Source organism: Vitis riparia, chromosome 16 (assembly GCF_004353265.1).
Source record: "Vitis riparia cultivar Riparia Gloire de Montpellier isolate 1030 chromosome 16, EGFV_Vit.rip_1.0, whole genome shotgun sequence".
NCBI lineage: Eukaryota > Viridiplantae > Streptophyta > Magnoliopsida > Vitales > Vitaceae > Vitis > Vitis riparia.
Window position 1 is genome coordinate 21,226,043 of NC_048446.1, and position 72,089 is coordinate 21,298,131.

Consider the following 72,089-nt stretch of genomic DNA (forward strand, 5'->3'; position numbering starts at 1 on the left):
AGAACCCATTTTCTCTCTTTCTGCTTCTCTTCCACTTTTTTTCCTCACTAAAAAAACCCTTCCCACAAACCCTCCACTACCACACACACCCCCACCTTTTTTTTCCCATTTTCTTCTCTCATTCTTCTTCCATTTTCCTTCCCTCTCACTACCACTCACCGAAACACCTCACAGAGACACGACCTTCTCTCCCTCCCATTTCTTCTTTTGTTTGCCTACTCTTCCTTTTTTTTTTCCTAAAAATCTATCACTCCTCATCGTCGCCGACAAGACCACTGGCCAATTACCGCTAACAAGCCACTATTGGCCAACAACCCCTTCCTTTTTTCTCTCATTCTCTCATTATTATTATTATTATTATTATTATTATTATTATTATTATTATTATTATTAGTATTATTATTCATTTTTCTTAATTTGATTTTAATAGTAATTGTTGTTCGTGATACTTGAATTATTGAATTAATATGAAATTTGGGCTAATTTATTGTTGGTAAATTAATTTTGGGTAAATTAGTTGATAATTTACATGGTTGTGCTCATTTGAATTATTTAATTTGGATATGATATTAATATTGTGGTATATTTTGGATGTGAGTTTGCATATCAAATTGGATTTATTTTGGTTGTGGATTTAGGTTTGCATACTAAATTAGACTTGGATTATGGTATATTAAATTTAGGCCTAATAAGATTTATTTTAATTTATCACGTTTTGGGTTTGATTAATTGAGCTTATATTTTGGCTACTAATTTGGAAATTTTAGATTAGGGCTTATGACATATGAGATATTTTTGTTAGGTTATATTTGCTAATTTGGGCTCATTTTGATTGACAAAATTTGTCGAACTAATTTGAAGTTTGGATTTGGGCTCGAATATTTGTTTTGGATTTTGTACATTTTTGGATATTTACATCTGAACTATTTTTGTTTTTGCATGGACCTATTTTGCAATTTTGTTGGTTGATTACGGATTTATGACACGTGGAGCACGAAATTTTATGGAAGAAAGTGAGAATAAAAAAACTATAGGAAGACATTGAACTTCTTGTAAGCTTATTTGGGTACATGTTTTATTTCTCACTTCTATTTGATTTTATTTCTATTAGTTTCTATAAATATTTGTTTGTATATATTTACTTGTTGTGTAGAGAATTAGATATTGAACAAATCATAAATTTTGTTTAAATAAGATGAATAATTCAGTAAATATGTTTTAATAAAATAATAATTTTAAAATATTATTCTTAATAAAAAAAAGTTTTTTTATTAATAAAAATTCAGAAAAATGTTTTTGGAAAAATCCAAAAAAATTTTGTTTTTAATAGGATTTGAAAATTTGTTTTTAATTATAATTGTCCAAAAATTTCTTTGTTTAATAAAAATTGTCCAAAAATTGTTTTGTAAATAAAGTTGTCACAAAAATTAATTTTTAATTAAAAATTCTTTTACAAATAAAGTTATATATTTTTTTTAATAATTTGTATAAATCACTTTTATTAAATGAAAACAAATTGAAATACTTTTATAAATAAAATTGTAAAGATTCATTCTTTTCTAGTAAAATCAAGTAAAAATAATTTTTGTGCCAAAATTAAAATTTTGTAGTAAATTCTTTTGATACAATAAGTATAAATAACTTTTTTGAAAATTGAATACAAATGAAATTGGCTCTTTTTGTAAATAAATAAATTGAAATCATTAATTCAAAATCATTTTTAATAAAATCCTTTGAAGTTTATTGAAAACTATTTTTTTTTAATATCTTTTTTTATTTAGTTCAATAAATCATTTTGCTTAATTCTCTTGTTATTTATTTTGTGTATTATTGTAATTAGATTCCATCATTATTTTTGTGTATATTGATTTTCACCATGACTTGTACATACTCATTTGCGTGATTATTTTTCTTGGTATCCATAATTAATTAATTAATTATCATAATTCTCCTAATTCATTTAGTAAAAGCCGTATATATACGGGCTTAAAAGAGTGTTACGACTCACCACTGTACCTTCCCAATAGGTAACTTGACCCCCGAATCCAAATTCTATTTTGGTAGACATGTTTTTTCCAAATAAAGAGTCACACAATGTTTTCTTTCTTATTTTGTTTTCCCTTTAAAAAATAAAACAAAAATAAATGATAATTCCAAGTCTTTTTCTAAAAATCAAAATTTTCACAAATAATGAAAAGCGAATCTCACCATTCGAGTGGAAACGCACGTAAAAAATGCGAGTCCACAATTTTCCATTTACGATCATTTTAAAAAAAAACACATTTTCCTTAATAATTTGAATGAAAATTCCTTATATATTTTGAAGCATTCCTTTTTTCTTAAAACACAATTTCTATTTCACACAACATTCCCCTCGTACTTTTTCTATGCTTTTGAGGGAAAAAAAAATGCACTTCTCAAGGTTTTTTTTTTTTTTTTTTTTTCCTTTTTCTTTTTAATTTTCATTTCGCGTTATTGGTGACAGATCCCTTAGGTCGATTAGTAGAGTATCAAAAATTGACTTAAACATGGTGCATTAAACCACCTTTTAATCCCCTGGCTCCAAAATCCTTCTATGAACAAGCGTAAAGGTATTCTCCTCCAGATTTATATTACTTCCTATGAGATGACCATTTTCCAATAATGTTTTAGCATCCAGTCGTTTACAATCCAAGGGTTTCAACAACATACTCTCGCATCTGAATCATAAAATTTAGAAACCATTCAGCAGTTAAGATCTGTTGAACAACTGAAATGGCACCTTTACAAATTGCCTGCTCCCACACATCACCATTCTGTTTCCGGTTCTGCATCAACTAAAGGGCATAAGCAGACAATCTAATCAGTCATTGCGTTTTGTATAAGATCATTGTGATTTCCTAAATGCAGTGAACTGGGCTTGTCACTTATTCACTTACTTTCATGCATCATAACTACTATATTCATCACTTGTTCTACACAAATACACAATGATATACTAGTGTAATGGGGCCTTTTGCTCATGGTACCTGGTGAATGTGGTACACACAATGCGTTGGAATTTTAGAGAATGCCTAGAAAAGGAAAGGGATCTGAATAAATTGTAATAGAATAACCCAACACCCTTCCATTCGCCATACCAATCTCTGTTCCTTTTACATCCATGTGAAGGGGGGAGAGATAGAGAGAGAGAGAGGAAAGGAGAGTTATTTAGTACCTTGATTTTAGGACTATTGCCATGAAACTCCTTGTGTGCTTGTTCTAGCTCGAGCCTCAGCTAGCGAAACAGCCATGGCCAGCATCATCTGCTCCTCATAACTCTCAGGAACAATGGGACCCCCAACATTTTGAAAGCTGCCTTCAGCTTCATCTGTTGGTGGCAGCGCAGCAACCCCACCAGCCTCATCTGTTGCATCAGAGCTTGCATAGCTGGTCCCTGCTTCAGCCACCTCTGACCCACGGTCCACACCCCATTCTCCATCATCCTTTGTCACAGCCAACCCACCATCAGGTAATGCATCCATGGAACTCTCTATGGGAGGATAATTCTCTGGATATTGCTCCACCCTGTTGGAAAACCTACTACTGCCTGGAGGCATGTTGAATGCCGGCATATTTCCATTATAGTTAGTAGAGGATTCTCCACCCATTTGCTGACGCTCAGCAAGGGCAGCAATTGCACATGCAAGCCCACCAGAGGGGGATGATGATGATTCAACCTGTGGAGCCATAGCAGGCAAGACGTAGTGTTCTTCTGTGACATATTGTTCAGCAGTGGTAGTGTCACCATAAAGTGGGTTTCTGTGTCTGCCATTATCCTGCAATTATTATTTTTGTGCATTTACAAAAAAATTGTGTTTCAGCTGGACTAGTCTAGGAATATGATACGAGTGTCCAAACTCCCCCTTGTAAGGTTGGATTAGAGATCAAAGATCAGTTTGATAATTAAAATCAGAAACAGGCAGTATATCAACATTAAATGGCACACCATATTGCCTCTGCAGAACATATTGATTTTGTCAATGTTTTGGAAGACTGTTTGGACAGATTACAGCTTTGCATGGTTCTTAAATTCCAATATCAAACCCTAAGTAGATTCTCATTCACACAAATTTCAGGCTTGCACTCAACAGCATAAGAAATTGCAATAGGTCAGATCAATTCAGTGAGAAATACCTAATCTTTGGGAGGTCTAAAAAACTATTAAATCTACATGGATTTCTCTGCATTCCAGGGTATGCCATGTATGTATATGGTTACATATGATTAGCCTTTCCTGTCTGTTTCTTCTGATACAATATCATACAAGGTCCATTATAGGAACTTCTCTGAACATTAACCTGATGTCGATGTTTGGTAGGACCCAGCCAAAGACCACATTACCAAAGGAAAAAGATTATAAATAGAAAATAAGCAGGGTAAGAAAATTAAATATATTCAATTTGAATTAGGATTTGAAATATACACTAACCAAAATCTATCATATTTGATCAACTCAGATGAAAATATGCCTAGACCTTTTGAATTAATACCCTACTGGGTTCAGTCTATTAAAATGAGTTTCAGCAACATATATTGGTCTTGGTAATAGGGCATTGCATTCACAATATGTACATACCTATATATCTATACATGCACAATTGCTCTTGTCGCAGATGAAACAATTCAGCATATCTCAGTTTCATTTAATCAATTATTGCAGAAAACGCTCCTTTGAATGCACCCACTTCTTACCTTGCCACCTTAATGACAAGAAAACTTGAGCAAACATTGAAAAAAAAAAATGCTTTTAATACATAAAATGTATGAATTCTCCTCTCCTCCATTTTAACATGATTCACACGAAAACAACTTTAGTAAAAATAAAAAATAAAAATAAGAACTTGTAGGAGATAAGCCTATATCAGTTGATCTTTTTTTAAAATACATATTATATATATATATATATATATATATATATATATATATATATATATATATATATATATATATATATTGATAGGTAAAGGAAAATTTCATTAAAAGCCAAAGAGGCTAAAGAGTATACACGGAGTATACCAGGGAACAAAATAACAAAAACAACAATGCAACAAGCCTATCCCTTACTTGGTAGCTAACCAGTCTACAAAATCAATCAAAGAGAAAGTGTGTTCCTCTATATACACCCTAACCCAATTCACAAAAGTGTACAAAAAAATAGATTTAATTTCTTGGTCATTTCTCTCAACATCATCGGAGGCTCTCCTATTCCTTTCTTTCCAAATGGTCCACAACAGGCAGAGGGGGGCAGCTCTCCAAGCTTTCTCCCTTTTCTTGCCCACAAAAGAACCATGTCATCCCAAGAGGTTCCTCCTAACAGAGGAGTGCATCACCCATTGCACCCTAAAAAGGGAGAAGATCAGAAGCCATAACATTCTAGCCTTCTCACAAAACAAAAGAAGGTGATCTGTGGTTTCCTCTTCATTTTTGCACAGATAGCACCTATTGGGGATGTTCCAACCACTTCTCTTTAGGCAATCAATGGTGAGTAGCCTGCTCCAAGCCGCCTCCCAACCAACGAAGCTAGCCCTAATTGGAACCCAAGGCATCTAGATAACTCTAGCCGAGAAAGGAGGTCTAGTGCCCCTTGAGAACGAGTCATAAAAAGACTTGACTGAGAAAGTCCCATTCTTGTTCTCTCCACCAAAGCAAGTCATCCACTCCTCTTCTAATGGTCAAAGGATGAAGCTTACTTAACAAGCTTTCTACTTCCCCCACCTCTCAATCATTTAGGTGTCTATTAAAACGTAGCCCCCAGCTGGCCCCAACTCCATCCTCCTCCTAAGCCTCAGCAACCCATCCTTCTTTGTTGACTGCTAAATTAAACAAGTTTGGGAAAGCATCTTCCAGAGATTGATTTTCACACCACAAGTCCTTCCAAAATTTCACTCTAGTACCATCCCCTATGATGAAGCGGGAGTGAGTTCTAATGTTCTCCCAACCATTTCTGATGGTTATATATATATTCCTTTTTTTCAAAGCAACAATTAAGTTCAAGTGCTCAAAACACTGCAGCTAAATGCATGTGAAATATCAATTCAAGTTAACCAATTTAGAGTAATTACCTGAATGGAAAGCCAGATAGCTTCCATAACCATAATATCCTCAAGATCCAGATCAAATTCCTCATCCCTGCATTTACAATCAAATTAGTTATAATGCTACTTCTGTGGCATACCAAGCAAATCAATAAGCACATCTAATTGACTTGTTAAAAACTAGAGCCAAATCAATAGAACTTTGGAGCTGTAAGCTAAATTTCACTTCATGGTCAGAACAAGAGAAATTTGATCGTTGTACAAAAAATTTGTAATTAAAAAAGGAAGAAAAAAGAAGAAGAAGAAATCAATGAGCAGATGTATTTATTTCTTTGGAACTGTTGGCAGATGCTTAGGAATGGTACCGAACATTCAAAAAACAAATCTTCAATAAATTTTCCCCACTGCATGAATTCTCTGCCAAAGAGGTATGTGATGCTAAAAAATGAGGTTCTTCAAATTAGCACCATTGCATAACAGAATTAGCATTCAGCACTAGGCACTAGACAGAATATGAAGCTAGAATCCCAACACAAGAACACTCCACAATCAACTACTCAACATAATAGACAGTCCCTCTCTTACCATTTTTATGACCAATCCTGGTACCAGATTTAGAATTTTATCAGAGTTTGTTTCAATGTTGCTTATTTGACTTGGAAAAAGAATCAATTCTATTAAGATTTTGTGTCATAAAATATTGTGCTGGCAATTCCACTCCAAAATGGATTGCAAGTTTATATCTCTAATTCAAATTCCAGTCATTCACTCCACAACTTAAGGCTCTAGGAGTTACTATGTGACTCTTATCATATCATGTTTTAATCATAATTTAATTAAAACTAATACTAATCCCCTTTCTTGATATATATCTTGGACATTCATCCTCATCGTGTTTTCAATTACATCAGCTCACCCTAACTTAATCTACTTTCAATCTTGAAAAATCTCAAAAATGATTTTTGCATGTTCTCAAATTTGGTTTTAATCACCAAAACTGTTGCAAAAATCAGAGCTTAAGAAAAGAAATTCTAGCTATCCAATTGATCAAGGACTGCATCAACTGATCAAGAGTGAAATTTCCTCTTTGATTGATTGAGGCACTTGCTCAATCAGAATGCTTTTTGATCAACAATGCCAACCCAATTGATCGAGAGAACCTTCTCAATCTGATTTTGAAATTTATCATTATGGCCTTCGATTCTTTTCATTTAAAGTTATAGCTTGTTTTGGATTTGCTTCTTTACAAATACAAACCTGGAGGCATTGTTTTAGATGCCTGATCTCATGCAGTAATGCACCAATACTTCAAGGGGGTAAACTCTTTCAACATTTATTTACAGAAAGGAAAGGGGCATCTCAGTAAATTTGTAGATATGGGTTTTTTAGGATTAAAGTTAGTACTGCTTGATAGTTCAAGTTATATCAAAAATTTGAAATTGTTTCTTTACTATAAATTATTATTATAAATTCTTATTAGCCTTCTATTTTTCAAAACAAAAATGATTTTCTTAAATTTTCTACTTTCTAATAGCATCTACTTTATAAAATTTTTCGAAATTATTTTCCAAAAATTTTTCCATCTTCCAAAAGATTTTATTCTTTAATTAGTTTCTATTTTCAATTCCAAATCTAAAAACAAAAATTAATAGATTTTAGGAAAAGAATTAGGCCTAATAGATTACCATCTCATTTAAATTTTTTAGGATTTTCAAAAGCCTATAAATAGTTTATTACTATAAAGAGAAAAATAATTATGAACAATAATAATTTTTGTAAATGCAAAAATAATGCATGACAATACTTTTTTTCAAATTGCAATATTTAATGCTTACACTCCTTTTCTCTTCTAGTTGAGACTCCTGAAAAGCCTTGATAGAATCCTAGGATTTATTTATTTATTTCTTCTTGTTAATGGTGAGATTTCATCATTTTCTCTTCCAACTAAAACTCATAGAGCCTCACTAAAACTTTAATATTTACTTCTCCTTCTTTTCTTTTCTTTTGCTTTTTTTTTTCTTGTCCTTTTGCTTTTATTTTCTTGTGTGATGCCATAAACCATTTCTTCATCCCCAACCATAAATCCTATGAATGAAACCCTGACCCACCATTATTTGATTGTAAGCTAAGCTACCTTAGAATTGCACTACATTAATACCTTTGGAATTTCTTTGTAATGGAAAGCAAACAATTGATTTCATAGGAATACAACAGCACAAGATGAATGAGTTGCCTTCCCCCCCACCGCCACCAATAAATAAATAAATAGAGAGGGAGCAAGGGAGTGAGGGAGTGAGTGCGAACAACATTGAACTACATTAAAACCAAATATGGATAAGGAGAGGAAAGCACATTCAAACAAGAGCTACAAACTCAATGTGGCAAAAATCCTTTACAAAAGGCTCTAAATGATAAGATCCTTGCTTAGTCGAAAGATCAAAACAATGTTGTTGGCCAACCTATGGATACAAGGGAAGAAGCATTTCAAAGCCTGAAGAAAGTGAAACGATTTGTGCAATCACTAATCTAATTTTGCTTGCCTATGCTCCTCGACAAATACTCATGCTAACACCAACAATGAGTCTTCTTTTATCATAAGGTTGTTGAAGTCTGACAAGTTTAGAAAACACAGGCCTTATAGTGAAATAAGAATTTCAGCCCCAACGATCAAAACCCACCCCTATAGGTCTTCAAGAAGGCTCTTACTGCATATTGTCTATGATCTTTGAAACACCTCCATCCCTAATTATCTTAGGTTGTTTAGCAAAGATCATCATGGTTGAGCTTAGGTAGCCCTTTGGAGGAGGCTCCACTCTTAGAGAACCTCCACAGTCCTATTTGATATACTAATCTTCAATCCAAAATGATGATAAGCATCAGGACCCATGACATGCTGTAGTAACTAGGTGCTAAAAAGAGGAGAGGGAGAATGTTGACTCCCATAGTGACCCTATAGACATCTTTAAAACTCTGGTCATTTCTCCCTAGCTGAATCAATTAAGAATAATGGGCATAAAGCAACCACCAAAGAACTCTCTACTCTAGCCCTTACATCCAAAGCCGAAGAAGGTTATGGTTGTCATGTAATGACCCCAACTTTCATGCCTTTTTTTTTTTATGATGAATTTGTTACTCTATTGGCTGGTAAGGAAGTTTGCTAATAAATAATTGTAAGTTGGTAAATAGAGATTGAAGTCTTCTTTGGTGTTTAAAGGGTTGTTTGGGAGGTTGGATGATTCCAAACACTGTTAGGCAGAAGGTGGAGAATATGTGGTTTTAAGATATTGATCTCATGAAAACCATCCCATTGATCAGTTCAACCTTAATTGATTTTGCCAAAAGATTAGATTCAAGAGAAGTTTGAGATCATATCATAGGAAATCCTTTTGGTCTGTCGATCCTGGATGTGATATTAAACGGGACTTCCAAGACATAATAGAGAAAACAGGGGGAAATGCGAGACAAACAAGATTATACAAGTATTATTCTTCCACTTAAGGACAAATATGCTTTCTTCATACCACCTAATCTATAAGAGATCCTTTCTATATTTTAATTCCAAGTTCCAGAATTTGGATGCTCTAGAACTTTCACCCCAAGGGAAGCCCTTAGTAGAACAGTGGCCACTCCATTGCCTTAAAAACAAGGAAGCTAGCCCTAGCAGATGGTCATGATTCACATAGATGCTAATGAAGGTACTCTTGCCAAGGGTTAATTTTAAGTCCAGAGATTGACCCAAATACTACGAGAATGAACTTATATCTCATTAACCTAACTCTAGAGAAGAAAAATCATATAATCATCTGCTGCTATTCTGAAGAGAGGAAAAATCAAGTGACTTATCCATGCCCTTTGCAGGCCTTTACCCAACCTTTTGCACATCAAGTTTCTTTCTTTTTTTTTTTTACCAGAAACAAATATTGCATTTCCACGAAGTAATTAAATACAAAGGATAAGAAATTCTTCCTCCGTAGCAACTTTACATCAATAATATAAAAAGCAAGAAAATCAATTCCTCATGGAAGTGGAAAATTGCCCACAAAAGAGATCAAACACTAACACTACAAAACTAATTGATGATAAGCAAGTCCATATCTATAATTTCCATTTAGGGCTTCAACCTCTCCTAAGCATGGTCCCCTTATCTATGTAACTACCAAAATACCTGGTACACTAAAAGAAAGCAGAACACTTTAAGAGGGAAGACATGACATTTTATAACATCAATTAGTTAGACAAATAAATGCGTACACAAACAGTTCTCATGATTTCCCAGTGTGTTACTCATCAAAGCCACTTACAGGGTTTAGAGTGGTTTCTACCTTTAACCTATCTTGGAGAAGAACACTTTCACACCAAAAAATTGAAAAGCCAATGCTCTAGCCTCCACCTAACCATCTTGGAAAGCACAATGAATCACATCATTTTCCCCAAAATCTTTGCAACAACTCTTTGTAAGAAACTTTGAACCCTATTCCCAAAGCACATTAGTAATTATGGCATGCACTCATATTAGCTCTATTGTAACAATCCCATTACATGGTCTCCTTCCTTGATCGCCTTCTAAAGCAAGAAGGTGACATTTGCCTTGTCATACCACCGTAGTGTTCTCTCTCTCTCTCATAATTATTATTTGTTTATTGGGTTAACAAAATAAGAAGGCCAAACCTCTCAACCCCAAAAAGTTGGCAACTCTCTCTCTCTCTCTCTCTCTCTCTCTCTCTCTCTCTCTTGCCACCCCTTTTATTATTCTTATTCTTTTTAGTGGGTTCACAACGTAAGCAAACTCAACCCCTCAAGCCCAAAATCTCTGCAACATTTTCTTAAACAAACTTTATACTTATACCTATTTCCAAAGCACATTTGTTTATCCACATTTTTTTATAGAGAGTATATATAGTGCTCTGTGTTTTTTCCCCTTTTACTTGAAAATGATTGTCCTTTTTCTTCATAGCTCCACCAATTAAAGATGAAATTAGATGACATAGACTAGCCCAACCACTTGCTTTACATCGCTCTAGCCTCATCAAGATTAGAGAACTCTAGTCTGCATATGCTCAACCAAGCATTTTTTTTTTTTATTGGCAAATAGGAGTATATATATATATATAGATATATCAAACTTAAGTGGCGAACACAATATATCATAAGTATACAAGTGAGAACCAAAAAACCAGCTACAGTAGCTAGAACCCTACTTTTAAGATTTGGAGCACAACCATTGTATAAAATCTAACAAAGAACCTAGACCTCTCTAACCATCACCTAGAAGAAACCCTCAAGACCACGTATATAAATTAGATGTGAGGGAAGCCTTGGAGCTTGGGTAGTGTGTTCCCCCCCTTCAAAGGTTCTCTGATTTCATTCCTTCCATATCGTCCATAAAAGGCAAAGAGGAGTTGTTCTCCAAACCTTCCTTCTTTTCTTGCCCACAAAGCTACCATGCCATTCCTTTAACAAATCCTTAACAGAAAAAGGGAGAACCCACAAGATGCCAAAGAAAAAAAAGAGAAAGTGTCATAACTCTCTAGCTATCCCACAGTGGATGAAAAGATAGTTTTCCAATTCATCTGCATCTTTGCACATACAACAAAAACTTGTAAAACCCATCCCCTCCTCTTGAGTTGGTCCATAGTTAGGATCCCTCCCCAAGTTGTTTCCCAAGCAAAAAAACTCACTTTAATAGGTGCCCAAGAACCCCATATTATCTTTGAGGGGGAAGTCACTTCACCCTTCGCTTCCAATGCATCGTAGACCTCATAAAGAGCCCCACTCTTGCTGACTTTCCAAACCATTTTATCCTCCTCACATCTAATTCTACCAAACTTATTAAGTTTTAGAATAAAATTCTGATCAGCATCCATCTCCCAATCATGAAAATTCCTTGAGAAGCAAGGGTTCCAAGTGGCCATCCCTCCTACCTCCCGAACATCTTCCACCCATGCCTCCTTAGAAGTTGCAACAGTGAATAAGGAAGGAAAAGAATCCTTTAAAAGTAATCACCACACCACACATCATGTCAAAATTTGATTCTTTTTACGTTCCACACCTCGAATCTTGTTTTGGCTTTAAAAATTGCCCATCCTTTTCTAATTGACTTCCACAAGCCATCTCCATGACCTTCTCCCCTTTCCTTAGAGCACCAACCTCCCGATTCTTCACCAAACTTTCCCACTATAAGTTTTCTCCATAGCATATCCCTTTACGAGGCAAATCTCCAACACCATTTACCCAAAAAAGCTTTATTGATAGTGGATAAATCCTTAATACCAAGGCCCCCCTTTTTTAGCTTTGCAAGTTGTCGACCAATTCACTAGATGGGGTTTTTCTCCAAAGCTCCTCCTTCCCAAAGGAAATCCCTTTGGATTTTCTCTAATCTCTTAGCCGCCAACTTAGGAATAACAAAAGGGGACATGAAGTAAATTGGTAGGTTGCACAAATTACTATTGAACAAATTGATTCTTCCTTCTTTGGAGAGATATCGCCTTTTCCAAAAGGCCAATCTTTTTAAAAACCTTCCCTCCACCGCATCCTAAATAGCTTTAGACTTAAAGGGAGCACCGAGGGATAGGCCAAGTAGGTGGTGGGCAGTTTTCTTACTCTACAACCTGTCACCAAAGCTAACTCCTTCACATTAGGGATGTCCCCTATTGGAATAAGCTCACTCTTGCCCAAGTTACTCTTTAGCCCTGAGGAAGCCTCAAACCAAAGTAAAACCTAAACCATATAAGTAAGTTGGTCTGGACAGGGATCATAAAAAAGAAGTGTATCATCTGTAAACAGGAGGTGAGAAATTTCTAACCCTCTACCCCCCTTTCCTGCCCTGTAGCTGAGATGAAAGCATCCTCCACCACCCTTCACAAGAGAGAGCTTAAAGCCTCCATAACCAACACAGAGAGATAAGGGGATGGGGGTCCTCCTATCTCAAACCACTGTACTCTAGAAAAAACTTTGAGGAACCCCATTTACCAAGACTGAAAATTTGGCTGTGGAAATGCAAACCTAAATCCACTTAATCCATTTCTGACCAAAGCTCATTTTTTGCATCACCTCCAAAAGAAAACTCCAATTTACATGATCATGAGTTTTCTCTATTTCTAATTTACGCACAATCCCCCCTCTATGATTCCTCAATCTTGAATCAATGGCTTTATTAGCAATAAGGACTACATCTAAAATTTGTTTCCCTTCCACAAACTCAATTTTGAGAATTTGGCACCACTTTTCCCATCATTTTCTTCAACCTATTAGCAAGGACTGGCTAAAATTTTATACAAACTGCCAACAAGGCTTATGGGTCTAAAACCTTAAAATCTTCAACTTCGCATTTCTTCAGAATCAACACCACAAAGGTGGAGTTTAAACTTTTCACAAAGGTGCCCCTTTAAAAAAAAACTCTCTAAAAAAGCATAAAATCTCCTCCTTCACCAACTCCCAACAATCTTTCAAAAAAGCCAAGGAAAAACCATCAGATCTCAAGGCTTTATCCCTATTCAAGTCCATAAGAGTCTCAAAAGACGACTTTCTCCATGAAAGCCTCTTCCAGCTTGACAAAGTACTCATTGCTTAACGAATTGAGAAGCAGGCCATTTATATTCAGTCTCCACTCCCCCACTGGTTTTGACAGTAGCAACTTGGAGTAGTGAACAATCTTTGTTGGAATATTTGAATTCTCTATTACCCATTCTCCATTTATCCTAATTCTCCCAATGAAAATCCTTCTACGCCTTGCATTGGCTATTTTGTGAAAAAAAAATTGTATTTTTGTCCCTTTCCTTCAGCTAAGCCTCCTAAGACTTTTGCCTCCAAGAGGTTTCTTTAAGAGAAACTTGAAAGTACTCTTGAGTTTCCGCTAAACTTCTCGTTGAAACCCAAATTACATTCCAACATTGAAGAGGAAATTAGTTCCCTTTTGAGGAAAATGGAGGCAAGAAAAGGGTGTGAGATGAAGATCTCGGGGTATAAGAGGAAAACGTTTGTCTTCCCGTGTTGGGAGGGAAATTCGAAAAGTAGAGTGCTTCGTTAATTACAATAGCTTTCCTCTCTCAATTAGGGAGAGAGGGAGGAGCAATGGGGTGTAAGTTCCTTTTTTGCAAGGATGGTTCTTGCTCAGCTTGGTTGGGGGTTACGAGTGCAAAAGTGCTTCAAGGGTGTTTTTAATTTTTCTTTCTCTCTAAAGTGTAGGGATTTGATTGTTTGTTAGGGTAGTTGGTATTTCCTCTTCCTTTTCTCTTTCCTACTTACCTTTTGGCCTTTATTATATACTTCATGGGTATTTTGTTGCGCCAATTTGCTAGTGTATCTTTTACTTATCAAAAAAATAAAAAATGCATATTGGTTGTGATATTTGGAGACTCTACACCTAATAGTTTATTGAAATTATCTCTACGCATTCCCAACACTCTCAAAGCTAAAATCTTGTTTGGGTTGGCTAGGGGAGTTGATCACATCTTATCAAGTCATTGAGATGTTCACTAAAGAACACAAAGGTGTTGCATCACAAACATGAAGATAAGTCTACGTATTGGCTAGTGCAAGACTCATGGGAGAGGTAACATTTGTGTCTAGGTAAATTTGTGTACTTGATCTTTCATAATTAGTGAATTTGCTTGCTATCAATTGACCTATGATTTTTAAATTTGTAGAGTTTTTGGGGGACTCACTAGGTAGGTTTCCATGGGTTCATCGCATGTTTACTATAGGACTGATTGTTCTTTGTTTTAATAATTAAATATATTCAATCAAAGAACATAATGTAAAAAAATTAAAAATTAGATTTTTTGAGCTAAAATTAAGAAGACTACCTATTCATACCCACCCACCCCCTAAACCCCCCCTCTAGATAGTTCCATGATACAAGATCTCAAATTTTCAATTGGTATCAAAGTAGGAAGATATTTAAAAAATAAAAAATTAAAAAATTAAAAAAAAATTATTTGATCCTTACCTTTGTCCTTTGAATAAAAAAAGCAATAAGAAGTAATTGATAACTTTAATGAAGGAAAATTGTCAGTTTCTAATAAAATTGCCTTCTTGGAAAAAGAATTTCATGAGTGTCATAAAAGTAAAGTGTTATTCACTCTTGCAATAAATAATTTCCAGAAGTAATTATCTGATTAGAAAAAAGCTAGTTCTAAGAAAAATAAGAAAGTCAAACAAGCTACTTAGAGTGAATCCAAGACAAGTGAAAGTGAATAATAAGACTCATGACTCGTGAAAGTAAGGATGATCAAAATGAAAACTTTATTGTTTTCGCTTCTATTAATTCTGAGTTTTGATCATATGAACGATGTAAATTCTGATAATGGGTCTGAATGTGAATTTAATAGTATTCATGATGCTTATGAAGCCCTTCCTGAAGAAAGCCTAAAAATTAAGGCTCAAAGCATAAAAGTAAATTATTGGGCTTTAAAGGTGAATGAATCCCTTAAAACTAAAAATGTCAACCTTCTCAATGAGCTTGTTACCTTAGAATCTGAAAAAAGAAAATTTTTTTAACAAGGCAAAGTTTCTAGAGGCTAAATATAACACTGTAATTAATAAAAATAAAGTTTTAACCCTTGAGATTGAAAAAAAAAAAAAAAAAAGACTTGGCTTGTAAAAATGAATAAAACAGATCAAGTATTAAATTATTAAATAATTAGATAAATTTGGGTAAGTTTTCGGGTAATAGGAGAGGCCTATCTTGATTAGTCTACCACTTCTAATAATGAAAAGACAAACTTTGTTAATGCTAAAAAGGGAATGTCTATTATCCAAACACCTCCTAGGGCCATTTACACATTCTTTTCATCATGGGAATGATTGCACTAGTGATAGGTGTCACATTAGAAAGTTTGAAGTGCTCCATAGGCAAATTAGTAAGTTTGTGGTTGCATCTAAAGTATTAAGAGATAAAATCCTATTTAATAAGAAAAGAAAACAATATTCAATGGGTTTCAAAAGCTCCCACCCAAGCTAATCATAGGATGAAAATACTCATGCTCTCCATATTGGTACTTTAAATTCATCTTTAGTCCCTAAGACTAGACAAATTTGGATTGGAAAAGATAACCTAGCTGCACTTTTAAGGTAAAGGCCTTGTTTGCTTTAATTTCATTCCTTTAGAATCTCTTAGGATATATCATCTCCAAAGAAATCTTTTGGAACTTCTTCTCAATAGTGCATTTTATTTTATAGCCTACGGTCTTGTCTTAGTGTTTCATCTTTAATCCTTAGTGCTATGTTGATTTTCGTCCTCAGGATTTTCCTACTTATGTTGGTTTTTCTCTCTTAAGACCTAACTATTAGTGTGCTAGTAGTCTTCATTGAGTATAGGTCTTAAATTAAGGGGGGTACTTCTTGTTTATTCTTTAAAGCAAGGTCATAACTTTAATCTAGGAACATTGATATAGGGGGAGTCAGATTTCTTAGGATCCTAGGGTCATCCAATTCCATGTTTATGGTTTGATTTATGATTGTTGGAAACTTGATTTATTATCGTTTTCTTAAAAGTAATCACAAGATTTTGGAATTCATTGAAATGTTTCATCTTCTATCTATTATTCCTGGAAGCTATTTAGTTTCCTTTAAAAATATGATAACAAAGTAAATAGAGAATTTGATATGAAGGAACACTCAAGCGCCCTAAACAAGCACTTAATGCCTGATTTACCCAGTTTCCAAATTTTTCCAATTTCTCTGAGTTTCCAAATCCACTTTAGTTGATACTTGATTTCTAATATCTACCTAGTCACCTAAGGTTATTCGCTTATATATACACCTATTGGTTGTGCTATTTGGCAACTCTATGCCCTGTTTTTTATTATCATTATCTCTACGCATTCCTAACACTCTCAAAATTCAAAACTTGTTCGAGTTTGCTTGCAGTGATTTATCACATTCCCTCAAGTCTTTGAAGTGTTCACTAAAGAGCAGAGAAGTGCTGCATCACGGAGGTGAAAGTAACTATAGGTACTGAACAATGTAAGACTGGTGAGAGAGGTAGCAACTAGGTTCAAGTGTTTCTAGGAGACTTTGTAAGTGATTTTCCATGTACATTGCGGGTTTAGTATGGAATTGATTGTTCTTTGTCTTATTAATCAAATATGTTTAATCAAAGAACATGTAAAAAATTATAAATTAGATTTTTGGACTAAAATAAACGACTACCTATTCAACACCACACACCCCCCTCCCCCACCCCACCTCTCCTCCTCCTCCTCCTACTCCTAGGTAGTTCCACAACACAAGATCTTAAACTCTCATATTCCCATCACCATCTTCTTGAGCTCAAACATCTTCCATTCCACCATGCAAAGTCTTCTTCCCATAGTCCAACCTGCTTGCAACATTATAATACTTTTCCTAATTAAAGTTCATCATGTCTCATTTTTCTCCTTTCCACATCTGTACTTTCATAAAAACCAATTCCTTTTGTTTCTCAGCAATTAGCACCAAGAATCGTGGCCTTCTTATCAGTGAGAGTAACTGATCACATGAAGCACAAACATAAAAGTGAACAGAACCACTGCAAACAAGCATTAATTCTTGTACAAAGCAAGAGGCTTGTTAACAGAAAATCCAAAACCATAATTAAACTTTTCAACTAACAGTTCCCAATTAAATCAACTAAAAACCATCATCCTTTTTTATTTTAATTTTTTATTTTGAGTCTTTAGAATCTAAAAGTCTTCTTTATCAGAAATTTTGTTCAAGAAATTTCCATAAAGTATGTTCTCATTTCGTTTAGAAAATTTTAAAGATTTTAGGAAAGGAATAAGGGTCCTAATAACCTACTACATAGGTTATGTTGAGAAACATGGAACAAACAATGCTAGTGGACAGCCCATGCATAGAGATTTTTTTCCTTAATTAAAGGCTGAACTCTCTCCTTGGTTAAGGCTGATTTACATCCTAAATTAGCCTAACTGATTTTCTAGCTCTATAGTATTATATATTCCTAGTTGTAATTGCTCTTTCTCCTCATCTGCAATTACATTAATTGTCGTAATTTAACCTGGATTTTAGTTACTCCTCGTTATATAAACCTGCTGTATATGTTGCAATTTTGAACACATGACTTGAAGGAAATGCAGTTTATTTTTCCTCATGGTAACAAAACCCCCCTCTTTTCTGGGTTGTGTGTCACCAACCTATTAGCCTTCATCATTGATAGATTTAAAGCGCAGAATGCATGATACCAAACAAGGGAACCTTGCTGTGATTGCCTACTACAACATGATGACTCAACTTTGGAAAGAGATGGATCTCTATCAAGACCAAGATTGGAAATGCGTAGAGGAAATGGATGTGTCAAAGGTAACAGCTGAGGCCTTCAAGTTGCTGTTGACCATTCAAAAGCTCAGGATATGGGGCAATCAGGAACAACTTTAGTACCTTTTAATTCTTCTTCTTCTGCCAATATAGCCCAAATGGGCAACTTCCATGTTGGTGTGCATAACATCAAAACAAAATCAAATCATATGGTAGGTTCATCAAATATTGTTTTCTTCATATGTTCCTTGTTCAAGTTATCAAAAAGTAAAAATAGCTTATGGATCTCCTTCTTCTATTGTTGGAAAGAGTTCCATATGTATTTCGAAAGACCTAATACTAAATTCAGTTTTACATGTTTTAACCTTCTCTTGTAATCGTATTTCTATTAGCAATCTTACTCGTGACTTGAATTGCATGTCTAAGTTTTTTCCAACCCCTTGTGAATTTCAGGAACTATGTACAAGCAAGAGGATTGGCAATGCTAAGGAGGTGGACAGTCTACTTATTCTAGAAGAAGAACCAAAAGATGTGGAAAAAGCCCCTTGACTACTTCAATGTGAGAGTTCTACAAATTGAGAATGAAATAAATGTGGCATCTTAGGTTAGGACATCCAAGTTTTACCTATCTAAAGACGTTGTTTCCTTCTTTATTAAAAAATAGAAAGTGTTTCAATTTTTTAGTGCAACACTTGGGAACTTTCTGAACACCATCACTCATTTTCCTATTCAGGTTTAAACAAAATCTAGCCCAATATCTCTTTCTCATAGTGATTTCTGAGGCCACTCTCTTGTGAACACTGTCCCGGGTGCTAAGAGGTTCATTACTTTCATAGATGACCATATTTGTATATATTGGGCCTACCTTTAAGAAAAAACTAAGGCTGCCAAGATCTTTCAAAACTTTCATAAAATGATTCCAGCAGAGTTTCAATTTAAATCTGTATTCTGGGAATTGATAATGAGAAAGGGTATTTTTCAAACATCCTTGGAAAGAATCTTGATAAAAATGGAATCATTCACCAAACTTCTTGTTTCATCACAACCTTACAAAATAAGCTGAAAGAAAAAAAAAAAAGACACTTACTTGAAGTAGATTTCTCGTGGAAGTACCTGGTATTTTTATCACCTCACCTCGGATTCATCTCCTGCAGTTTGCATTTCCACTGATGCTCCTCTCCTCATTCACAATCGTCTGGGCCACCCTAGTCTCTCCAAGTTCCAGAAGATGGTCCCTCGTTTTTCCACTTTATCGTCGCTTCCGTGTGAGTCATGTCAGCTTGGGAAACATACTCGTGTCTCGTTCCCAAAGCGTTTGAATAATCGGGCAAAGTCTCCTTTTGAGCTTGTCCACACTGATGTTTGGGGTCCTTGTCGGACTGCGTCTACTTTAGGATTTCAGTATTTTGTCACTTTCATTGATGATTATTCTCGATGTACTTGGTTATTTTTAATGAAAAATCGAGCTGAGTTATTCTCTATTTTCCAGAAATTTTATGCTGAAATCCAAACCCAGTTCAATGTTTCTATTCGTGTGTTACGCAGTGACAATGCCAGGGAATATTTTTCAGCCCCATTTACTTCGTTTATGTCTCATCATGGGATTCTTCATCAGTCTTCTTGTGCTCATACTCCTCAACAAAATGGGGTAGCTGAACGCAAGAATCGACATCTTGTTGAGACAGCTCGTACTCTCCTCCTCCATAGCAATGTTCCTTTTCGTTTTTGGGGGGACGCTGTTCTTACCGCTTGTTATTTGATTAATCGTATGCCCTCCTCTGTCTTACATGATCAGATTCCTCACTCCCTTCTCTTCCCTGACCAACCACTTTATTTCCTTCCTCCTCGTGTCTTTGGTTGTACTTGCTTTGTTCATATTCTCACTCCTGGACAGGACAAGCTTTCCGCCAAAGCCATGAAGTGTCTCTTCTTGGGATACTCTAGACTTCAGAAGGGTTATCGTTGTTATTCCCTTGAGACTCATCGATACTTTATCTCCGCTGATGTCACCTTCTTTGAGGACTCACCATTCTTTTCCACCACTTCTGAGTCTCTTCCTGTTTCTGAAGTCTTGCCTATTCCCATTGTCTCCCCACCTGATGCTATGCCTCCTCGGCCACTTCAGGTTTATCATCGTCGCCCTCGTGTCGTTGCTCCTCTCCCTTTTGCTGAGGCACCTGCTGACTCACTTCCTATCCCTTCGGCTTCACCTACCCCGGCTCTGCCTTCTCCTAATGACTTACCCATTGCTGTTCGGAAAGGTACTCGCTCTACTCGTAATCCTCATCCTATTTACAATTTTTTGAGTTATCATCGATTATCTTCACCCTATTCTGCTTTTGTTTCTGCTATATCCTCTGTTTCTCTTCCAAAGAGCACCCATGAAGCTCTTTCCCATCCAGGCTGGCGACAGGCAATGGTGGATGAAATGGCTGCTCTGCACTCTAATGGCACTTGGGATCTTGTTGTTTTACCCTCGGGTAAATCTACCGTTGGTTGTCGTTGGGTTTACGCAGTTAAGGTTGGTCCTGATGGTCAGGTTGATCGCCTTAAGGCCCGCTTAGTTGCTAAAGGCTATACTCAGGTTTATGGTTCTGATTATGGTGACACATTCTCTCCGGTTGCCAAGATTGCTTCTGTTCGTCTGCTTCTCTCCATGGCTGCCATGTGTTCTTGGCCTCTTTATCAATTGGATATTAAAAATGCCTTCCTTCATGGTGATCTTACCGAGGAAGTTTATATGGAGCAACCTCCTGGTTTTGTTGCTCAGGGGGAGTCTGGTTTAGTATGCAGGTTACGCCGTTCTCTATATGGCTTGAAACAATCTCCTCGAGCATGGTTTAGCCGTTTTAGTTCTGTTGTTCAAGAGTTTGGCATGCTTCGCAGTACAGCAGACCATTCAGTTTTCTATCATCATAACTCTTTGGGGCAGTGTATTTATCTGGTTGTTTATGTGGACGACATCGTCATTACAGGCAGTGATCAGGATGGTATTCAGAAACTAAAGCAACACCTTTTTACCCACTTTCAGACCAAAGACTTGGGGAAACTCAAGTATTTCTTGGGAATTGAGATAGCTCAATCCAGTTCTGCTGTGGTCCTTTCCCAAAGGAAGTATGCTTTAGACATCCTGGAAGAAACTGGTATGTTAGACTGTAAACCGGTAGACACACCTATGGATCCGAATGTCAAACTTGTACCAGGACAGGGGGAGCCTTTAGGAGACCCCGGGAGATATCGACGGCTCGTAGGTAAATTGAACTATCTCACCATTACTCGTCCAGACATTTCTTTTCCTGTGAGTGTTGTTAGTCAATTCCTACAGTCACCATGTGACAGCCATTGGGATGCTGTAATCCGCATTCTTCGATATATCAAAAGTACACCAGGCCAAGGTGTGTTGTACGAGAACAGAGGTCATACTCAGGTTGTTGGTTACACAGATGCAGATTGGGCTGGCTCACCCACAGATAGACGTTCCACTTCAGGGTACTGTGTTTTATTGGAGGTAATCTAATATCTTGGAAGAGTAAGAAACAAGATGTAGTGGCCAGATCTAGCGCTGAAGCCGAGTATCGAGCTATGGCTTTGGCAACATGTGAACTCATATGGTTGAGACATCTTCTTCTAGAGTTGAGATTTGGAAAGGATGAACAGATGAAACTCATATGTGATAACCAGGCCGCATTACATATTGCATCCAATCCAGTCTTTCATGAAAGGACCAAACATATTGAAGTTGACTGTCATTTCATTAGAGAGAAGATCGCATCAGGATGTGTTGCTACAAGTTTTGTTAATTCAAATGATCAACTAGCTGACATCTTCACTAAATCTCTCAGAGGTCCTAGGATTAAATATATTTGTAACAAGCTTGGTGCATATGACGTATATGCTCCAGCTTGAGGGGGAGTGTTGAATATAATGTATTTATAGTATATAACCTTTCCTTGTTAATATAGGATACATGTATGGTAGTTAGGACTCCTAGCCTTGTATATATATATATTTCTCAATTGTAAGTAGATCATTACATTAATGAGAATTAAGGTTTTTCTTCTTTCTCTCTCTCTCAACAACTACAATACTTGACTTCCTTCAATCATAGTAGCTCAACTGCAGTGTTTACCATTTTTCTTTGACCACACATGGAACTCTTACGAAGATAATGGAAGGATATGCAAACCAGTACAGAGCAACAAGAACTGTTTCTAGAATGTCTTATCCCAAAATTGAAAGGCTATTTAATTGTATATTACAAAGGTCAACAATATCAGCCTATTCTGCCTTGTGTAGAATAGACTCTCTAGGCTTGAGAACAGAATTAAAAAGTAGGGAACAATGTTTCACTTCAATCCTCCAAGATAATTAGGAGGTCAGAGTGGAAAATCCACTATCACCAAATTTAGTTTTATAATTTTAGCTGCAATGACTGTACAAAATCACAAGAAATCTTGGATGGATAATGCATGCTTCAGAAGTTGGACACATCTAGAACTTCCCCTTACCTTCACAAAAATATTATAATGATGAAATGTAAACTAGGAAATTAATTTACTCTAGAGCCAAAATTATTCACCAAATTCTTGCATTTGTTAACACACCTGAATCAGTTAAAAATCCATACTATTGTATAATAGGATCTTCATTAACCAGTGAGAAACTCCAATATCCATTAATGCCAACCATCACCATTAAGTTGCAGAGCTGTTTAACATGCTCTATAAATGTCAATAAAGATGGGCACATGATACCTACCGATGCACATGGACTCATAAATATATGCTACACAATCATCATGATAAAACAAGATGGGTGCATCTCTAGAGGACACATCATCACAGCCCTCTCACCTATTAACAATATCACCCACAACTAGCACAAGTACCTATAGTTGCAACCACCTTGTCAAACACCATCTAGTCCTAGTTCCTACTGCCACCCTAATAGACATTTTCTGCTCCTCCAGCCTGGTACCACTCATTGCAGTTATAATGCTAGTGATCTTGCCCCTGCTGCCAATTCTCTGCCATTGTTAACACTGCTCTATCAAAATGACCACTGCTCCTAATAATTCAAAAGGAAACACCTACCACAGTCCCTTCAACTGCTGTAGCTATGGTATCAGTACTCTATGCAGAATAATTAATAAGAGTGCTACATGCTGTCCCATCTCCACAGTTTTCTCCCAGACACAAGTGGTCGAAGCTAACTTTTCTTGCACCAAAGACCCAAAGGGCTTTAACTAACAAGTGGCTTCATAGGTTCTTGGATAATCACATCACTGGTCATTTCAGAAGAAAGATTTGACCTTTGGAGCCCCAGAATCTTAGTTCCCTTTCTCACAATAGGACATCATGGCAACCTAGTGAGTACATGAAAATGCTTTGCTTCCGGAGTGGATAACTAAGCTTCTCAACACCATCAAGACATGGATACTCATCTACTGCAAGTGCCAAGAGGAGTTTTTTTAACCATATCAGGATAAAAGCATTCACGCCATAAGATGAATTAGGTGTGGTGACTACAGATGAGTTTATGCCACATCTCCAATTTGCTAAGGGGACATTGGGAACTTATTTCTGTATCTTCACCCAACCACCCCCATCACTGCAGCTTTGGTGACCCAACTGAACAAATGTGGTGACAAGACGTGAGTAGCGAGGGGCCTTCCACGGTGGAGGTCCGATTCGGATCCCTCCGTTGTTTCCTTTTCCTCTAAATCACCATATCACACAAGACATATATGATGAAAAAGGGCCCAACCAAAAAGAGAGAACACTATCTTCACTTGCTGATTGTACTGTCCTATTCTCCTGCATCAAGAGGGTACACCTCCAAGGACTGTCTCCAAATGTTTCATCTTTACCTCAGTCATTATGAAGATAGGAAGGTCAAATAAGCTGGATGCACCAACATTTTGTGTACAACTTGCCTCACCATCAAGTACTTAGAATGATATGAAGATTTTAATTTGGTGACTAAAGATAAGGTCCACTGATACATGATTGGATCAAACAACACCTAGCCTGTTTCAAATGAGGAAGAAAAAAAAAAGTCGACCATATCATAGAACATGTATTTCTGTCAATGCAATTCTTACCAAAAAGAGCAAACTAGCAGTAAATATGGTACCATTTCTTAGCTCACAATGCTTTTAGCATAGTTGGCTCCCATCCAAAGAAATGATCTACAAATGGGCATAAGGGTCACCATGAAGGATTTGAGGGACTGATTGGAGCTCAAATAAGTGTTCCAATGGCACATAAATGCTATAACTTATGTAGTATGAAAAGTTCAAATCAACCAACTTAACCCAAATTGATGCTTAGACCCTAACCACAATCTCACTTCTATTTTGAGATTAATCTCAAGTTCAAATGATGAAAAAAATGCTATTTTGCAAGAGTCATTTCCAACCAAGGTAAAATAAAAGGGCAAAATATGCATAAATGGGAGACTCAAGACTTGAGAAGCATGAAGAGTCCAAGCAAGGGCAAAATGAGCAAGTCATGGGCACAAAAAATGATAAATGGGTGTTATGGAGTAAAATAGATGAAACTATGGAAGCGGAGGTTTGAAGCAAATGCAATCGAGTTCAAATGGAATTTGGAACTTGAAATCTGGCAACAGCACAAATCCTAAATTTGAGGTGAATTCTAAAGCACATCATTTTGAGCAAGCTGCATATGGTTTCAAAGCTCGAAAAGTTAGCAATCTAACACTCTAAACGGTTTGCGAATCAAAGCTGAAACGAGGAAGATTTGAGCATTTGAAGCGAACTATGCAGAAAGAAATGATGAGTTCAAATTTGACAAGTTGGGTTCTAAATGGTTTTCCAGCCACTTAGAACTCAAAGGAATGCAAAGATACAATTAGCAATGGCTTAGTTTGAGTCTCCATATCTATTTCGAACAAAAGAAGCACATTTTGAACTCCAAAACATGGAGAAACACGATGTGCAGTGGATGAGTTCAAAATAGCAAGAAATTTCGAACGCACCTCTTGGATTTCGAACTCACCTAATTTTATCACTTATAAGTTCAAAATTGATTTCGAATTCACTTCCATTTTGAACTCAGGGTCTGGACATCGAGTTTTAGCTTTTGAAATACAACAAAATAAGTTCCAAATGCCTCCATCCAATTCAAAATGAGCAAGAGTCATTTAGAACTTGTAATTTCTCAAGTTTTTAGATTGTTTATGATGTATTGGAATAAATGACCAATTAGAGTGTGCCACATAATAAGTTTATGCATTTTAGATATAAACTCTCTTAGTTTTAGGTTTTTAGAGATCTTAGAGATAAGTTTTGAAGCTTTGAAGTTTTGTTAAAGAAGATAACTGTTGCGTTTGTTTCCTTTAGCTTTGATTCAATACATTATTTTTAGTTTCTTTTAATTCCATACATGACATTTTGATATATGATGGATTGTGCATGTGACAACACTCCCATAAAAGGCTAAAAAGGCATCCTAGGGAGTAAAGTATAAAAACCTAGGATTAGGAACTAAGAAAACAATGGGTAAATAAAGATAAAAATAAGATTAATGAATGGTTGAGGTTATAAATCATGAAGTTTTAGATCTCTAGTCATATTAGAAGATGATACAAAAGTGCATTACTTGATGCTAGCGATTCCCAACACCCCTTAATCACTAGTTATCCCTGTTTTCCCCAATGTTATCTACTCTAAGACAAAGCTACAAAGGGTATAAATGAGCCAAGGCTTGAACTTGAAATTAATTTCATTCATTTGGTGGTGTTTGGGAATCTAAATTAAAAAGGGAAATTAGATTTTGGATGCAACTTTGAGTTATGACACTCAAGTTGATCTCGAATGACCAAGGATCCTAAAAACCATAAGATTACCACAATTGAGAAACCCTTGTTCACTCTAACTTCTATTCTCGAAGTTGGATTATGGAGCCCCCTTACTCAAATCATTTGAATTAAGAATCAATATTTGCTCAATTTGTAAATTAGTTTTCTTGATTTAATTCTATTTCATAAAACCAAATCATATACTGTTTTCACATTTGAATTTAGGTAAAAGCAACTCATTTGACCTAGTTTTGACCATTTCCATAAGTCAATCCTTGAGAACGATAACTGAAACATTGCAAAAGTCATAGTAATTCCTTCTCTGGTTTTTCTTGACTAGAGTTGCTATGTAATTAGGTTTGGTATTTTGGTACAATATTGTGGTCAGGGACTGGATGTTTTGTCCGGATTTTAAATCTTCTATAATTGAGTCTCTCCCCTTCACAAGTCCAAAATCTGAACTCTCCGGTAGAGACCCTTCAAGGAGGAGCTATTAGCCTCACAAACTCATTTTCACCTCTCACTTTGCTCAACTCTCCGAAAAAATTGGGACAGCTCAACATGATCAACCACCATTTGGAAAGAAACCTTTATAAATGCTAGGTAACAATTTTCTATTCTAATTTCATTATTTTGAAATAATAACTACAAACTCTATATATTCAAGCTTTGAATCAAAAGATATAGGTCAATAAACTTATAATACTTTTGAACATCTCTCTTGAGCTTGAATGTGTGTATATTAAAGATCCTAGGAGCAAGCCTATACCTACTTCTGGATAACAGCTCATTCTCTTCAACATCAGCTTGGCATTTTTCAAGTTGTGACCACCAGGGGAAAAAAATTAGAAAGGAAAAATAGTCATTTTGAGTATAAAGGCACATTTTGCATAGTTGGAATACCCCCATGCAATTTTGAAATTTCTGAACTCATCATCCCATTGTCCTTAGTGAACTTCTGCAGAAAAGACTCTTTTATCATAAGCATATCATAATCCTAGCTAAGGAACAGCAAATTTCATATATAAAAGAAAAGCTCTAGAAACAAACATAATTCCCTTACAATCATAAAGTAGTGAAAAGCACTCCCAACAGTAAAGCATTTTTCACCTTTATTCTCTCAAAGTAAGGAAAGTTGAAGGTAAACTCTATCTGAAACATCTTGTTGCGAGTTTTAGTTTATAATCCCATCTTTTTCTAAGAAAACACATTGCATAACTACCAATGGATCAAATATTCTATAACTTGTCAAGGCAAAATTATCAAACAAATGTCATCTTCATCTACAAGATTGAACAAGAACTAAATAACTATAGTAAGGAAAAACCAAAAAGCAATTTCAAATTAGAAAACAGAGGCAAGAAAAACAAAATTCAAAAATGCCTTTGAGCAGTGCCAGAATTTCTTCTTTTTTACCCATTTTAGATTTATTGTTGTTGAAGAAGAACCATATGTATACTACAGATGAACAAAAAATTTATAACAGCAACCAATTATTCTTCTTGATAGAAAAAAAAAATGACAATATAAGAACTTCCTATACCTGTTCTGTCTTGGAGGTAAAGTCGGTATGATCATTGATGCAGCACGTGGGTCTTGAGAAGAAACAATTTCATCACCTTCCACAGGAGATCTGAAAGATGGCACTGCAAACAAAGCAAAAGTAGCACAAAAATGTGACAAGCATAAGAAGAAAAAGAATTAGAGCAATTTAAACATTGGCCTACAAATAACCATCAGAATTTCAATGAAAGGATACCCGCTGTTGTGCTGTATTCCACCTCTCCTTGTGCCAAAATGCTGCTTGAAGAACTTATCTCTTGTCTTTTCTGCATTCTCTCTTCTTCATCCTGAATTTCTTTTTGCCTCATTCTTATTTTAGCTTCTATAACCCGTTGCTCTTCCTACAATGGGATACATGTATTAAAAAACTGAAGCTGGATTAATGGGCTGCACTCGTAGGAAGAGCACCCCCAAAATTTCATGAGACTAAATCAGTGGCACAAAAAAGTAAAGATAAAAGTAAAAAAGAAAGATGAAAATAAAATAAATGGTATTACAATTTGCTCTATGCCCTTTTCTTCCTTTGTCTTCACACCTCGATACTCCACAGCATAATTCGCTGTTTTGCAGTAAGGACATCTTGTAATGTTAAGTAAAAAAACACAATGTAGAAATCAAACGTCCAAAAACAATCATTAACTGCTTAAATGTGAATCAAAGAAATATGAAAAGTGAAGGATACTGTGTTGGACGAGTTGAATTAGGGTTCTTCATCTGCAGAAAACACTCTGGTGCAGGGAAGAGAAATCAAAAAACATCCAGATATCAGCAATTGCACACACCATTTATGAGAAATGCAAATAAGTACCTGTACAAATGCCTTTCGTACAACATCTTGAGCGATTCAAACTTGGATAAAACTATAACACAGGAAAAAAAAAAAGTCACATAAAAAGAAATAACAAACCTAATTAAAATTCAATTCAATCCCTGCAAGCCAATCAATAAACCTAGGCTAGTTGAATGTTGTTCCGTTGATTGCTGGAGAAAAGGACAATTAAAAAGAAAAAAGAAACAAAGAAACAAAGTTGCCAAACTCCATCACCTTGTTTTTATCCCCAGAAAAAATAATTTAACGAAATAATCAACCCAATTGCATAAAATGCAATAATTAGTTTTCCCTCAATGACTGAACAGCATGAAATTTCACATTTTTTTCCTAATTTCTTTTCTCAGAAACCCATCGAGGGAAACTTCAAAGAAGAAAAAGAAAAAAGAAAGAAAGAAAATTGAGAAAGCAAAAGTGTAGAGACCAAAAAGCAAATTGGGCATTCTTCGAAATCATTGGTGGCCTCTTCGTCTCCGGGATAGCAAGGAGCAAGCTTGGAATCAAGTATGAGCTTCCTGAGCTTCTTATGATCCACATCTTTATGCTGATACAGCCCTTGTGGCCTCGTGTACTTGTCCTCCACCACTTGCCTCCTCCTCCCCAGCTTATTCCCCATTCTCAATCAAACCCTCCTTTTCAATTCAACACCCACAATCATCCATCTTCTGTTTTTTCCAATTCCAAACCCTAATTCTTTTCTCACAACACAGACATGTTTCCACCTCAATTGCCCCCTCCACTCCTGCATACCAACAAAAACCACAATAAATTCACACCATCCGAAAAAGGCCAGCCGAAACGAAATGCCACTCAACTTTAAAAAACAAAAACACAAAAACAAAAACACAAAAAGTAAACGAAGAATTGAACCTTTTTTTGTTCGGTCTAGAGAGAGAAAGTATGAAGAAGATGAAGAAAAAGAGTATCTGTTTATATGTATATATCAAAAATATGCATATAGAGAGGTGCGGTTGGAGATCGAGAGATTTGCCAACAGGAATTGGAACACGATCAGAAGTTTCTGCGAGCAGTGAGAAGGAGTTGTTTTATTTATGCCTATTATTGTTGTCTTTGTTTTTCTTGTTTTGTTTGCTTTCTTTTTTATGACATAAAATAAAAATAAAATAAAAAGAGGAACGGAGAATGAGTCTCGGGAGAGAAAAATGAAGTTTAAGAAGTTGGAACTTAGACGAGGCAAAGCAAGGCATGGGGCGGTAGAGTAGTAGACCCGAAAAGAATCAGGCTAAAGCAGCTGACGACTGCATCTCTCACTCACCTCTATGGCGCGTGCCCACACTTTTCCTATCTCCCACGTCACTAACATAGTTTTTTTTTTAATCACTTTAATTCCTTGACTTGAACGCCGTACCATCTAACACACCAACTTTAATACGGCGTTGTCATTCGCTTAATTACGTATCCTCTGGTTTCTTTCTTCTTCACACTCTCTTCAAATAAAATAATATTTTAAAACCTAAATATAAAAAATAATTTTTACAATTTAAAAAAAAATAGGACATGATCAAATGGCTATGCTTTTTTAAAAAAAAATAATAATAATTAAAATAATTCTTATTTATTCTTTAAAACCTATTCTATATTTCACTTTATTTTTAAAAATTTTTAAAATAGGTTTTTATTTTTAAAAATAAAAAATTAATTTTAAATCATACAAATTTGACCAAGGAATATTTCACAGGCGGCGATTTGACCATAATTTTTTATTTATTTATTTGTTATGACACCTACCTCTTATTTATATAGCAAGGAAAATTAATAATAACAATAATGGCACAATTTTTTTCATCAACAACAACCAGTTTTTGAGTTTTTATGAACTCACAAAGTATCAATGTCTTTAATTTTATAATAAATTAATATCATTTTCATAAATCATCAAAATAAAACATCCTGCTTAACTTTGAATTATGCAACCATATATTTTGTTTTAATTTTTCATTATTTAAATATTTAATAAATCAATTATAATTATTGAATTAAAGTCTTCTTTAGCAATTTAAAATCCTTTTCTATCAAGTAATGTGCTAATAATGTGTTGCCCTTATCTAAGCATTTTTATTTATTTATTTATTTATTTATTTGCTAATCTTGATTACATTTCAATTAAAAGATTTGGGTGTTTGGCAAATTAAGTGGATGTTTGGTAAACCAAAATTATTTAAAATAATTTCATAAATTAATTAAGTTATTAAGTAAATTAAGTATATTGGGTAAAATAACATAATAACATAATTTAAAATAAAAAATAACTTTAAGTAATAAGTTAAAATAATTAATTTATTCTTTAAATTTATATCTTTATTTTACTTTTTTACCTCATTTGACTTAATTACTTTCATGATTTTCTTTGCTACTCGACAACTTTCAGTGTTACTTAACTCTATTTACCCTAATTATAATTAGTGAGAATAAATATGTCTAATTATATAATTTAGTATAAGTTTTAAGTTAATTTTATCAAACAACTTTATTACTTAAAATTAAAATTAAGTAATAAGTTTTAAGTCAATAATTTAAGTATAATTTAATTTAAAATCAACTTAAATCATTAAATAATAAATATTAAGTTTCACTAAATATCTCATAACTTAATGGCTTAAAGTGTCTTAATAACTTAATTTAAATTATTAAGTAGATTTAACATATTTGATAAAATAACTTAAAGGTTGTTTGTTTTTTTTTTTTTTACTTTTTTTTGTTGAAATTAATTTGCTTTTAAACTTTATGTTTGTTTTTATACTTTTTTTTTTATGATTTATTATAAATTTTTTGTTAAATATAAAAAGTTAAAATATTTAGTTTTTTTTTTCTTTTTAATGGAAAAGTAACATTTGGATTTTCTTTACTTTTTAATGCTTAATAGAAATAAAATATTATAAAAACAAATAACTTGATACTTAATCCTCTTAAACACTATTTAGTTTTAAGTTCTATTTTGAATTAAGTATGAAAAATAAAAATAAAAAAACAATAAAAAAAAACCAACATCAACTTAATATTACAACTTAAAGCTAAAAATGATTTTAAGTATTAAATTAAAATAATTAACTTATTTTTAATTTCAAATTTTTAATAAAAATGATAATTGAATATTTGTACATTAGGGTTATATGATTTTTTTCTGGTTAATTTTATATTTATTGAGTATACATATATTTTTAGTCTTATTATTTAATAACAAAAAAACTCTCAAAATTTATTTTTTAAATAAAAAAATAAATTTTAAATTATATGAAAGGATATTATTGTAAATTTATTTCTTTTTTATTTTCATTCCTATTATTATCAAATATTGGAATGGAAACAAATAATCATTCAAATCTTGTATTCCTAAGTTCATCCAAATGCTAGAAATGAAATTATCAAATTCATTTATATCCATTAAGAAATAGGAATGGAAACAAAATATTCATTTTTATTCTCTATTCCAACGTACCAAACACCCCCCTAATTTTTATCTCATTCCACTTAATTAAGCATTTTCTTATTTTAAATAGCAAAGAAATTCATTGTGGAGCTATGTCGAGTCCTATAAAGAAAATAAAAAAGAAAAAAGAAAAAAAATCAAAACTTTAATTAATAATTTTAATATGGAAAATAATGGGTTTTATTGTCTAATCATTTAGTTTGTCTACTAAAAGTTAAATTATTAAAAAAAAATTCAAACCATAAAAAAAATGATAAGAAATAGTTGGCGGACATGATAACGGTGTAGAATATGAGTGGTGCGTGTAGATATGGTTGGGGACACGACGTGGCGCGTATTATTAATCATTTTGTGTAAAGTAAGTGTGGCCAATGACGAGGTTGGCTTTGTCAAGATATGTACAACTTGGACCCTCATTCTCTAATCCTGAGATTGGTTGACCAGAATCGACGTTAAGGACTTGTGTCTTAGCATCCAGGCTTAGATGTTTGGTGGAAGATCCAACGGTATGGATTGTTGTGATGTTAGAATAGTGGTGATTGTTGCACCCACTAGGTTAAGGACTTTTATTTACTTGTGGCGCATGTTCCCGCCTCATTAACCATACCATTGCCTAATCAATAGGAATGACAACCACTTGGTTTTATGAGGAATCACCCCATCTCAATCACGTCTTCCCTTTCCCCAACCACGTTCCCATCCCGACCCATTTTGTTTATTTATATATATTTTTATCCTTATCTAGAGAAGAAAAGAAAGAAATTTTTAGAAATTAACATCGGAAAACTAAAAATACGTGCATTATTGACAAAAAAATTTACAATTTCATGCACTTTGGGCTGCGGTGTGATTTCATACTGAAATTGCCTTCCCCCTTTGGCCAGATCAATGTTCACAATGGCCTTAAAAATGAAACACAGGTTTAGATGGTGTTTGTTTTCTTACTTAATTCTAAATAGAACCTTAATGATTAATAGTGTAAAATATTAGATTGTTTGTTTTTATAACATTTTATTTTTATTAAATATTAAAAAGTAAAGAGAAACCAATATATTATTTTTTCTATTTAGAAAAAGTTATATATTTTGATTTTTTCTATTTAGTAAAAAGTTTATAATAAATTATGAAAAAGTAGAAAAACAAACAATCTAAATTCTAAAAACAAATTACTTTCAACAAAAAGCCAAAAAAAACAAACACCACCTTTGTGTTATTGGGTCATCTAAGGTAGTTTTGTGCATTCATCTTCTTGGAAGTTGATAAAATTGCAATATAAGTCACAAGAGATTCCTCATCTATTCCTCCCTTTTGTTCAGCCTTGTATGCACCGTCATACACTGTTTCAAGGGTTGATCCTTCATTTATTAATGGAGAACCGAGCATAACTTCTTTTTTCTTCACCAGGTACTCAGGCATAAACTTGTCCTGGAAATGGAAGTGATTTTTTCCTATAATCTGCTCGCTGATCTGGTCTGACTCTGGGTTTAAACCAGCCAGAAATTTAAAATTCGCCCTTGCTCTACAATCTTAGCAAGCTTGATATTGTCAATCATAGATTCCATCCCGTAGTGCTGGTAGTGATAGAATTTCCGCCACAAACTTTGTAGTTATAGTAAACTGCCACTAAAGAATTCTGCTGTTTGGAATTCCCAAACGTATTTTTAACTTAAAAATTTGGGGAAAATATCCAACATTATAATAAGGTTGAACCACTGCACTTCCCCGTCTTACCTCTTTCCGGTACCATAGAATTCAACATATATAAAATATTCACAATATTTTGAGCCCGTCTTGTTTGGTAATGTGTCATGTAGCATTTCCTTGTTTCAACGAAAATCTGCAAATATCTTGTTGAAACCTAGAATGAGATGTGAGTTCAAGCCATATCCTTGTTATGTTATGACAGATAGTTTGTACAAGGTGTAAGCCATATCCTAGGACTGTTTTGGCTTGATAATCTGGATGGTTTTTTTTCACTAAATTCTAGTGAAGCCAATTCTGCCCCACAATATAAAAATAAAAATAAATAAATGTTAGGAAATACATACTAAAAAGTATAAAGGATTTTTGAAAACGAACTTGGTCGAGATATGCTTAGTTTAGTCACCTTTTAATGTGTCCTACATCTTCATGTAGCATTATCGAATTGTCTTTAATGGAAGAAAGTCTACTAATTTGAATATGTTGGATTACAAATCTCAACCACATATATTTCCAACTCGCTTTATGATTGTAGGTGCTTCAGAATGATTTGAAGAAGAAACTACCATTGTATGCTTCAATAGAATCAATTTAGAAAGGTGATAACTTAATATACCAACCAATAGTCAATACTTACTCCTTCCCTTCAACTCCAATGTGAATCAATTTAGAAAGGTGATAACTTAATATACCAACCAATAGTCAATACTTACTCCTTCCCTTCAACTCCAATGTCCTTGAGTTGGTGCAAAACTATATCTTTCAAGTACATTCACAGAAAATGATACATATTATTTTTTATAATTTTGTCAAATACATCAATGCATGAATTGCATTGACATATAGTACTTCTGAACCAAATAGTTTTTCATTTTTTAATGAATAAACAACCATGAGGGACTTAATGGATGTGATTTATATGAAAGCGCTTACACGTGATGAAATAGGGTTAAAACAATTCATACAAAGAAGGCAAAACACTACATACAACATAAATAACTACGATGCAAAACACTAATATATATAACATTTGCATAGCTAAAAAGAAGGCAAGATTCCAAGGACATATATACAAGCTCATTATTAAATTTGAACTAATACTCTAGGTAGCCATAAGTATCAAAGTAACTACGACAAAACATGCAGTAAATGGGCAGAATGCATTCACTTGAAAAATTCCCAAAAAAATATCTAGAGACATCATTTCAACATGGGAGAAATCATATGACATCCTCATTATGTCTATATTACAAAACCAAAGTCATGATCAAGTAAAGACATTTCAATTAACTCCAAGTTAAAGGGTAAGTTAAACATTATATAGAAATCTCAGCATGCAATCACAACAGGAGCCTTTAAAGAATAAATCCTAAAATAAAATATCTTGAAGTGGATTTTAATTAAAAAAAATAAAATTCAAAGGATCTCTTCTATATGTCTAGATTATCAACCAAAAGGCCAAGCAATTTAGTGAAACTTTGATTGATTCTAGTTTATAGAAAGTTCTCAAAATGTCCAGACCAGAACAGAATTTAATAGCATCCATAAATTGATTTTTTAAACTAACATAGAAGTGCCAAAAAAATCATACAAAAAATCACAAAATGTGTTAGAATGTCTATTTTATAATAAAAATAAAGAAAAGGTCGGAAAACACACAAATCAATTTTAAAAACAATTAAACAATGCTTATATTCAAAATTGGGGCAGTGCAATGGGTGTGGAAAGGGAAAATTATATCTTTAAATTAGGAAAATTATTTTCAAGATTTTATGTGTCTAAGATCAATTTTAAGAAGTCTAGAATTAAGAAAAAAATATTGAATCAAATTTAAAAAGTCATCTGACATTTTATTTTTACAAAAACATTTCGGGTGTCTAGAACTAGGTGAAAACATAGCCCCCCTAAAGATTCATTTATATATTCTATTCTAGAATTGCTTTCTAACTCAAACGAAATTTTAAATTCATATTCAAGATGTTGCAAATATCATACAAGTAGTGGAAGAATTTTTAGAATATCATAAATAAATCAAATCGAATTTTAAAACTAAAAGGTCAGTAGTTGAGTGAAAACTGGCAGTAAGGAAGGTTTTTGAAAAAATTTATCATGTAAAGGTTCCATCAAGTCCCCATTCAATATCCTTAAGTTTTACCTGTGTTTCCCCATTGGTTTGGGAGCATAAGTCCAAACCTATGTGAATAAAAACAAAATTTGGAAAACTAGAAAAAAAAATGCAACTTGGATAAAATTGAGTTGCATATTTTTAAAAGAAAGTGAGATATTTGCCTTAAAACTTAGAATGGATATTTTTTAAGAGCCTTTAAATGATTTAAATTCTTTTGAAAATGATTTGAAGATAAACGAAGGGAAACAATTGAATTAATAAATTCCAAACGATAGACACAAAAGTAGTATTTTTTAATTCTTTCTTAAAACAATTTGAAAACAAGAGGAGGTCCAGTTTATAGGAAGTTCTCAAAAAGTCTAGACCAGGATAGAATTCAATAGCATGCATAAACTGATTTTTTAAACTAACATAGGAGTGCCAAAAAAATCATACAAAAAATCACACAACATGTTTAGAATGTCTATTCTACAAGAAAAATAAATAAAATGTCAGAAAGTACACGAATTAATTTTAAAAACAATCAAACAGTGCTTCTATTCAAAATTAGGGCACTACAGTGGGCGTGGAAAGAGAAAATTATATATTTCAATTAGGAAAATTATTTTCAAGATTTTATGTGTCTAAGATCGATTTTAAGAAGTCTAGAATTAAGAAAAAATATTGAATTAAATTTAAAAAGTCATTTGATATTTTATTTTTACAAAAACTGAAAAGGTAATCTCTTCACACATTCTCAAAAATAAAAATTATAAATCACATGTATATATGAATGCAACAACACTCCCTAACAATATTAAAATGCAATTCACATGCACATGATTCAACACTCCCAAACTCAAATCGACTTAAAATAAATTCAGATAAATGCAAGATCAATATACCTCAAAATGTCAATGATCAACAATTAGAAACAACTTCAAAGATGATTCATAGCTATTTCTCTTCATTAATCAATCAAGTAGTAGATAATCAAAATTCTAATAAATTGCTGAAACTGAACAAATTGATGCTAAGAAGGGAAAGAGAGACAATGTGACACCATATATTTACGTTGAAAATCTCCAAAGAGATAAAAATAACCATGGGCCTACCATTGATTAAAAAACTCCACTATGAAGAATAAAAACTAAGTATAAGGTTTTACCTATCTCAAACCAACCAATCCTTCCCGGACCACTTGATTAGTACCTTCACTTTCAACTTCTCACCTTCATCTTCCGAAGCACACTTGGAGTCTGCATCAAGCTCAATCTTGGCCTCTTCTTGAATCCTCACAAGAAGAAAATGGGTTTTTGCACAAAACCAAGAGAATGAGAGATAAATGTTTCAAAAATCAACCCATGTTCATTTTCAGAAAATCCATTTTAAGAAAAATTTCTTGAAAAACTTGTGGGATTTTCTTAGGAGGCAAACACACTCAAAATGGAGAGGAAGGAAAAGCTCTCACATGATTGCAACTCTCTCTACTTCCAAAAATGGGAGAAAGTTTGATTTTAAATGAAAATAAAACTCTTAATCCAGGGGCTGGAAATTGATCTTAGAATCAGGTTAGTTGGATCGATCTACCCCTATACATGGATCGATCCAGAAATAGGAGAATAAAAGTCTTGCACCAAAAACTATTTCTCCCAACTTTCTTAACTCATTTAAAGATAAAAAACAGGGTTGATTTACATTCAATCACCAGACACTCAACTACATACCTCGACCTCTTAGCGAAGTCTTAATCTTCAAAGTCGAGTAGTGATTACTACTCAAAACATGCTATTTTGTAGCTTGTAATTAACTCTTTTAAACACTCTTGAATAGTAATTATTACCTTTTAACTCAATTGACATGTTAAGGACCCTTGCAATCGTTTCTAATCAAATTGTGTTAAGTTTTGGTGTTTTTGATAGCTTTTAGCTACACCAAAGCAATCCAAGAATGAGGGAGAGCTGTATATAGTTCATGGCAAAGCTTTTGGAAGCTCAAATTCATGAAGAACCAAGCTTTGGAGCTCCATAGCCCTTTTCCAAAGTCGTTCAAAGTATGCAAGGAAAGAACAACGGAGAGAGGAAAAACAGAGTGAAGAAAACAGAGGACAGAAGCTGCAGTCTTCTTTTGCACTTTTAGAGCACTTTCCGAAGTCCATTTTCTACATTATATATACCATTTCAAAGCTCAGGAAGTCAAGAATCCAACACTTGAAATGGTGTACGAATTGGATCTAAAATGAGGAAGATATGACCTTCGCAAGACAACTGCATCCAGTTGAAGGATAAATTCGCATCTTGCAAATTTGGAACTCCAACGTGCGAAATTAAAGCCTACCTTGCGAAATGGAAATGGAATACAGCTGCACAATCACAGAGAAGCCCAACTTGCGAAAGTGATTTTGCAACTTGCGAACTTGGAGCTCAACGTGCGAAAATGGATTCCAAGTTGCGAAATTAACTTGTGAGATTTTCGCAAGTCACCATGCAACGTGCGAAATCTACATGCGAACTGGGATATTTGTGCACCGACTCTTTTAGATCTTTTCTTCAGATATTTTTGTATAAATTTCCATTCTTCTCCTTGTAATCCACCAACCACAAGATTTCTTAGTTAGGAAGGTTGTAAAAACTTCTCTATATATATTCCCTTACATCCATTGTAATAGATATAGATATCATATATAGAATCAACAAACAGAGCACTTGCTCTGTTTTTCATATATATTCTTGTTTTCTCGTTAGTTTTCTTTCTAGCCAATCAAACTCTGAGGATTTTTCCTCAGAGGATGAGAGGCTAGGCTCTTCGTCTCTTGGAGGGAAGAAAGCCGGGTAAGTTTCCACATGCATAAATTGGAAGTTTTGTTGTTTTAGTTTTTAATGAAGAGAAAGTGTGACCCATTAATGGTTTTTATCTTTTTAGTTAACTTAAAACGCCTTTAAATCACCTGGGCCAACACTTGGTAAGGCAAGTGATCTCCATCCATTGAGATGCACTTGTTTATCTCTTGCGAGCCTTTGGGAGGTGGCTTGAAGGTAGGATTTTCTAGAATAGCCAATACTTGGTAAGCTTTCGGATTCCATGGATTCTTATTGCTTGCAATCTTGCTCCATGGAGGTCTAATTGTTATCTCTTGTTCGCTTTTGACGGTTAATCCAAGGTTAAAGATCACCTTGAATGGCAAGTGCTAGGTGAGAGGCACGAGCCATTGCAAGTTACATCAGTGAGAGGGATTTAGTGTTTGAACCCATTAAAGGGAAGCATCTGTACCACACCGGCAAGGAAAAGAAGCAAGTGACCAGAACTCTCCTTTTTGTACAAGGAATCTGAGCCCAGTGATCTAAACTCCAAGAAACACTTTTCTTTGTAATTAAAATCAGTTACTATTATTCTTTGGTTAGCTTAAAATCAATCTTTGTTCAATCATCTTTATGTTTTCTTTTAAAGCTAACCTTGAAATGAAAAGACACCAATTCGTTTTTGAACTAATATCATTTGCGAAGTGAAAACCCATCTTTGTGGACGATCCTAGAGCCACTATACTATGCTAGTTAAATGCTACCCCAGTATATGGTAAAATAGGTTTATAAATTTTGTTGATTACTCCCATATGAGGATTGAGATCAAAGCACATCAATTGAGTTGAATCAATTGGAACACCGATCGGGCACGAATCAAGTAGTCTAAAGAAGGATTGGTAAACCGAGTTAGGGGACACTTAGGAATTTTATCCGAAATTGCCAATCTAGCTAAACACTCACAAAAACATTTCGGGTGTCTAAATTCCAAAATTGCTTTCTAATTCAAACAAAATTTTAAATTCATATTCAAAATGCTTCAAATATCATACAAGTAGTGGAAGAATTTTTAGAACATCATTAATAAATCAAATCGAATTTTAAAACTAAAGGGTCAGTAGTTGAGTGAAAATTGGTAGCAAGGAAGATTTTGAAAAATTTTCTCATGTAGGGGTTCCATCAAGTCCCCATTCAATATCCATAAGTTTTACCTATGTATGCCCATTGGTTTGGGAGCATAAGTCTAAACCTATGTGAATAAAAACAAAATTTGGAAAACTAGAAAATAAAATGCAACTTGGGTAAAATTGAGTTGCATATTTTTAAAAGAAAGTGAGATATTTGCCCTAAAACTTAGAATGGATATTTTTTAAGAGTCTTTAAATGATTTAAATTCTTTTGAAAATGATTTGAGGAGAAATGAATAGAAACAAGTGAATTAATAAATCCCAAACAATAGACACAAAATTAGTATTTTTTAATTCTTTCTTAAAACAATTTGAAAACAAGAGGAGGTCAACTTGGATCATCTTTTTGAATACCTTTCATTTGGAATCAAGGAGCCTTATTCATGATGGAAAGAAAAATCATTTTTGAAAACCAAGAAGTAATTTTGCCTAAAGTATCATTCTAAAAAAAACTCTTTTCTAAAAAAAAAGGTTTAATTAAAAAGTAATAATTAAGATCAATCAAAAGCAGAATTATCAACTCAAAGAGTTACAAGGATTCAAACTAAAATTCTAAATAATTAAAAGCAATCTATCAAGCTAGAAGGAATCAACTAAGCCTTAACATGATTTTAGCTAAAAAAAAGAAAAGAAAGAAACTAAAGAATTATCAATATAGCAAATAAGAATCTCAAATGAACATCTTGATTAACTAACACACATGCTCAACAAAGATTTTACAAAAACCTAAGAATTACTATTTATCAAAAAAAAAAAAAAAAAGAACTAAAAAAGGGTATTCCCAATCAACTAACATACAAAATCAATAGCATGATTGACTAACAAGAAAAAAAACTTAAGAGAATCTACAAACTCAAGAATTATCATCATAAAAAAAAACCTTAAATAAGTATCCAAATCACCTAACTTACCAAATCAAAATAATTTTAGAACTAGGAATTGACTCCATAAAAAATAAGAAATTTCTAAATAACAACTTAATCATTTAACCTACCAAAACAATATAATTTTAACACTAAAAATAACTCCATAAAAAAGGAATATTTAAAAACAACAACTTTATTATCTAACTTGTCAAATCAATATAAATGCAACATTATGGATTAATATCATCAAAATTAAGAACTTTTTGAAACAAACAATAACCTAATATTCCAACACCAAAGTTTCAATAAAATTTTAAAACTGAAAATCAACATCATTAGAAATAAGAACCTTTTAAAACAAGAAATAACCCAATATTCTAACACACCTCTTCGAAATGTGCATGTATGGGTTGCCTTTGTTGAGACTTTTGCATCTTTTGAGGCTATCACAAGCGAAACCTTAAGGCGCATGTTCGTTTATTAGAAATCTGATGGTGCAACTACCCTTGAGAATGAGTGAATGGTGCGTGCTTTCTCTCGATGGTAGCCCGTATGTAGGACTATTTATGGAGGTTAGCTGTTTCTATATTATGCATGTTGCATGCTGCAACGTGGCTTCAAAGAAGATGTAGCCCACCCCGTTTTCAATCCTTGATGTGGTTTAGTGGAGTCCATTCATAGCGGCAATAGGACTGTAAAATCTTTTTGGGTTGTGTGTGATCATTTTTGGTTCAAAGTATGTTATGTATACTCAATGGACTATGTGTGTTCTCAATGCTTGTGTAAACCGTTTTTGTTATATATCTCCAGCCAGATGTCGACTAATGGGCGCTTTCTCAAACTATGGTGCAGCTACTCTTCTATTTGCAATGGTGTGTCCCATTATTGTCTTCCAATTGGCGTCCTCTGTCCTTCCCCTCTTTTCTCATGTGGCCTAGATCCTCCCTTATATGGAAGCCCACACCATTCCATTAATGATATGATCTCTAAAAATAATCCCCCTCATCCGTGAATCCATTCTCCAATCTTCCATCCCAAGTCCCCATTTCATTTCAAATTCCCTTTTTCATATTAAAAAAATACATGAAGTCGTGGACTCTTAATTATTCTCAAGGAGTCCAATTTTCCTTACCAAAACAAATCCTTAAAATTTCATACTCTCCCAAAACTTCTTCCAATGAGAGTCCCACTTTCTTCAAAAACCTCTTAATCACCATATTTAACTCTCCAAAGGGGATCTTCAATAATGCCCAAAAGAGTTTCTTTCTTTCTCAAAGTCTTACAAGAATCAATTCTTCCTTATCTATTGGTAAATTTCCTTATAAAAACATCAAATTATTAAATCAAATAAATGAATAAAAATTTTAGAGAATGATAAAATGATAATAATAAATAAATAAATAAATAAATGGCAAAATAATAAATAAATAAATAAAAATAATAAATAAATGGCACGATAATAAATAAATAAATAAATAAATAAAAATAAGTGATTGATAAAAATAAATGAATAAATAAAATGAACCAAGCAAGCCATGTAAGTCATGCAACCATGCAAGTCATGTTGAGAATGCTTAAAAGGTGACCTAAGTGGGTCTAAGTGACCTAGGTGAGCTTGATGAGTCTTAAGGGGCCTAGGGGTGTCCATATGGGCCTAAGTAATACAAATGGACCTAAGTTAACCTAGATGGGCCTAAAGTGGTGTGGAATGGGCCAAGTGTGCCTAAGTGACCTAGGTGGTGCCTAATGGGATGGGTATACCTAAATGGGCTAAGTAAACCTAGATGAGCCTAAGATGGTGCCTAATGAGCTAAGAGTGTCTAAATGGGCCTAAGTGATCTAGGTGGGCCTAAGGTGGTGTCTAATGGGTTAAGTATACCTAAATGGGCCTAAGGTGGTACCTAATGGGCCGGGTATTCCTAAATGGGTCTAAGTGAACCTAGATGGGTCTAAGGTGGCGCCTAATGAGCCAAGAGTGCCTAAGTGGGCCTAAGTGACCTAGGTGGGCTTCAGGTGGTGCCTAATGAGTTAAGAGTACGTAAGTGGGCCTAAGTGACCTAGGTGGGCCTAAGGTGGTGCCTAATGGGCCAAGTGTACCTAAATGGGCCTAAGATGGTGCCTAATGATCCAAGAGTACCTAAGTGGACCTAGGGTGTTTAGGACAGTTCCTAAGTGACCTAAAGTGATCAGAACATTATCTAAGTGACCTAAATATGACTAAGTGTGCTATCCTAAAAGTGCACCTAAATGAGCTATCCTAAAAATGAATTAAAAAAATTTCCTAGATCTAACTCAAGGCTCCTAAAGAATCACAATGAGGGGCTAGATAAATCCCTTAACCAAAGTCTCCAAGGTGGCTAAAAAAGGTAAGCTTATGTGAGTAGCAATGGGTCATTACGGAACTGCTATAGAGTATTGAAAGAACACCTAAGGCATGTGCTAAGAGGACAAAATGGAGGGTCTACAACTAGTTAAGGAGAATATGACGTTTAATTGGTCGATTAGAGGGTACCTTTTTTTTTAGGCAAGGTGATTCAGTTTGCTTGCTTTATTGATTTGATAACTCAACATGTCTTTATACTTGTTTGTCTTATATGATTATCTAATTGTTTGTTCACTTTAGCATGTTTCACTATCACTTTTTTTAGTTAGGACATCGACGGCTTGCTATTTTACACCTATCCTTTGCATGATTGGTTGCTGCATGACTACCTGTTGCTTGTCTATGTGGGACACACTTGTATCCCCTTATTTCCAAATCCCTAGGCATGGTCGACATTGTTTTCCTTGTTCTCATACTTCATGTGAGACTTGTTACTTTATGATTGTCTTTCAACCAAACTAGTGGTTAAGAGTAGGGTCTAGCGATGGACTATATCTATGTTTGGGAGCACTATGGAGGAGGTCAACACATTGATGGTGCTTGGAGTCCAATCTTTGAAGACTTGTATAGCCCGAAGCTAGATTTTATGGATACTTGTGCATCCAATGTGGTTATGTTGTTTCTTTTAGTTCATAGGTTTTCAAATGCACCCACACATATCACTATGCATAGTAGATTACCCATGAGTGTTGAGAGATGTGGGAGCCTTTACCATTAGGAAACCCTCTCAGATGCGAGGTAGTGCATCTGTGGAGGTGATGACCACCTTGCATGGAAGTGCCCCGTCTCTTCGGAGGTGTGCACAGGGTTGTGTACCACTAGAGGGTATGACCGCTTCTACCGGGACCCTTTAAAGCCTACTCTTCTCTTTTTAGAGCCACCTTGACCTTGTAGGATGAGCTTAGATCCTTTACTTAGGATTTCTTCCTCACACGTGGGTGCATTCGAGAGCCTTTAGGGCTACCTTAGTCACCACTTGAACCTAATGCTCTCTCCTTCAGTCTATAGTTAATAGTGCTTAGAGATTAGCATGAGTTTGAGTATAAGTTGGATCACCTTTGGCCTTGTTGCGATAGATACTTTCTCCCATTTGATAAGTTTAGCATGCTTTCTCCCTAGGGTTTCTGTATCATTTTCTTGGTTTAGCACATCTTTTCACTTTGCTATCGCTTGCTTGATGCTTTAGGATATGTTCATTGATCATGATCATCTTTTTACACTGTACACCTATCATGGGCCCAGTACCCCATTCTTTGTTCAATTCTTGATTCAATTTTCAACTTGATGCTCACATTTTCATTATAGAAAGACAAAAAGCACGTTTTCACATTCACACTTTTTTCAAGAGATTTTCCTTGATCACCTTATCATTTTTCTCTTTGGAGCTCAGATTGAAAGTTGAGTCATAGATATGTGGTTATAGATGGAGTATTGATCTCGTGATAGTTTGTTTCTCACACCTCTTTTATCTTGGATTATTGACACAAATTCTCTAGTCACATTTGTAGCCATCTCATAATGGACACCTTTCTGACTTTAAAGTTCTTATCATACATCCAAATTTTAAATTGCCATCATAGGACCATGTATACCAAGTATGTGTCATACTTTTAACTATGAGACATCTTTTCACTTGTACATCATGATCACTTGGGCCTGACCTATCACTGGGCTAGTACATTCCTTCGTCGTGTGACTAGGTATGGTTTGAGTTGATTGGACCTATGGTGGGCTTTGCATTATGATGGAGGCGTTATGACGAAAGATTGATTTAATTACTTTATAGGCTTGGTGATTTTTCTATGGTTGAGATGAGCAACAAGATTGTTACAGAGCATCTAGATTTGAGCCATTGCACATGACTTCAAAGAGTTGGGATGACTAGAGATGATAATTTTATGAGACGATGATGAGTGATTTGTGATGGGAGATGAGTCAGTCGCCTAGTAAGATTGTTGACTATCCTATGTTTGACATGGACAGAGAGATTGCACAGAGCATTTGGAGTTGACTTCCATATAGTTCCTGAAAGGTTAATATGACTATTGTTGGATGGATATCGATCTTTAGTGTTGACCATGTGAGATCTTGAGAGTATGATGTTCGAGGTTGAGGTCAAAGGATGGGTGGCCATCGTTTCATTAGCTTACCCTATCACCCTTACATATAGAGTTACTCATTGCTAGCCCTTTGAGCCTCACATGAGCACCATAGTATTTTCTTTCATTGCCTCATTTACCTATTACATCAGGTTGGGGACCTTATAATGATTGCAACTTTGATTAGATACCTCATGAGTTCTAGATCTGATAGACATATTCAGGCCTCATCCCTTACTCTTCATTATGATATTTTCCACTTTCACATCATCTTATCATTTTTTTCAACATCACATTTCATCACTTGTGACATTCATTTTCTCTTAATTTCCCTCATTATTGCTTACTTGGCAATTTCTTCACTCAGAATAGTGGTTCTCTACACATTATTACATGGAAGATGGTCACATCCTTCCCCCAATTCACCTCATGGGCAGTGATTCAGAGATCTTATTTTGAGGGGTGTCTTTTAGTAAGGATTCATGTTACATTAGTATATGGAAAGAGTTTACTCAAGTGATTGTATTTTCATGGGAGGTATTGATAAGAGTATGCACAAATAATAATAATAATAATAATAATAATAATAATAATAATAATAATAATAATAATAATAATAATAATAATAATAATAATAATAATAATAATAATAAAGATAAATAAATAAATAAAAATAATAGAATGCATTGTTCATTGTACCATTCTCCATTGAGCACATGTATGGACGTGCTAGTTTGCTTCATTGGGTTCATGTGTTGGAGAGAGTTCGTATAAGAGCTCTTAGAGATTTCCTTTTACTTGATTCTATCTTGGTATGTATTTCTGGGTGAAAGTATAAGTTTCCTATTCGATTCTTGTGAGAGAGGTGAGCGACCTTTCTTTAGTATCTCTAGATCCTTGCTCTTTCCATCATTCCATCTATTTCTGATGTGACTGTTTTCCATGCTTTGATGTGAGTTGACCATCACTCACTTTTCTATCTCTTTGTTTTCTTCTATCTTTATTCCATTACTCTATTTCACTCTACGTCATTTGATTTCTTTCTTTTCTCATCCTGCTAGATGTTTAACTTGGGTTTAGCACCCACGCATTATTCTTGCTTATTCGATATGTTCATTCCTTTATCATCATTTTTCATGTGAGAACCCCTAGGTTAGTGACTCATGAGGTTTTCTATGCATCGCATCACATACATGAGGGGTATGGGGATTATATCATTAGGATCTTTGAGCCTAGTTTCCTTTCATTTATTTCACACTATTACCTTAGTCTACATTATGTCCTATGTCTTAAGACCACCCTCAGGCCATGACTTCACACATGGGCGATACTTGAGATTGGTGGGAGATTATTGCTTGGAGCATGATGGATGATGAGTTATGATATGATTTACATTGGGGCATACCCCTTTTATTAGAGGTGGATATTTGAGATGATGTGATCTACATTGGGGCATGCCCCACTTACGGATGACAAATTTTTTGAGATGATGCCCTACATTAGGGCATAGCTAGTTCACCTTTTCACTTGGATTATGATGGATTAGGAGTTGTGGGATGACCATACATTGGGGTGTAGCCATTTCAGAGAGCACTTTCATTGGAGATACAATCATTATACTTGATGTTCTGCATTGAGACACACTCTTCTCATTTATGGTTGATTTTTGAGATGACGGTTTATTTTTAGACATAGTTGCTTCAGAGATTGTGCATGGTAGACATAGCCACTCTATTCTTTCTTATGGAGCATGGGGTGATTAAGATCTATTGAGATTATATTGGTATATTCATTTTCAGCATTGAGGGATGAGATTGACCTTATTCTAAAGACACATATTGAGACATAGCCCTCTCATCAACAATGAAGTTTGATTTGTCTTAGAGCATAACAACTTTAGACAATTTACACTGAGGTATAACCATTTCATCCATTCTCATGGAGCATATGGATTAGGAGTTTATGGATCATGTTGAGATGTTTTCATTTTCAATGATGAGAGTTGAGATTGATTGATTGATTTGTTAACATACACTAAGGCATGGTCCCTCTTAGTAGTTATTGATTTGGATGTACTACTTTGTATTAGGGCTTTGCCGTGATGAAGAGTATTTTTCATTGGAGCATAGCCACCTTATTGGATTCTTTACACTGGGGTATATCCATCTTTTGGAGGGAGATCATGTTGATTCTCTACATTGGAGCATCTGATGAGTGATATGGAAATCATTGGATTATTTCTTGTTGTCCTCATTGCATATTGGGCCATAGCCATATCAGAGAACATCATTGCATACTGGGGCATAGCCACTTTGTTGGATGTTTTGACATTGAGACTTGATTTTTTGTTTATGATTGCTACTTTTGATGGATTATGGAGCTATTGACACCTTAGATTCAGTCTTCTCACTATACTTGGATGATCTCAGATACCTACTTACCTTTCATTTCATACTTGGACATTTCACCCTTGATACTTTCATGCTTTCTATCTTACAAGAGCCTAACCATTACCTTCTATTGCCCCACACATTTCTCCATGACACATGACTTTACACCTTACTCTTTGTATTAGGAGATGATGTAGACTAGTCCTCGACTTTCCTAGTCGAGCTTTCATATATCTTTTGGACTTTAGGTTCAACATTTTCCATGATTTTAGGGCCTGATAGATTATCAATTCTTTAGTGATGATGTTTTCATTTTGTTAGTCACATGTTGAGTTTTGACTTGCTTTCTCTTTTCATTCCTAGCATTGGTCATCATTGTTTTTATCCATCAGTCAATTTTGTTTTGTTAGCATGGTACTATGATATATGGTCTTGTTTGTCATTCTTTAGGTCTAGACACGTGGATGATGAGCGCATATCAGAGTACAACAGTTTTGTGGCATTCCTTATCTTCTATTAGTTGTCGTTGCATACTGAGGCATACCCCTTCTTCGAGACCATTAGATGCTTAGCAGACTTCACAATTCCTTGACTTGATTGTTGACCTTTACAAGTTGTCATACTAGGGCATACCCCTTCTTTGAGGTTATTAAGTTTTTAGTAGATTCATTGCACAGTTGTTGACCTTTGAGAGTTATCATAATGGGGCATACCCTTCTTGTCGAGCTTGTTCGCATCATCATCTCAGTCATCCTTTAGCTTAGAGCCACTAGGATAGATCATCGTCATGTCATTTTCTTACTAATTCGGTTTGAGTTGGGAATGCATCTATATCGATCAGTCTTCTTCCTGTCAGTTCAGTTTGAGTTGGGCCCGCACTATATCGATCAGTCATCCTCCTATCAGTTTAGTTTGAGTTAGGACCACACCTATATCGATTGATCATTCTCTTGTTAGTTCAGTTTGAGTATTAGGGCCACACCTATATTGATCGGTCATCTTCCTGTCAGTTGAGTTTGAGTTTGGACCACACCTATATCGATTAGTCATTCTCTTATCAGTTCAATTTGAGTTTTAAGGCCACACCTATATCGATCGTTCATCTTCCTGTCAGTTGAGTTTGAGTTGGGACTGATTAGTCATTCTCTTGTTGGTTCAGTTTGAGTTTTAGGGCTACACATATATCGATCGGTCATTGTCTTGTCTATTTGAGTTGAAACCACACCTATATTGATTGGTCATTTTCTTGTTAGTTTGAGTTGTAGGGCCACACCTATATCGATCGACCATCTTCCTATTAGTTGAGGTTGAGTTTCAGGGTCGCACCTATATTGATTGACCATCTTCCTGTCAATGTGAGTTCAGTTTGAGTTTTTGGGATTGCATCTATATCGATTAGTCATTGTCTTATCAGTTTGAGTTTGAGCTTTTGGGGTCACACCTTTATCGATTAGCCATCTTCCTGCCAGTTTGTGTTCAGTTTGAGTTTCCAATACCACACTTATATCGATCGGTCATCTTTATCATTAGTTTGGATTGAGTTTCAGTTTTATGACCACACCTATATCGATCTGTTATTCTGATAGCATTTAAAGCAATAGTTTCATAATATTAAAAGATGATAGTTTTCTACTCCTTATTCTCATCATTTCATTGTATTCATTGTTCCTGTTGTTTCATTGCATGGGCTTTCTAGTTTTCCCCTTATCTAAAGTACTTTTTCCATTTTGTTTAATTTATCCATGAGATTATCATGCCATGTTCTAGGATAATTTTTTTGGTCTTTCTTAGTTCTTCAGTTTAGTTCACTTTGTTCCACTCATTACTCGTGTTCCCACTCGTATTCCTTATACTCGTGATATCTACCGAAGAGGGGCATATTTTTAGACCCCCCATTTTGTCATCTTAGCACATGCATTATTAAGTATTCTTTTAGTACTCCACAATAGTTCCTTGTGGCCCATTGCTACTCATACAACTTACCTCTTTGAGTTACTCTGGATATTAGGTACACTTTTATGATAGCTTGGTTAGACATATTTAGGCCCATTAGGTTTACCTAGCCCCATTAGGTAGACATAATCCGTCTAGGTGCACCTAATCCATCTAGGTGCGCCTAGTCTACTTAGGCTTATCCCATCGCCTGTAAGTTATTTGCATGGCTGATGTAGCTTGCATGGATTACATGGCTTGCATGATCTTTGTGAATGTGTGTCACGTACTTATGTTTAATTATTTTTATTTTTTAATAATTGTTTATTTTTGTTATTAGTATTTTTTTATTATCATTGTAAGGATTATTTATTTATTATTTTTGTTCATATTATTATTATTATTATTATTATTATTGTTATTATTATCATTACTATTATTATTATTATAAGTACCTTTTAATATATGTTATTTATCCATTTCTATTATTAATATTATTATTGTTATCAATTATTTTATTTTATTATTTATTTATTTAAAAAAAAAAAGAAAAAAAATTGGAAGGTGAGAAAACTTATGATAGAAGCAAGAGAGGATGGGGAATGAGAAAGGAGAGGATCTCCAAAGGGTTTCTACACGAGGAAGAAAGGTTGTGATTTTCTAGGGGGCAAAGAGAAACCTTCAGGAGGATTAAAAAAGGTAAAAGAAAAGAAAAAAAAAAAATGGAAAGTAGGTTTTGAGAAAGAAAGAACTGGGCATGAGACGTGAGTTTGAGATTGAGAAAGAGAGAGCTAGAGGGAAAGTAAGTGAAAATAGAAAAAAAAAAAAACCCTAAAAGGAAATGAATAGAAAAGAGATAACCTAAATTTTCTTGGGGCTTTAGGAAGAGCATAGGAAAAGAAGGAAGGGGAAAGCTTTGGGACGTGGTCTTTAGAACAACAAAAAAAGGTCTTCGGATCTTTGAGAGAAGGATAGCAGGAAAAGAAGAAAGAAACAAAAAGCGGGTTTGAGAGTGGGAAAAGGCAAAGAGAGAGAGACAACACATGAAGGAAGAAAGACTGACATGGGGAAAAGATTTTTCGAGGAGAAAGAAAGGTTCCAGTAAAGTGGGTTTTGAGGAGTAAAACAAAGAAAAAGCAAAATAGATGAGTAGAATAAGAGGAACACCTTGAGGTATGCCTATTGTAGATTTCTTATTCATTTTCACTATTATCATGTTTCTCATTCATTGCATGCTATTCTTGGATGTTTATTTGTCAATTTGAGGTATAAGTAGCAGATGGCCATATGCTATTTATTAATGTTTGAGACATTTGCAAGTTGGTTGCCATTTTTTCCAACTATTGTTTCTTTGTTTATGATAGATAAATAATACAAATTTGGTCTAGTTTCACTATGTGATGCTTAAAGATCATCTTTTTATTATTATCATTTTTTTCTTAGAATTTATGGTCTCTCTCACTTGGCCTATAAGCTCACTTATATTCCATGAGATGAAGCTTCATTTAATGGCTTAATGATTTGTGTTTATAACTTGTTTCTTTTATTGCTATATTATTGTTGTTTTCCTTTAGTTTTGGTGTCTATCTCGTAGTGTGCATCAAATAGTTTACCACCATGCAATTCTTCTAGGTACAATGCCTTGGTTATGAGTGTGTTTGGATGATTTTGGTGGAGATACTTTCTATTAATGAAGAAATGAATTTATGGAGAGTTGCAACCGTGTGTTCTCATGGCTGAATTTGACAGGGAAATTAGATGATTTAACCATGTTGATTTATTGGAGACCATGCGTGTAGGTTAGTGGATCTTTTATTTTTTATGGCTGAAAATGGTGGCACATTGAGTAAATATTTAATGGAAGATGCAATTGTTTTCACGTGGAAATCTAATGGAGAATACAACCACTTTCATGTGAAGCCACATTGCTGCACAGATGGAGAAAATAAATACAAGTGAAATTGGCTGTTATGTGGCTAAAATTCATGCTGTGTTGGTGTTTGAGTGGAGATCATGTTAGTGTCTTCGATTTTTATTGATTATTTAAAATAAAAAATAAAATAAAAAGAAATGAAAGTGTGAATGTTGTGTGGTCGAATATTTAGAGAATTTAATGAAGGTTCATAAGACAATGACATGGTAGATGGAATTAAAAATAAAATGAATGGTTGAATTTATATGCAGCCATGGAGATCATGCTAGTGGCTTTGATGTTTGAAAATGAAACAACGGGGATGTTGTAGTCGTGTATGGAGTGTTCTTCTCATGACTGATTTATGAAAAAATGTGGTTGTTAGTTTTGTGGCCGTGAATGGAGTATTTTTATGAGAATCCATAAAGAATTCATGAATGTGTAGTGGCTTTGGTTATTGATTTTTTTAATGGTGAATTCATGAAGGATTCATGGATGTGTAGTGACTTTGTATGTTAAATCTCCATAGCTGAATTTTTGTGGAGAATCATATTGTAATACCCAGGTTTTTAAGGACATGTCAGATTCTAGGAGCATAAAGTCTTTCATAAAATCGTGGGTCAAATGGTAAAAAAGAGTGGTGAAGATCCACGTGTTAGTATCTAATTGGGAGAGATTTTGGAAAAGTTGGTCAAAAGTCAATAGTTTGAAAATTTTGCCACGTCAGATGTAAGGAGTGGGAATTTCAGAAATTAAATTTTGATTTAGAGAAAAAATTAACCATCAAATAATAGAGATTAGGTTTTGAAAATTTGAATGTTAAGTATGTTACAAGAACTAATTTAATTATTATTGGATAATTATTAGAAAATCGTAGTAAGAAAAACTTGATAAAAATTTATATTATATCAAAATTTTATAATGGATAATTAAAAAGAAATTGAATTTAATTTTTATAATTGAAATTAAACCTCATAGAATTACAAAACATCAAACAAAATTGAATCGAAGTTAAATTAAGATTAAATTATGATATGTAAATTTAGAAAAATATACAAAGGGATAAATTAATTAAATGTGAATTTAGTGAATTTAAAATTTGAAATTTTGATGCAATTGAATAATTTGACAAATGAAGTAAATTAAATAAAAGTTATACCAAAAGGTTGAGAATTTTATTTTTATAAATTGAAGGACTAATTAATTTATGGAATTAAGTTTTAGAATATTACTTAAATTTATGTTGGTAAATAAATATTGGTAAAAAACGGGTTAAGGGTTATTACAAATTTCAACTTCTTGGTTGCTGAAAAATTATTTTATGTTTTTTAAATTTTTATGGGATTGAATTTTGTTAATAGTTAATTATATCATGTTTTCAGTGAATTTCAGAGTTTAAAAAAAAAAACGCTTCAGGAAATTATAGTCAAATTATACTTTTTGAAGAACAAGTTTGTAGTAAATTAAATTATGAATACAAGAGTATTTTTTGTGAGGTGGAAAATCATAAGTTGGGTATAATTCATAATTACGGAAGGTGAATTTAAGAATAATGGTTTTAATTTATTGAGAAAGGATATGCGTGGTATTTTAAGATTTGTTTTAATTATATATATTATAAGTGGCTTACTGGGTGCGGGAGGCAAAAGAAAAAGAAAAGAAAGAAATGAAGGGAAAGGGAGACATAGAGGAGATGCAGGGGAGGTTCTCCGCCGCGTGCCTCCATTGATCCGACATTGAAACAACCTCCGATTGTGACGAAATTTCACACGGTGATAGTCTTCAACGTGGTGAACACTTCTACGGAGTCAGATTTTTTATCCCACGGTTGGATTTTACTATACAGGTAGGGGTGTGTTTTTCCTAAATTTATCTCTAGACTTTTTTTAGGCTTTTTGTTTTGCTTTTATTTACTTTCAAAAAACTCCATGGAAATGGGTGAGTTGTTGGGTTGTAGTAGATCATCATATAGTTTTTATTTAGGTTGTTTTTGGAAACCCTAAACGTGTAAAATGATTTGGTTTTGCTTTGAAAATGTTAAATGGGAAGTGAATGAAAGTTTAATGCAAAATTAAAATATTAGAATTGTTGGTATTTAATTATTGTTCCTGTGATAGCATTTACCGGATTGTTGTGGTTGTGAAAATTCTTTTTATTGGAATATTGGTTAATATATTTTTGTGATTGATGTTATGTTTGAAATTATATAAATTATTGGTGATATATTAGTGTTGAAAATAATGGAAAATATTTGTTGAAAATTTTGAGTATTGAGATATGTTTAAAATGATTGTTTTAAAATTATTGATATTATCATAAATAAATAAATTGATGATATAAATTGAGTTTTTGTTAATATTTGAATTATTGGAAAAATATTTCCCAAATGTTGTGGTGGTGTAATTATGGAAAATTGTTATATTGGGTGTTAATATTATTGAGATTATTGGAGATAAATAAATTATGACATAAATTGTGTTTTTGTTGATATTTGTATTAGTGGGAATTTTCTTGGATATGTGTGGTTATGTAATTGAAGAAAAAAATGGTTATGTTGGTTGGTTGAAATTATTAAGCATGTTGGGAATAAATATAATTTATGTGGCTATGGTTTAAAACTATGTTTTGATGCTATACAATTAATTGTGAATTTTCTTTGATATTTGTGGTAATTAAAGTGAAGAAAAATTGTTGTGTGGATTATTGGAAATTATGAGACATAATGGGAGTAAATAGAATTATGTCTTGGAAAATTATGGATGTTGAAATATGATTTTATTGCACTTCATATGCATCATGGTTGTGTGAAGAATTTTTTTTTTTTAAAGAAATGGTTGTGTGAAGTGGAAACGAGAATGAAAAGACCCCGAAGAGGGCAAAAATGAAAAGAAAAAAAAAAGAAAAAAGAAATGGAATGACCCTAGAGAGGGTGAATTAAGAAGGGAGTGAGATTCCTAATGTGAAAGACCCAAAAATTTACCTCGGGAAGACTCCGAATGGGGAGTGTATTTGGGTACGGATGCGTATCCTTTAGTGAAAGCCCGAGAACGATAGTGCATTGTGTAATTGCGTATAAGCATTTGCATCATGGTTGCATTTGGAAGAATGATTTGTATTATTTATCAAGTGTATGTTTGAATATATTACTCAAGACTAAAATGACTTGTTTATTTTGTAAATTTAGAATTGTTGATATGCTAGGCATATGATTGAATAAAGAAATGATAATTTTGATTGGTTTAAATTTATATGGTTGGGGTTTCTTTTAGTGTGTATATTGTAAATGTAATATTATATTTTGGCATATGGTTGTGTTATTGACCTAGAATTTCTAACCTATTTGGGTGTAAAACACCCTACTAAGCAACGTGAAAATGCTCACCCCTTTATTTTCTAAAATTTTTAGATGCATATATAGTTTTTGAGGGGACCACAAGAAGATCAGGAAGTGTTCTAGAAAGCAAAAGAATCATAATAATGGTTGTTTTTAAATTTATATTACCCTTTTGACATATACTAATTTGAGTTATATGAGCTTTTGTAAGTTAATTTATATTTTGTTAGTTTGTAAAAAAAATTTGGAAATATTCTTTTTGGACTTAGAGATTATTGTAAATATTTGAGCTTTTGGGTAGGAAGATGACTGGTGGTTTTATTATAATTGTGATAAGGAAATAGTGTGATGGTTGGTTTTGGAAAAAAATAAAATAATATGTTACAATAAATCTTAGCTTAATAAATTTATTTAGGATTAGACGCTTTAATGAAAAAGAAAAAAAAAAGGGTGTTTTGATTGATTGCCAGCGTAGATAAGAGTAATCTTTAGGGTCTGATTCATGCCTAATTGGTGTCTCAGCTGATTCGTGTCCAGCTGGTGCTCCTTGATTGAGGGATTAATCAACAAAATTTATAACCTATTACACCATATACTAGGGTAGCAAAGACAAAGCTACTATAGCATAGTGGCTCTAGGATCGTTCACTGGGATGGGTTTTCACTTCACAAATGATATTAATTCAAAGCTGAATTGGTGCCTTTTCAATTCAAGGTTAACTATAAAAGAAAACATAAACTTTGGTGGAAAAAGGATTGGTTTTAAGCTAACCAAAAATAGTAGTAACTGGATCTTACTTAGAAAAGTGTTTCTTGGAGTTTCAGATCACTAGGCTCAGATTCCTCATACAAAAAGGGAGTTCCGGTCACTTGTTTCTTTTCCTCACATTAGAGAATTAACATAAAGTCAATTCTCTAACAGGTGCTGCACAAGTGTATCCCTCAATTGGATTTCAGCTTTAATTCTCTCACTGATGCACCTTGCAATGGCTCATACTTCTCACCTAGCACTTGCCATTCAAGGTGATCTTTAACCTTGGATTACCCGTCAAAAGCTCGCAAGAGATAACTAATGGATGTCTCCTTGGAGTCCAAAAGCTTACCAAGTGTTGGCTAGTCTAGAAAATCCTACCTTCAAGTCACCTACCAGAGGCTCGCAAGGGGTAAACTAGTGAATCTCCATGGATGGAGATCACTTGCCTTACCAAGTGTTGGCCCAGGTGATTTAAAGGAGTTTTAAGTTAACTAAAAAGATAAAAACCATTAACGGGTCACACTTTCTCTTCATTAACAACTAAAACAACAAAACTTCCAATTTATGCATGAGGAAACTTACCCGGTTACCTTAGCTCCAAGAGACAAAGAGTCTAGCCTCTCATCCTCTGAGAAAACATCTCAGAGAGTGTTTGGCTAGCAAGAAAATGAAAATGAAAGAGAAAACAAAAATATATATGAAAAGCAGAGCAAGTGCTCTGTAAAATATATTCCTTCCTTTTACATAAGGTTCAACAACCTAACACACCCTCAGAACAGGCTTCTCGGGCTCCCTTTAAACCAAAATTACACTTACAGCTATTACCTTGATATTTTTGCCAAATTCCTAACTTAAAAACTAAGGAATCCTATCACTGGTGGTTTACAAGGAGAATTTGGGCATTTAGGCAACAAAAATCTAATGAAAAATATCTCCAAGTGTCGGTTACAAATATCGGGAAGCACTAAGGACCACTTCGCAGGTGACAAGTGAGGTCTGCGAGATTTCGCAGGTGCACAAGAAGGGCTGCGAAATTTCTTCATAGCAACCAGCTGCTTCAACACCTTCACGAAATTGACTTCCATCTTGTGGAGTTTGGCTTCCATCGCGGCGTGAAGCTTCAGGGGAAATCCATAGCACTGTGCAAAAGTGTTGCGAAATATCTCGCAACAAAAGTGCTGATTCCGCAGCACTTTTCTGAATCCTTCCTTCAGCTTGGAGTGATCGGCTTCCAACGGCTGTAACTTCCTCATTTCAACTCCAAATCGAGCACCGTTTGAAGCTATTGACTCCTGAATTCCCAAGCTTTCAAATGATATATGGTATTCACAAAATGAACTTCAGAAAGTGATCGAAATGTGTCCAATAGTTGCCGAAATGGGGGCGTGGCTGTGACAGGTCTGTTCATGGTGTGTGCGCTGAAGGATTTTAAGGTGTGGAGGTTTCGTAGCCATTTTGCAGCTGCGAAATGAGTGTACGGGGCTTCCAAATGGCACTCGTGTGCCAAAAGTTGGCTTCGCAGCTTCGAAATCCTCTGCGAAATGGAGCTTTCCCTACAGAAATGGGATCTTTCATGCTTTGGTGGTTCGCAGCCGTTTCGCAGCTGCGAAATTGGGGTTACTGTACCGCGAAATGGCACTCGTGTGCCAAAAGGTGACTTCGCAGCTGCGAAACACCCCGCGGAATGGAGAAATCGCTGAGAAATCGCTGCGGAATTGGGGCTTTTTACGCCTTAGTGGTTCGCAGACCACTTCGCAGCTGCGAAATGGGGGCTCCTGTGCTGCGAAGTGGCACTCGTGTGCCAAAAGGTGGTTTCGCAGTTGCGAAACCGTTCGCAGAGGGCTAAAAAGTGTTGCGAAGTGGTTTTTCAGCAAAAGGCCGATTTCGCAGAGGCTGCGAAATCTCGCAGACCCCTGTTTTTCCCCTGTTTTTGCTCTGTTTTTGCTCTGTTTTCGCTCCGATTTCTTCCTTTGCAATTCCTCTTGATTTTGATCATCAAAAAACCTATATTACATCAAAACAAAGTAGAATTAAATCATTAAAATCAAAATTAAAGCATTTAAATCAAAATTAAAACAAGTAATAAATAAAGCAAAAAGATATGGACTAGCTAGTCTTTAAAAAGACTAAGTCCATCAAAAAATTTTGATCCTGATTTAGCTTGCCCGGATCCCATATGAAGTTAGCATCTCTCACTAGAGATTTGCTGAGTATGATGGCAACAAAACCAATTCCCTTTTTGCCATGCAAAGCTTGGAGAAAAAGCGGATGCATGTGTTTCTTCATTTTTTCCTTGATGACTATCCTCTGTGGTTCTTCATCCAATTTAAGATCATAGTCATCTTTCTCTATGCTTTTCCCCTTTTTCTTTCCTTTGATTTCCTCCCTATTTTCTTTCTCTGTTTCACTCTCTACCTTATGCTCTAGCTTACATGTGGGCAGATCAACCTCTTTACCACTCAAAGTGATAACCATTTTAACTTCCTTCACCATTGAAGATTCTCCCTTTTGAGCCTCCATTTCATGGATACTCATGGAATTTTGATAAGGTTGAGAAGGAGAGTTTTCTTTCTCTTGCACTGTGTTGAGGTTAGCAAACCTTGAGATTGAATCTTGGAGATTATCTATCTTCTGAGATAGATCATTTTGCACTTCATCCATCTTTTTCTCTACACAGTCATTTCTTTGACTGAGTTGAGCATTGATGGATTTGTTAGCTTCAACAAAGTCTTCCATGACCTTGTTAAGATTCATCATAGCTTGTTCAAGGTTTGAGGCTTGCTGTGGTGCTTGAGCAGGTTGCTGGTACTGAGGTGGCTGTGGTTTCCAAGAGAATGTTGGATGGTCCCTCCAATTGGAATTGTAGGTGTTGCAATCACCAAACATTTCCCTCTCCGTTGGAATGATAGGACACTCTTCCACCAAATGCTCATAAGATAGACAAATGGCACAAGGCATAGCTTGCAATGGTGTCTGAGAGATGGCTTGCACTTTTTGCATGTTCTTCATTTCTAGCTCATCCAATTTCCTTTCCATAGCTGCAATCTCTGCCTTCATGTCTATGCCATCATTTAAAATATACATCTCACCCTTAGCTTTAGGTTGAGACATCATTCTTCCCATATCTCTAGCATTTGGTTCACCCCATTCTCTTGAGAATTCAGCCACATAACTCATGAAGTTCATGGCTTCCTCTGCTATCTCGTATTCAATATGGCATGCACAACTAGCAAATTGTGAATTAAGAACAGAGAACACAAAAGAAAACAAAAGAAAAACAATTCAAAGAATTAAGACTAACTAAAACTAGCTGAAAGGTAAACTAAAACATAAATAAAGAAAAAGAACAATAAAAAAAGAGTTAGTAAAAAGAAAAGAAAAGTCACCAAACTTGTGATGAAGATCACAAGTGTTCTCAAAAGATCATATCACTGCAAAGTGGCACCATCCCCGGCAACGGCGCCATTTGATTCATGCCTAATTGGTGTCTCAGCTGATTCATGTCCAGCTGGTGCTCCTTGATTGAGGGATTAATCAACAAAATTTATAACCTATTACACCATATACTAGGGTAGCAAAGACAAAGCTACTATAGCATAGTGGCTCTAGGATCGTTCACTGGGATGGGTTTTCACTTCACAAATGATATCAATTCAAAGCTGAATTGGTGCCTTTTCATTTCAAGGTTAGCTTCAAAAGAAAACATAAAGATGCTTGAATAAAAAAGGTTTGGTTTTAAACTAACCAAAAATAATAACTGATTTAAATTACAAAGAAAAGTGTTTCTTGGAGTTTAGATCACTAGGCTCAGATTCCTCATACAAAAAGGGAGTTCCGGTCACTTGTTTATTTTCCTCGCATTAAAGAATTAACATATAGTTCCTTCTCCAACCGGTGTTGTACAGATGCTTCCCATTAATGGGTTCAAACACTAAATCCCTCTCACTGATGCAACTTGCAATGGCTCGTGCCTCTCACCTAGCACTTGCCATTCAAGGTGATCTTTAACCTTGGATTTCCCTTCACAAGCTCGCAAGAGATAACTAATGGATGTCTCCTTGGAGTCCAAAAGCTTACCAAGTGTTGGCAATTCTAGAAAATCCTACCTTCAACTCACCTCCCAAAGGCTCGCAAGGGGTAAACTAGTGAATCTCCATGGATGGAGATCACTTGCCTTACCAAGTGTTGGCCCAGGTGATTTAAAGGAGTTTTAAGTTAACTAAAAAGATAAAAACCATCAACGGGTCACACTTTCTCTTCATTAAAAACTAAAACAACAAAACTTCCAATTTATGCATGAGGAAACTTACCCGGTTACCTTAGCTCCAAGAGACGAAGAGCCTAGCCTCTCATCCTCTGAGGAAAATCCTCAGAGTTTGGTTGGCTAGAAAGAAAACTAAAGAGAAAACAAGAATATAAAGAAGAAACAGAGCAAGTGCCCTGTTCGTTAATTTCACATATATTTGGGTATATTACATATATTTCTCTATATGTTTCAACGGATGCAAAGGAGTTTAAATAGAGAAGCTTTTCCATCCTTCCTAGCTAAGAAATTTTATGATTGGTGGATTACAAGGAGAAGAATGGAAATTTATACAAAAATATCTAAAAAGAAAAGATCTCGTGTGGAGTCGGCAAAACAGGGGAGATTTCGCACAGGTGTGCGAAATTCGCATAGGGGTGTGCGAAATTCGCACACCTGATCAGGAGGTATGCGAAATTCGCACACCATTCAGAAGGTATGCGAAATTTTCGCATACCTGGATCAGTTTTCTTCCGAAGGTCATAACTTCCTCGTTTCAGCTCCAAATCGTGCACGGTTTGAAGCCTTAGATTCTTGACTTCTTGAGCTTTGAAACGGTATATAGCATGTAGAAAATGGACTTCGGGAAGTGCTCCAAAAGTTCCAAAGAACACTGCAGCTGCTGTCCTCTGTTTTCCTCCTTGCTTCTCTTTGCTTTTCTTTTGCTTTTCTTTGCTTCTCTTTGCTTTTCTTTGCTTTTCTTTGCTTTTCTTCTTTGGTTGGCTTGTCTAAGTAGCTCCTCCATCATTTGGCATGCTTGAATTGATTCATAAGCTGATATAAACATGTAAACTTGCCACAAAATGGTTAAAACCAATTACTAAGGACCTTAATGAATTAATTGGGTTAAATGAATATGATTACTACTCAAAGGTGCTTAAAACCATTATAATTAGGTCTACAAAATAGCACTTTTTGGTAGTAATCAGGGTCAAACCTTCGACCTAGGGTCACAAGTTGAGTTTTGGGTTGCCCAAAATTTGGGCCACGACACATATATATAATAATCGTGTGTTAGTGCATGAATTCTATGGAGAAACAAGTTGCAAACGTGCTACTCCATTTTGCCACATTGTTGTTGTGTTGATGCTTAATTTTTGGAAGAATTTCAGCCATTGTAGTGTGTGTTTTCATGACTGTGAGGAGAAAAGCAACAAGCACATGATCACACCATCATATTTTAAGACCACCAGGTTGCCACTATGAACATGCACACATCAGCCACACTTCCACTCTCATCACACACAACTCAACATGCTTCACTCACATTTAACACACACTACTTTGTTTCTATAGGAATTTTTCTTCTTCTTTTGGTTGTGTGATTTTAGGTGATTATTTGTGTTTGTTAGTGATTAAAAATTCTTATCAATATACTTTTCTAAAAATTAATTCTGAAATTTTCAAATTCATCTTGGACATTGTTAGGTTATGAAAATTCATGCAACCAATTTTATTCGGTATCCATATTTGAAAAAAGTTTTAAAATAAATTTTGGTTTTGAATATACATGAATTAAATTTCATAGCTCCAATCAATGGAGTCTTTATAGATAAATTCGTGGAAATTAAAATGGGATTTAATAGATCCCTACACACAAAGTTTTTTTTTTTCAAAACATAGTTTTTCATTGAAATCGTGGATATTCACTATACTTATGTATTCGTAAATTGGAATCTGACAACTTAGAAACTATTTAAAATTTTTCTAACTATTCCATGACATTTTAGACTCCTTGAACTTGATTATAGAAACTTTCTTAGATCAAATATGGTTTTCTAATTAGGAGATATAAATCAATCTTTCATAGGTTCAGTTTTCACTCTGTTTTTGGCACTCAGTCTTGTTTTGAAAAATTAGATTACTAAATGATCTCTTTAATCTATTTGAATATTTTTATCTTAATCTATGCTTCTTAAATTTAATTTTTAACACATAAAATATTAAAAAATATTCTTTATAGAGGGAGATGTGATTTTTCAAAATCGCACCTACTGCACATGACCGAATATGAACAACTGATCAATTATGGTGTTTTAAAAATTATTTTGAATGCTTTCTGACCATGGGTTTATTTTTAGTACAATTTAGGCATCTTAAATGCCTTTTTTGATTTTTTTGTATGAATTTAGAAGGTTTCTAGGTATTTTTTTTTTAAATTTGAGTTTACATTAATGACTGTTTTTTGCCTACTTCTGGACCTTTTGGAACTTTTGGATATTTGGAATTGAATATGTTGTTTAATTGAATGCTTGGACTTTTGTATGCTATTATAGACATCGACGAGAAGTCTTTTTTGATTTAGTATGACCAAATTCCACTTTTGTGCATTTTCTTGGGATTTATTCTTAAAGATGCCTTATCCTGATTGTATACTAGAAGTTTTGCATCGTGCCTACTTTGATGTTTAATTCTAAACTATTTGACATCTCATGAATTTTCGTTGGTTGTTGTATTGTGACATAAACATAATAGAGAGGTTTGTCCTAATTTTTCATGATCAAATGATGTTCCTAGGTATTAATCTATAATTTTTCTTTTGGTAATAGTGTGTTACCGTTCTTGCTACATGTTTTAATCATAACCCTTGATTCTTGGAGTTGTATATATGACTTGTGTGAATATTGATGACTCTATATACTCTAATCATTTTTGCTATGCTATTTAGCTTGTGTGAATATTGATGACTCTATATACTCTAATCATTTTTGCTATGCTATTTAGATACCAAGCATGCTAGAATTTCTTTCTTTTATTATTTATTACTATAATTTTGATCTAACCTTCCATGTTTTGTGAAAGCACATTATGAGTTATCTATGCTATTCAGGTACGACTCTCTCTCTCTCTCTCTCTCTCTCTCTCTCTCTCTTTTCATCCTTTTAGTTACGTAAATAGATATGTTTTGTGTGTAAAATACCCTCAAGCTCGATTGTGTTTTCAATTGCTTTGACTAGTGCTTGATCTCTTAAATAGAATAGAATGCATGTTGTATGATATATATCTTATTGTTTGAACAAACTTTGATGTCTTATGATAGCGCTTAAGTTGCAGTTTAGATACACATACTATCATTCATTTATGATTGTGTTGTGAATTCTTGTTTGGCATGCAAGGATAATAGAGTTAGAAATCACCTTAGCCCATCTAGGTATCCTTAATCAACTAACTACTTTACATATTTCCCCTCAACTTAGCTAGTAGAGACCTCTTTAGGGCTTAGAGAGTGCTACTTCTTTGGAGGTACCTTCCCAATAGGTAACCTAATCCTCGGACCCAGACTCGAGTTTTTCGTAGATAACTTTTCCAAAAGTCAGGAGTCATTTTAGGGGTTTTTTTCTTACTTTATTTCCCTTTCAAAAAAAAAAAAAAAAAGTAAGTGGAGACTCCAAATTTTAATGAAAATGCATTTTTTTTTCACAAGTGAAAAATGAGTATCGCTAGTCGAGTGGGAATGCATCTTGAAAAATGTGGGTCCATAATATTGTTTGAGATACCTCTCATTCTTAAGAAATGGACTCCTTCAAAGAAAGTCTAATTGTCATACCATTCCTGATCTCTCATTCAAGGATTTGAATATTTGAATAGTGGGTTGAAGACCTTAATCTCTTTAGAGTGGTTGAAGGATCTACTAGGGAGCAATAGTAGGGAGTTGCTATGTTACAAACATGGATCGAGTTGTAGGTAATGGAGACTAAGTCTTTAGGGTAAAATGGCTAGATAAATCTGTGCAACTTGATTTTGAATAGTGGATTTAGATTGATAGGTTTTAGACCTTATGGTTTTTTATCTCCACAATTTGTAAAAGTTTTCCATGTAAAAATCTTGTGCCTTATCTCATATCTTTTTATTTATGCTTATACTTTATTTGATGAGATTGATAACCCTTTGATTGATTAGTTGGTTATTGAGGTTGTTGGGTTGGTTATACTTATAACCAATTATTACTTTCCTAACTCATCTTAGGATATATTTTGTTTGATTTGTTGAAATTGTTATTGAGTTTTTTAGAGTAGTTATTCTAGTTATTATTATTATCCTTAACATATCTCAATATATATTTAAGATATTATAGTTATATTAATTTATCCCTAAGAAATCACAGGATATCTATTAAACATAAAAATCAAATTTTTATCAATAAAGATTTGGGGTGAACTCCATTTTGGATATCCTAAATATTTCTATTATTGGGAACCCTAGATTACTTCATTCCCATGCCCTGGATCATGAAAGGCACATGCAAATCTATCATAGGATCTCTAAATCTATCACATAGGATAAACAGGTATTCAAAAACAATATGCATACCATAGAAAATATAGATCTAGAGAATAAACCCACATACCTTTGATCTGGATGTTTCCGGATCAATTCCAATCGATGTAAATAACTCTGAAGCCATAATATATCTCATAAATACCATGATCTTTAGCTCGATCAAGGGTGAAGACTAGGGTTCTCTCTCTAAACTAAAAGGGAGAATGGCAAGCTTGGAAACCCTAACCCTTAAAGGGGTATTTATAGGCTTCCTATTAGGCTTAAGTGACTTAAGCCCACCATAGGCTTGGGTTACTCAATCTAGCCCAAAAAAGTTTGCTAATTTATTAATTAACCATACAAGGCCTAATTAATCAATTAGCTCGGTTAAGAGATACCACTCTCTTATCCCTTGCAACCTCATGTAATTACCAAAATGCCTTTATGCACAAAAGTAAACTAAAAACCCATCCAACCCTCATAAGCTGTGCCAACAAGGAATATTAGCTCAGAGTGAGGACCACTGGGACCTATAGGAGTACTGGCTCCCTCAAAATCAAATTCTGAAATTGAATCAACATCCTATTGTCAATTTCACTTTAGCACCCAATGTATAGTACAACGAGACAACAAGTGCTCAAATTTATGACCTACTATCCACTACATGCAGACTCCCCATGAAGTGGTGTCCATAATCTAACAAGGTAGTGTTATCACCTATCAAGATTACCTCTCAAACCCTTGAGTTATAGATCTCACTTATTATGTGATCAAATGACATACTCTAGCTCCAAGGAGCATATGTCAAATTCCATTAAAGGAATTACTGTGGCCACAGATTTCACGATCATAAGTCCTTTGGATCACCCAAGAGGATACACTATCTCAATCCCATAAAATATCATGGTGTCTTTATTAAGAATACCTATTGCCATTAGCTTCCATTAATAATAACCAAATCCATAGGGATATATACCAGTTTAGGGTCTCATCCATAGGTTAAAGCCTCCTATTGATTTTGGCACATGCTCAATATCCTCTCAAGGTTGAGAGTCCATGTAATATAGTAGCTTGGTGAATCATGAAAATTGATAGTCTTGCATCATGATTAAATGTAGGTCTTGTACAGTGTGTATCACATACACTAATACACTCACCATGGGAAACCCATTCCAACGACCACGACAAGCCATCCCTCCAATGAGGAGGTGGTGCACTATAGTCTCTACTGGATTGCCCAAATCCATGAACCAATTGTGGACAACTTATCTACTTACAAGAAACCCATGACTTGTATCTTCTGTGCAACTCCTAATGCACCCAAATCATGTACAATGTAAGAGACATGGGTTAAATGCTCAAATAAATGTCAATACACCAAAGGGATAGCAAGGGGATAGTTAAGTCTAACTTTATTACATAATGTCTTGCTTTTAAGGGCTCAATCCCAACATCTATAATATCTTGGGATAAGAAAAATTGAATATAACATATAAATCTTTATTTAAATTTTTAAATCACCCATTCACCCCCCTATCTGGGTGTTCCTTATTCGACTTTCAGTAGTTTTTCAAGTGGTATCAAGTGCTTTACCATTTTTCAGCGCCTATGTTAGAAGAAGCACATTGTAATGATAATGTTGATTTCACCATTAATGAGAATGGTACTCTTTGATATTGTTCACACCTATGTGTGCTAAATGTGGAGGATTTGAGGAGAAAACTCTTAAAGGAAGCTCATTGTTCTCATTGGATGATACATCTTGGTGGGATAAAGATGTATTGAGACTTATGAGAGAATTTATGGTGAATAGGAATGAAGAAAGGCATAACCACTTTTCTCTAACAATGTTTTATGTGCTAGCAAATTAAAGCAAAGCATCAAAGACCAACAAGTTTATTACAAACACCTTTTATTCCCAATTGGAAATGGGAGAATATCATTTTGGATTTTATTGTGGGATTATCAAGATCATCATTGGGGTGTGAAGCTATATGGGTTATAGTGGATTAACTAACTAAATCAACTTATTTTTCAACTATTCAACAAGCTTTTAGTTTGGAGCAACTTGCTGCATTGTATGTCTAAGAGATTGTGTGATTACATGGGGTGCCAATGTTCATAGTATCTAACTAAGACCCAAGTTTTACCTTATGATTTTGGACTTTCGTATAGAGTGCCTTAAGGACATGTCTAAATTCTAGAACATCCTTCCATTCATAAACTAATGGATAGTCAAAGAGTGTCATTCATATTATAGACATTTTATGAGCTTGTGTAATTGACTTTGGAGGCAAATTGGAGAGACATCTACCACTAGTTGAGTTTGCCTATGACGACAATTTTCAAATGAGCATAGGCATGACTCCTTAGGAGGCCTTGTATGGTTGAAGGTGTAGATCCTTGACATGTTGGGATGAGGTTGGAGAGAGGTGACTCATAGGTTTAGAGACGGTATAGTTGATGACGAATAAGGTATTCATGATTTAAGAGGGATTGTGGGTAGCTCATAGAAGACAAAAGAGCTATGTTGATAACCATCATAGAGATTTAAAGTTTAGAGTAAGGGGATCATGTTTTTCTAGGAGTACCTCTTATGAGAGCAATTATGAGGCTTGGCAAAAAAGGGAAGTTAAGTTTAAGATTTGCGGGACCATTTGAGGTATTAGAGAAGATTAGACCAATTGCTTATTGAGTTGCTTTGCCACTTGCTTTGTCACGCATCCACAGTGTATTTCACTTACCTTCATGGAGGAAGTATATACCAAATCTATCTCATGGTTTGGCTATGGAATGCTAGATTTAAGTGATGATTTATCTTATGAGGAGCAACTTATAAAGATTTTAGATTTTTAGAAGAAATTTTTATGTAGCAAAATTATACCACTGGTAAAGGTTTTGTGGTGCAACCATTGTGTAGAGGAGGCTACTAGGGAGATGAGAGAGCAATAACCACATTTATGTCGTATAGTACGTGTGAAATTCCAAGGATGGAATTCTTTGAAGAAGAGGAGATTGTAACAACCCATGTTCAAATGACATAAAATTTTCAATTTTTTCCTCATATGTATGTATCTTAAATTTAAAGTAAAATCTTAATAAAATAATTAAATTCCTAATAATTTAAAATAATTAGGAAAGTTAAATAACTTCAAAACCACATAAATAAGCTAGAAAATAGTTACATTAACTAGACTAGATATAGAGAATTTCATAATTTTTGGAACTTATTTTGTTGGTAAGAAAAATTTGGAACTAATTTAGGTTGAGACCTAATAGATATCCTTTTGATGACCATTTGACTTAGTAATTAACTCCCAAGTTTTCTCAACTCATCATTGAGCTCGTTAGCTCAAGTTTCACCTAAATTGGACTTCATTTTCCTAGATTTTTTATTTTTAGGAAATGTACATATTTTAATAGAGTGTTTTCCAGTTAAGAAAAATTTAATAGAACACTAGAATCATGAATACCTTTTTATTTATTTATTTATTTTTTATATTTTGACCAATTAGGGATTTTTGAGTGCTTGGGATTTTTTGGTATAGTATTAAAAACCTAAATTATTTTTACCTAATAATATACTTGATAACAAGTCTTATTATCTAAGTCTTGTTACATTTGAACCACATTTTCCCTATGGGGAAATTCTAACAAATTGGCAAACATAGATGAGAGGTTCATAGAGATACTTTGGATTAATTGTGTTTCTCAAACTTTTTGGGATTTTTTTTTAAAGAATATTGTAATTCAAATTATTTTAATATAATGTTAAAATTCCTAAGGACTCAACTATATAATTTTCATCCCATTTGAACAGTGATAGCTAGGTACAAAAATTTCAAAGATATGAACGGAAAATAAAGTGGTTCAACTAAGGCGGTTTTGAACTACTAGAGTGCATGCATCTATCCTTAGGACTCTTTAGATCTAATGCAGTAGAAAATTATGGCTTCCAAAAAACCATTATAACTAACCTTGCATTTGAAGCTAAGGTAAGTGTAATCCCATCATTTAACCTTCTCACTTGTTCAATATCCTATAAGAACTTACAGATAATAGGCCTGGAATCTATCCACCATAAATGATGAAATCCACATCTAAATATTCAACAATGAGAAAATGATGTATACTTCCCTCTTTCCTTTAGGTAAACTAGGCATTCCTTTTTTAGTGTCCTAAAATGTCACAAAGGAATTATTCACCCCTAAGCTCACTCTCTTATTCCTTCTCTTGAACTTTCCTTATTTGGTGTTCTTTTTTTTCTTCTTGGTAGAAAAACTTAAAAGAACCTTTGACTTCCATATGAACACCCTATAATCTTTGAGAATCCCCTTATCCATCTTGACGGAAAATGGCAAGGTCTCTAAGATTATATGAATACTAATGTTCATAACAGTCCTAAGAGTAGCTTGACAAAATTAACCTACTCTTAGCACCGAATCACCATTGCAAAATAGAAAGAGAATATCAAAGTCTTTAAAGTCTTTAGTGATGACATGTGTTGCTATTGCAACACATTATCTAAAGATCCAATTATTAGACACTTGGTGTTCTAATCCATCTAATACCACCTTGATATACCACTCTTTCCTTTTGCTAGGTCAGTTCATAAGAACTAACTAGCTCTTCCTAAACTAGCTTCTATACAATTAGTTACTATATCCATAATAAAATTAGTCCAATTGATTAGTTGGGCTTGGCCTATTATGAGAAAGAGAGTGATAATAGAACCAACATAATATCTATAACAAAGAATATAACCAAGCATATGACATAATTGAGCATTCATGCCAATTGGTAATTAATTTAGCAAAAATATAGCGCTCTCAAAATACATGTCCTTTTGCAAGTTATCCTAGTATAATAAGAATCAAACCTACATGGGTTAGGTCATGACCTTATTACTAGTTAGAGACCTTCTTAGATTGATCTCCTTGCCTTAACCATAAAGGTATCTAAAGGCAAGATCAACATAATTTTTATTTGGCCCATGGATTATGTAAGTGGGACTGTGTGGGGCGATTCTACCACTTCATATCCAATGTTAAGTATATAATCGTTGTCTTTGTACTATCAATGTCACCAAGTAAAGAACCCCACTATGGGGGTGGTTACTCCCACCACATAAATATCTAGTCTCGTCCATGTGGAGAGTTCATATCTCCTAATTCTTAAGGCAAACCTACCGTGGGGGTGGGGATGAACCCAAATCAAGATGGGTTCGACAATGGAGGCCATGGGTTTTCCTAAGGCACTCTCCCACTTAATCTTTTTGAAATATGTAAGAGAATTTTAAAACCATTAGTAATTTCCCTGATGAGTAAATTATCTACTTTGACAATTTCTAAAAATATTTATTTCCTAATTGGAAACTTGGTATAATAGGAGAATACCAACATAAAAAATTTAAAATTTCCATGAGTAATTTTCAAAAATATTTTTGATAAAATATCTATTCTTAAAATTTTAAAATATATTTTCATAAAATTCTCCTTCATACACAATTCCAATTAATAAATATTTTATGTAGGAAATGTTTCAAAGAAATTTTTTTCTATCAAAGTACTAAGCCTTTTGGTAATAATCTTTTAATGATAAATTATCTTTAATAAAAAATTTCAAAATATTTATTTTCCAAATTGGAAACTCTTGTGTAATAAGGAAATTACCAATTTATGAGATTTTAAATAATCTTGAGAACACCTTGTCCAAGAAAGGAACTTTTGCTTCTCATATTCAAAAATCCTCATAAGATTTATTTTCTTTATTTCTTACACTTTTCCAACTTAATAAATATTTCCATGAAAATTTCATAATAATTTATTTCATTAAATACTACCAAAAATTGAACCTTTTAGTAATTCCTTAATAGATAAAATATTCTCTATGAAAAACTCCCAAAAATGTTTATTTCCAAAAAGGAATTAAACAAGCTATTCTAGAAAGCATTTTCAAAATATTTTATATCCCCATTAAATTACTAAAACTTTCCAAAGTTATTTTGCTAACCTTCGTATGATAAATTCTCTATCATGAGATTTTATAAATCCATTATTTGCTTTTAATTCGAGACTCCTGTGCTAAAAGAATTGCTCTCTTATTCCTTATCATTAAACTATCCAAACAGAATGATTTCCTCCTCTCTAGAAGAGAGAATCTAGAAGACCGACTATAGGTATAGTTTTCCTTCTTTCACCAAGAAAGAATAGGAAAACCTCTTAAAGTTTAATAAACAGATAGTTCTAAAGAAATAACAATCTTCTTAGCAACAATCAATTTAAATAGATAATCTTGGAAAATATATTCTATTCAAAATTTACTAAGAATACCAAAAAAAAAATTCTTTGGGTTCTAATACTTATTTCGGTAATTATTTTTAATTATAAATTATCTATCATGAATTTCCAAATTTAACTTATTTTCTTTAAATTGAAAATCTTGTGCAAAATAGGAAAAATAATATTTTATAAAGATTTGAAAAAATAAGAGTTTTTACTTAAAAGAAATATTTTATTTTTAGAGATCTTAAATATTTGAGAAGATTTTAAATAAAATTAAAATCTAAAAAGGTAATAAAGCTTTTAATCATTTTTTCAACTTATCTTTTCTTTAAAATAAAATTTCATAACCATGCACATTCCAATTTAAATAATTTTTCCAATATTGAAAAAAAAACATGAAAATTTATTTCTAATTAAGAAAACCAAAATATATTGAGGCCACATATGCAATTAATCAAGAGCATATAATAAAAACAATGGAATAATTAAATAGAAAATTTCCCATGGCCTTTAAGGATTCTGTTGCATATTTGGTAATTAAAATTTGGATAAAATCCAAATTACCAAAATGACCATACAACTAGGGTTAGTAAAATAGAAAACACAAAGGCCCAATTGCCACCAAAATGAGCCCAAAAGTAGAGGCCCAAAATTTAGCCGGGATAGTGACCCTAAACGTTAAGGTAGAGATGCAACTCTAAACGCCAAACTGGAGAAAATAAAGGCTCTGAACGCCAGGCTGGAGAAGATAAAGGCTTTGAACATTGTAACCGAGAAATAATGATGACTCTAAACGTCGAGCTGTAGGGGCATGGTGGCTTCTGAATGTCATAATTGAGAAGAGATGGTGGCTTTGAACGCTGAACGGAGATGTGGCTCTGAATGCTGAATTAAGAAGAGATGATGGCTTTAAAAGCCAAACTAAAGATGCAACCCTGAACGTCAAACTGTGAAAAGCTTTGAACCCCAGGAATAGTGAAAAAATGATGACGACTCTGAATGCCGAAACTGGTAAGCGATGATGGCTCTTAACGCTGAAACTGAGAAGCGACGATGGCTCTGAATGCCGAAATTGAGAAGCGATGATGGCTCTGAACGCCAAAACTGAGAAGCGACGATGGCTCTGAATGCCGAAACTAAGAAGCGATGATGGCTCTGAATGCCGAAATTGAGAAGCAATGATGGCTCTGAACGCCGAAACTGAAAATGCGATGATATCGAACTAAAGGCATACGATGGCTCTAAACATCGAACATAAAGAATGGCTTTGAATGCCCAACTAAAAGTGATAGCCATGAATGCCAAACTAAAATAACGGCTCTGAATGCCAAACTAAAACGACGACTTTGAATGCCAAACAGAAAATGAATAACGAGTCTGAACGTCAAAATGAACATGTGGCTCTGAATGCCAAACGAAAAAAAAAAAAATCAACGGCTCCGAACGCCCAAGCTGGATATGTGATGGCTCTGGATGTCAAAATGAAAAAGTGGCTCTGAACGCCAAACTGATGATGAACAACGGCTCTGAACGCCAAATGGAAAATGACTCTATATAGTGAACTAAAGGCAAACGACTCTGGATGCCAAACTACAATGATACAGCTCTGAACGCCAAGATGACAATGCGACTCTGAACGTCGAACTAAAGGTGTGGCTCTAAACGCCAAAATAAATGTGTGGTTCTAAACGTCGAACAAATATGTAATGGCTTTGGATGCCGAAACGAAGATAATAGATGTGAATGCCATGTAGAAACAACGACTCTGAACGCCAAACTGAACTGATAACTATGAGCGTCAAGTT

The 72,089-nt window shown here is 34.2% G+C and overlaps 1 protein-coding gene across 2 annotated transcripts; it reads right to left on the reverse strand.

The window, feature by feature from the left end:
• Positions 1 to 2,522: 2,522 nt before the first annotated feature.
• Positions 2,523 to 29,676, reverse strand: LOC117933650 (E3 ubiquitin-protein ligase DA2L). Of its 2 annotated transcripts, none has more exons than XM_034855124.1 (10): positions 29,398 to 29,676; positions 28,952 to 29,269; positions 28,507 to 28,558; positions 28,381 to 28,426; positions 28,196 to 28,277; positions 27,895 to 28,039; positions 27,679 to 27,781; positions 6,084 to 6,150; positions 3,197 to 3,797; positions 2,523 to 2,807 (listed from the first exon to the last, which is right to left on the reverse strand). In XM_034855124.1, exons 2-9 carry the CDS (start codon positions 29,141 to 29,143, stop codon positions 3,210 to 3,212), a joined length of 1,275 nt encoding a protein of 424 aa, XP_034711015.1. In that variant the 5' UTR covers positions 29,144 to 29,269; positions 29,398 to 29,676; the 3' UTR covers positions 2,523 to 2,807; positions 3,197 to 3,209. The 2 variants fall into 2 exon arrangements, with proteins under 2 accessions (XP_034711015.1, XP_034711014.1); XM_034855123.1 differs by having other exon boundaries at positions 2,523 to 2,816.
• Positions 29,677 to 72,089: the final 42,413 nt, after the last annotated feature.

What these genes read in the sequence shown, in the direction of transcription:
- LOC117933650 (XM_034855124.1), bottom strand. Translation starts at nt 29,143, where the DNA reads ATGGGGAATAAGCTGGGGAGGAGGAGGCAAGTGGTGGAGGACAAGTAC. An exon ending in TTACCTCCAAGACAGAACAG is followed by an intron (nt 6,151 to 27,678) that starts GTATAGGAAGTT and finishes TTGTAAATGCAG; the next exon opens with GGATGAGGAATTTGATCTGG. An exon ending in CTATCTGGCTTTCCATTCAG is followed by an intron (nt 3,798 to 6,083) that starts GTAATTACTCTA and finishes TAATAATTGCAG; the next exon opens with GATAATGGCAGACACAGAAA.